Here is a 72,089-nt window from a genome sequence, read left to right as displayed (position 1 = left end):
GTATCCTTGTTGTATATGTGATACTAAAACTTGTTCTTTGGTGTATTTCTGTATGTATTAGGAAATTCTGCACTAGGATAGCTAGTGATGATACCAAAGGCATCGTTGCCCCTGCTCTTCTCTATACCGATCTCAAAAGGCTACTTGATGAAGATGTTGAAGCAAAGCGCATGGCTACCTTCAAAAGATCTCCACCACCATCATCAAAAATTGTTATTTGTAAATTGTAGCATACGGGGAGATGGGTGCGCTGCAACAGCCATGACTGATAACATGGCATCAGCCATGTGAAGACCAGTACCCCTTGAGCTTATGGCTTGGGATAGCACCTCTGATGCTGCATATCAGTTAACAAAATTTATCTAGGGGGATTGTGAAGTACAGTATTCAGTTGTACGGGACATCTTGTTCTCCAGACCTCCATTTTAGTGCTTGCGACGCCATTTTGTTGCTTACGAGTTACATTTTGTAGTTAGGTGAAAGTTTGCGGTTGTTATGAAACCAGGCTGTCCCAGTCCGAACAAGATATGATATATGAGACCCTGATGAATGTGCTATTGTTCTATTCTCTACGTCACGTAGCTAGGGACATATTCCGATTTTCTTGCAATACTATTGGCTTATAAAGTAAATGTGTCACGACGATGCTATTGGTAGCTGAGTACTTTGCATATTTAAGCAAAATACTATAAATAGGTGACATAATAAACAGGGTTAGTGATCTGCCTTGATCCTACCATACAGAGGCATACGTCTCCGTCTGGTCATTCCCAGTTGCTAGCAACGCCCTGTGGATTAATTTGGAAATCACTTGGTCAACCGTGAGGGGTTAATTTAGCCCTCCCTCAATAGCTCCCTCATCACACGGTATTAAGAAATGGGATATGTAAACTTTTGATCAGGGTCATTTGAATGTTTTGGGTTGTCATTATGATTTAAAAAGTGAAAACACATTGGTTTGACAATAAAAGGCTTCACACAACCACTAACCATGAGTGAAGAAAAAGTTTTGGTGTTATCATTCATATTCTCTGAAGAAAGGCCAAGAAAGTAAAAATTCTGCCGGGATATAAAAACTTTTGAGCACAACTGTATGTAAACTTCTGGTTTCAACTGTATGTGAGCTGAGTGCTCACAATAGTATCAAAGAGAAGAGACTAGCAGCTTACAAGAAACTGTAACCCTTTCAAAATAAACCTTTATTAGGAAATAATTAAAATCCATCAGACTAACGAAAAAATGATAATCATATATACCATGGATATATGATGTAATACAAAACATATAGATATAACAGCAGACTATACAAATTTGTACCATGTGCCCACAGGTAATCCTGTATCCAGGTGAGCAATACTATACAATCTACAATGTTAATTGCCTGGGTAATGACATATTATGCGCATTTTGTTTTTTGAGCTATACTACCAAAGGTCTACAGCAGCATTTAAGGAGCTACAAAAATTTCTGGCAAGTACTGGTTGTGTACTGCAAGTGACAACAATCTCATGTATTCTTCATAAGTATGGCCTGTGGGGTAGGGTGGCAAGTCGCAAGCCTTTTCTTACAAAGAAAAAACACAAACGTGGCTATCTATTGCCAAAACCTACATCAAGTCTGCCAAAATCATGAGGGAAAATAAATGTGTTGTGTGATGAGACCAAGATATAACTTTGCACCAACCATATCGTTAACAATGTGTATCACCAAAAGAACACTATACCCACAGGGAAGCATGGTGGAGGCAGCATTGAAGCATGGTGGAGGCAGCATTTATGACTATTTTCTTGCAGCTGGAGTTGGAGAGAATTATGGAGAGCTCTAAATATCAGTCAATTTTTCATCAAAACCTGTTAGTTGAAAATGAAGAGGAATTTCACTTTGTAGCACAACAGCGATCTTAAGAAGACCAAAGTTTTGAAAATAGCCAAGTTAGAGCCCAGACCTGTATAGAATTGAAAATTTGTGGGTTGACCTAAAGAGAGCTGTACACAAGTGATTCCCTTGCAATCTCACAAATTTGGAGCGCTATGCAAGGCAGAGTGAACAAAGATTGCAAATTCTAGGTGTGCCATGCTGAAATACTCCTACCCAACAACACTTAATGCTGTCATAAATTCAAAGGGTACATAAAAAAGTATTTGTTTAAGGCTAGTTTCACACTAGTGTATGGCTGAAGTGCGGAGGGCTGCTGGCTTCCTCCGTGAAGCTGTGCCCCCGCACCTCAAGTTGACAGATGGCAGAGAGGCTGCAGCATGCCGGCTCCCAGTATTCAATTGCACTCGCATCTTTCAGAGCGACTCTAGCAGCGTGATCAGGTCATGTGATCACGTTGCTGATGTCACTCCCTGAGGCACAATGGTGGTAAGTGCTTCACGCTAGTGGAGCTGAAGACACCTAAGATTGGATCTATCTATCACAATAAGTGACATCACACTTTCCCCTGTACCAGGAGTCTGCTGCCTCGGAGTAACCCCTGACTCCGCCCTGTCCTTCAAACTGCACATCCAAGCTCTCGCCACCTCCTGTCACCTCTAGCTAAAAAATATTTCCAGACTCCATTCTTTCCTCAAACCTCAATCTACTAAAATGCTTGTGCATGCCCTAATCATCTCCCACCTTGACTACTGCAACATTCTTCTCTGTGGCCTACATTCTAACCCTCTTGCAGCTCTCCATTCTGTCCTTAAAAGTGCTGCCAGACTAATTCATCTCTGTCCTCTCTACTTCCCTGCTTCCCCCCTTTGCAAATCCCTTCACTGGCTCCCAATTTCCCAGCACATCCTGTTCAAACTACTAACACTGACCTACAAAGCCATCCATAACCTTTCTCCTCTGTATTGTTCCAAACTAATCTCCTAATATCTTCCCTCACGTAATCTCCGGTCCTCCCAAGACCTCCTTCTCTCCTCCATGCTTACTCACTCCTCACCCAATCGCTTCCAAGACTTCTCCTGAATATCCCCCATCTTCTGGAACTGTGTGCCCCAACACATCTGATTAGCCACCACAATTGGATCATTCAAGCAGAACTTGAAAACCCATCTCTTCAAGAAAGCGTACAACCTGTAATGACCACGCTGCCACATCAAAACCATCGGAGCTACTGCAACCCCCAACCTTCTGTCTCCTTCCCCATAATCCTGTAGAATGTAATCAGGCAAGAGGCAGGGACCTCTTCCCTCTGTACCAGTCTGTCATTGTTTCTTTGTCTACTGTGAGGCCTTGTTCACACGTACCGTTTTTTTGCGTTTCCGCGGCGATATTATCCACGCGTTTTTGCCACGAAAACGTGAAAAATAAGAATCCCATGCATTCCTATGGGATTCCGCAATGCTGTGCTAACGCTGCGGTTTTTACCGCTGCGGAATCGCTTCGTGGTAAAAAACACAGCATGCTCATTAATTTCGCGGAATCGCGGCGATCCCACACCCATAGGAATGCATTGTTCTGCTTACTTTCCGCACGTGGCTGTGCACACCATGCGAAAAGTAAGCAGAACATTTGCGGATGGTACCCACAGTCCGGAGGAGAGGAGACTGTCCTCCGGGCTTTGGGTACCATATCCCTGTAAAAAATAGAATTTAAAATAAAAAATATTGTTATTCTCACCTTCCGACATCCTGCGCAGCCTTCCGGCCTCTCTCCACGCTCCCGGTCCCAGTAAGCCTTTGCGAGCGATGACGTCCGTTCTCGCGGTCATTCGCACGTCATCGCGAATGACCGCGAGACGTCGCGTTCCCGAGAGAACGGACGTCATCGCGGTAATTATCGCAAAAGATTACTGGGACCAGGAGTGTGGAGAGAGGCGGGAAGGCTGCGCGGGACATCAGAAGGTGAGAATAACAATATTTTTTTTTTTTACTATTATTTTTTACATTCTGTCTTTTACTATTGATGCTGCATAGGCAGCCTCAATAGTAAAAAGTTGGTCACACTCGTCAAACACTATGTTTGAAGAGTGTGACCAACCTGTCAATCAGTTCTCCAAGCGATGCTACAGATCGCTTGGAAAACGCTAGCAATTCTGCAAGCTAAATACGCTTGCAAAATGCTAGTTTTTCTGCGGGAAAATCTCGGGAATTTAAAATGCGATTTTCCCGCGGAATGGAATTCCGGAATTCTCGCGATAATTTCCGTGAGAATTCCGCTACGTGTGAACCCAGCCTAAGTGATATTTGTGTTTTGACGTAACTCCTTCTCATGAACAGCACCATGGAATCAATGGTGCTATATAAATAAATAATAATTGGGGGGTAGGTGATATTACTGTGTGTGTGTGTGGTATTTACTGTGTGTGGGGGGGTGGTATTACAGTGTGAGTGGGGAGTATTTAGTGTGAGTGGGTGTTACTATGTGTGGGGGGGTATTTTGTGTTGGGGCATAAGATAATGCTCACTGTATGGTTTGGGGTCACTCACTTGGCAACAGGATTAAGGCACACAGGAACTGTTTCTCACTTAAACAGACCATCCGGTTTATTTAGACACGGCATAAACCAGATAGACTACAGACCGTTTAGTTACATCCATGAACATAACAAGACACCAGTCTGCTCATGTAGCAGATATACCTCCCTGCCATTCTTGCAACCCCCTTGTCTGAGGTTAGCTTCCAGGAGCTCAGCTCCACACGCTGTCTTTTTGTCAGTCCTGGCTTCCAGGGAAGCTGCCTAACTGGAATCCCTGTCCCGGGCGATGACTGGCTCAACAGGTCAAACCTGACAGTTCCAGACCCTCAGAAGGGCGAAGGTCGGTAGCTTCCCCAATGCAGTTAGCCATCACAGACTGCAGGTACATGGCCTCACCGTGTGCTATTCAGGAATCCAGTCCTCTTGCAGGACCTTCCAACACAGAGACCATGTAACTAAACCACAGTCTCATTATAACGTATGAGACCTACCCCTTGATTGGAGGTGTGTGACTAGCCAGATCCACCCAGCTCTCTGGCTAACCCTGTAAGCCCAACGCCTTATAAGCTAAATAAGTCTCATGGAAGTACAGGTCCCAGAGCAACAGGCTTAGAGCCCAGAGGACCTTCTCCTCTGCAACACATACCGTTCATTCACCACAACACCAGTGCCTGTCTCACATACCCCCCCTCTGTTCAAACTTGTGGGGTTGAACACTTGCCATAAACCAGGTGTTTCTAGACAGGTCATGCATGTCATCATGCCCTACCTGTCGAGAGGGCCTTCTCAGTCCCGAAAACATAGTCCATCAGTCACTAAATTCTTGTCTGTGAACAAAGCACTGTCGGACTTTGTTGCCTTACGTTTCATAGTCATCAATTTGTTAGGCCTCCCCTGCCCCCAGAGGTCCGTATATAGGCTTTGAGCTTCAGCCCTTGAGCCCTTGAGTCACAGTCTGTCTGTGTCACCAGACCCTTTTTAGTCACCACATTTCTCAAGTATGACCTTCACCCGACCTTTCTCTCCATGACCGCTTCCAACGGTTGGTGCAGTCACGAGACTCACTTACAGTCCACCAATGTGGCAAAGCTGTCCTGTAAGGAGCAATCTTTCGAGCCTTAACTGCTCTATCTCCTTTAGATACACCATTCGATACTCCAACAGAGTATAGCTCCGAGACTCTCCATCGTACCCAAGACAAAGAATCGAATCATACCCTTTTCTCTGGGTTTCTGGTCTTCATGGTCACCTGGAATTCTTAATCTCACCACTCCAGACTTATCCACCATCTCTTGCATGGCTCGACCATTTCTTCCAATGACTTTTTCCACCATAGGAATAGGCAGAAGACTCTGAGCTTTCCTCATATGCTCCAGCCGCCTAGCAGCGTCTTCATTCCTCAATCGAAACATCCACGTTGCACACACACATCTCCACTCAGGATAGCTACTCTCCTCGCTGTGACACCATTTGTTAACAGTACCACTAACTGCTTAGCTTCTGGGGGCCAGTACACCTTACACGCCCCCACAGCCTTCTTGAATTCATCATGCACAGACTGCCTGGCACATGCCTCTCTCAGGTCCTCGGGTACCTCAACAACTCACTTGAATTTCAAAATCCTATTCTCTTCACGGAAGAAAAGCTCCTGTTTTGCCTAGGACATTTCCATCAAGACATCTGCCATGACTGGCTGATTGTCTTGTCCAGCTCTTAGCGCAAACTCTCCCTGAGCTTTACCCTCTTCAAGACCCTTTGCCAAGATGGGCCTTTACAGCTTTGCCTCATTACCACTCTGGCACTGCCACTGTAAGTCTGCGACCACCAACTCCTTCTCTTGTAGAAGTCCTCCTAATGCTTCTCTGAGCACCTCCATATCTTCCAATGTGGCCTTGTTCACGGTTTGACACTTTGACAGGTGACCTCTGAGCTCAGAGACTTCCTTCTCCAGCTCATCCACTCTATGCTCAGGACCTTTTCTCGTTCGACATGCTCTTTTACTGTCTCTTTAAGCATCTTTATTTCATGATCCTTTTCTCTTTTGGCCAGCATGTGTCGCACCATAACTTCTTTAATTATATTTTCAGATGGGCCAGCTTGCCCACCCACACTCTGCTGCTTGAGAGTTCTATTTGTTCCTTCATCACCAGGTTTAGCTTTCTCTTGGGTCTTCCATCCATTACCTTCGATTGCCTCTAGGGTCTCTGCTGGGCTCTCTGAAGAATCACTGTTCTTGCTCCCAGACTCCAAAGCTGAGTTTTTGTCAGATTTTTGTTCCTTCAAATGCTTTACTTCGGCTTGTAAATCTGTCACTTTTTCCTACTCCCGAGACAACTCTTTGGCGAGGTCCTGGAACTCCTGCACTTTGTTCCAGCAGGTCATTTCCAGCTGAGACACGTTTTCTGCATTCTCCTGCCAAGCAGAGCACAGCTTCTCCTCGGTGGAGTGGAGGGTATGGAGCAGCTTCTGCTCCTGCGCATCCTTCTCTCTGAGCTGAGCCTTGAACTACCGAGAGCTCGGACTCCAGGTGACGCACCTGATCCAGCTGCGTGGAGTTGGCAGCTTTCATACTCGACACTTCAACCTCTCTTGAGGCTCTGCCCAGTCACCCTTAGGTACCTTTCTACTCTCTAGAACTTAAGAGAACTCCACACTCTCCAGCTCTTCAGCATCAGGTTCTCTGGAGGCTTCACCATACTCAGCCATCTCACCCCTTTGTCACCACAGACGTGGGTCTACTACAGGTCTCTGTGACCTTCGTAGATTCTCGCTTAACCAGCACTCTCCAGGTTCTCTTCTCCTTCAGTGCTACCAACTGACCGACCATTAGCTGTTTGTCCCGACACCGAAGAGGTCAGCCATACTATCTTCTTGGCTGGCTCCTTCGTCCTGACTTCACCTTGTGGAGCACTGTCATTCCACTGTGTCAGTGCTTCTTACAGCACAACATCATACTCAGCCCTAGCGGTTACTACTGGCAATGACACGTCATCTTCCTTCCCAACCTTTTCAGTGTCTGGAAGAGTACTCACATCTTGAGTAAAAGCACAAGTCCCTACTTTTCCTTTATTTATATCCTCAAAGCGTGCAACTTGTTCAGTCTCTTTGCACCCTTTACGTCTCTGGCGACAGGAGGAAGACTTGCCATTTGTACCGGGTCAACTTTATTGCACTCTTTTCCCCTTGTGTCACTGTCTGAATGGGAGTCACCCCTACTCAATCTTTCATCCTGGAACCAGCAGTCCCCACTTAAACAGGTGTTGGACCCCTCTCCTTGAGATGCCCCCCTTCTACTTTCTGAAGCAAAATAAAGGATGGAATCTCCAGCGCTGGACTTCAGTTAAAAATTCATCATTTATTATAAATTCTTAAAATCGGACAGAAAAAAGTATGAATAAGGACATACAGGCAGATGGGGTCTCTGGTGGTCTCCAACCTTCTACTTTCTGGTCATACTTTCCGGTCATACTTTCTGGTATTGTTTCCACCGTCGTGTCGCTAAGTTGTGCCTGTCCCAGGCCCGGATTTGGGGGGGCCCAATGAGCCCGGGCCATGGGCCAACCACCAAGCGGAGGCCTCCCACCAATATAGTGATAAATTTCTCAAAACATGTAAAATACACGTCTCTTTGCTGTGAACCGTTTCTAATGATAATGAACAGTTAACAAAAGAGAAACTATTGAAAGTGTAGGGACCTGGCTACGGTCCTTCATCTCAGTGGCTGGCACAGAGCGGCAGAGTCATGGCACCTGACCTGCGTCAGCATCCACTAACCTGGCTAGCCAGACTTCCTTAGTATCCTGTACCTAGTGCTTAGCTTATGGCATGTCGCAGCCTTCTCCGATCCCAACAGAAGCTTCTAGGTGCTACCTATTCAGCTATATTAATCGCTCCCTTGGATTAGATCAGATGAGAGTTTGTTCAGCTACCTTCAAGGAAGGAGGCGGAGCCACAATGTCGGCACGAGAAGAGGATTCTCCACCGCGGAGTGCGGCAGGACTTCACTCTGGAATGGAACTTCAGTCACTGAAGATCCAGAGGTGAAGTGGTTCAGTCTTCACAGTGTCGCAGTGGATGAGTATGATTTCTGTATGTCTGTGTGTGTGTGTCTGTCTGTCTGTGTGTCTGTCTGTGTATCTTTCTTGCAGCTCCTGTCCTACACAGTACCATACTGTATATACAGGTCCAGAAGCCTTTCATACATATACAGCCCAGCAGCAGCCTCTGACATATAGAGCCCAGCAGCAGTGTTTGATATAGACAGCCCAAATTTCTACAATATACATATGCAAATTGCTTCTTTATGTCACTCTCCACAAGGAGAAACCTTACCTGTTAGACTACAATATACATACATACATATGTGCATATTTTAATCTTTAATTCCCTTTCAGGACTTCAAGGGTTGACAAGGTCATTTTGTTACTTTTGGATTACCATGATGGACAATCGTGAAGAAGATAGGCACAGACATCACACAAGAATTTGAGAGTCTGGGGCTTCTAAAAGACGTAAGGCAAAAGAAGCAACAATGAAATCAACAGAAGAGATAGCGAAGACAAGAAAATTGTACAAGTTCTTCACTGTTCAAGGCAAGTGTCGGAATGGAGTAATGACTTTGTAGAATCTGATCAACCTGACAATGCTTCAGTGGAAATGGTTGTTGATCCTGGCAAAGAAAAGGCTGAAGTAGTAACGTGTACAACTGAAGAACATAAAGAAAAGGAGATTGATAGTGGCACATCTTATGAAGAAGGTGAAGTTGAGGAACCACCAGGGGGCGATGACATTGGACTTTGACCATCCATTATTTCGGAACAGATGGGAGATTACTGGCTGAAAAGGGGTGTATCAACAATCCAGCACTGTGATGAAAGTTTGTTCATTGCACACTCGGTTCAGCAACCTAGAAAGGACCTCAATATTTCAAGAATGTGCACACTTGGGCTTTTCCGTTGTCAAAATCATAACGGAGAATTCATAATGAGGAATTGGTTATGCTTCTCCCCCTCTAAAGGACGCATTTATTGCTTCACATGCAGATTGATGATGTGCTTTATTACAGCATCTGAGTCTTCTCAGCTTTCGTCTAATGTGGAAACATTCCCAAGAACGTATAAAAAGTCATGAGCAGTCAGCGGAACATTTGAACTCTACAATTGCTTTCAATATGAGGTTAAAAGCGATTGGGCGAATTGATACGGAGCTAACACAACAGGTCGAGGCTCGGGAGCATTATTGGAGGTCAGTGTTGAAATGAGTAGTAAATGTTATTCAGTTTATCAGTTTAGGTTGGATCACCTAGAAATGGAAACTTTCTGGGCATTCTTGAGCTCATCGCCCAGTACGATGACTTTCTTCCACAGCATATCAAAACTCAAGCCAATTGCGGCAAGGGTCATACAAACTACCTGTCATCTACAATTATGGGTGAAATTATCAATGTAATGGGTGAACAAGTCCTCAGAGAAATTATTTCTTGAGTTAACCAATCAAAATACTACTCCATCTCTTTGGACTCCACACCCGATGCAGCTCATGTTGACCAACTAACCCTTGTATTGAGGTATATGGAGAAAGATGGCCCTGTGGAATGCTTTGTAACATTCATGGCAAACAAAGGCTATGGTGCTCAAGACATGTTCAATGCCTTGTTGGAATTTTTGAAGAGACATGACCTAGACCTGGGAAATTGCCACAGTCAAAGTTATGACAATGCATCTGCAATGAGTGTCAAATACAACGGCCTGCAAGCCAAAGTAAGAGAGAAGAACAATCTTGCATCCTTGTATGGCACACTCTTTAAATCTTGTTGATAAAAATGCTGTAGAAAGCTGCTCAAGTACTGTACATTATTTTTACTTCCTTGAAAAGCTGTTCCTCTTCTTCACAGTTTCAACGCCTCGGCATCAGCTCCTGACTGAGGCTTTGAAAAATATTGACTCAGCAACACCATTGACTCTCAAACGTGTCACAACAAAGCGTTGTTCCTGCAGAGCTGACGCTACTAATGGCCCCGTTACACATAACGATGTCCCAGCAATCCCACCAATGATCCGATCCGACATGATGGGATCGCTGGGACATCGTTAGGCTGATCGCTGGTGAGCTGTCACAAGACAGCCCCTCCAGCGACCAGGACCAGCGATGCTGGATGCTGGTTTCTAATCCCGTGGCTCCTGGATACCCGCTGTTTACATTGGAAACTGGCGTACACGCGATCTCGCTGGCAAGATAGCTGTGGCGTCGCTGGCGAGATCGCTGTGTGTGATGGGGCCTTAAGGCCCTTTAGCATGACTATCAGCAGATTAAAGATGTACTTAAACAGATTGCTGATGACTTTGAAGAAAAAAGCTGTGTACGGTGTTACGCAGAAGGACTGTTAAGACAAATGCATCAGCTTGAAATTGGTATTAACACCACCTTCTGGAATGATATCCTGCAAAGAACAGATGCTACTAGTAAAAATCTACAACACGCAAAACTAAATCTAAACACTGCTGTGGTGTCACTGACTGTTAGGCGACGGGTTCCGGGCACTGCACAGCAGGAATCCCAAGCCTTGCCTCCCATTCCTCTCCGGCCGCAGTGGAGTCTGCTCAGCAGACTTCACAATCCCGGCGTTCAGCCCACACCAACATTGTGGGTTCAGTTGCTACTGTCACCTCTGGTTCAGTTATGGCAATGCAGCCTGGCCAGCAGCAAAAGCCTCCAAAGGCTAAGTCCTTCCTTCGGCCCACTGAGCATGCTCATGAGACGATCTCCCATTGGGGATCAGGAGTTACATGCTCAGGTCCTTCTCCTGTTCCGATTGGTCCATCTTGAGCATCAGGAAGGTCCCAGAAGCGAATGGCTATAAAAGGTCCACATGGCCGCTCAGCCATGCGCTAGTATAGACTCTGGTTGCTATATGTGTGGATGATGATGGATGCATGCACCTGGTGAATGACTCATTAAAATTCCCCTCCCTTTGATATTACGTATGTGGTTAGGGAATTAGTTGCAGAGTCAGTGTCAGCCAGTGGCTAGCCATAGGACACAAGTGCTCGTCACTTCCCAGCACTAGAGTCCGATGGCGTCGCCTGCCATAGGGCACCATCGTACCAAGGCAGGCACTGTCGCTTCGCGGCAGTCGGTTTCTGTTAGCGGCGTTCACAGCTGCGACGCCACATGCTCGGTAGGTCTAGAGGGATGCTGGTCCTATGTCCTGGGGCCAGAGTCCTGTGACCATATACTGTTGTGAGATCATTTTCCCCTTCACCGTCGATGTCTGATGAACTCCCTCTTCTGGTGAAGGAAGGTAGTGAGGCTGATTACCAAACACCTGATCTGGTAGATGATGACTGGGTAACAGGAAATTCTGACTGGATATATATAAGGCAGCCGACGCCCTTCTGAGTCACTGGTGATTTCTCTGCTGGATTCTTGGAGACCAGTCTGATTCTTGCTTCCCAAAGATAAGTTTTTGCTCTGCTATTGAACTTATTAGTTTTGTTATGTTTACCTTGTTTTTTGGAGTTCAGCCATCCCCGGTCGGGGGTGTGCTGAGATCCATTTTTGTCTCTGATCAGTTTGTCTCTTTGCTCTGTCTTCAGAATTTACCTGAGTGCTGATATAGTCTTTTTGAAGTCCTAGCGACTTCAGGGCCTGTTTTTCCTATCAGACGGTTGGGACATTTTTTGGTAGGGTTTTTTGCGGACTGCAGACAGTAGCTTTCCTATCCTGTCCTTTTTAGTTAGCTTGGGCCCCATCGTTTGCTCAGCCTATCTTTCTATCTTTGTTAGTGTTTTCATCTTGCTTCACCGTCATTATATGTTGGGGGCTGCCTATTGCTTTGGGGTCTGCTCTGGGGCAGTTTAGATTTCCCCTTTCTTTCTTTAGGCCTATTTAATTCTCCGACTGTGATCGAGGGGTCTAGGGCATCGTAGGAACCCCCCATGGCTACTGTTAATTGTTGTGGATAGGATCAGGGGTCTGCAATCCAATAGCTACCAACCTCTCCGGTTTTCTGGACTTAGCTTGTATTTTTGTTTTTCCTCCTTCGGTGACTCATTCATAACAGAATCACCAGCCATACCGCAGATCCTAGGGTACTCAATAGCAGGAAAGAATTATAAAAAAAAGAAAAAAAAAGAAAAAGAGTTTGTCAGAATTTTTTTCTTTTTTTGTGTGTATATTTTTTCCTCTATGTCTCTGAGGCCGTAGGGGGAATTTTTTTTTCTTTCTCAATGGAGATGAAGCAATTGTCTGATCGTGTGGAGCAGCTCACTGCTGAAGTGTGGGGAATTTCCACCTATCTTGCTCATTCACATGCTGCTGAACCAAAGATTCCTACTCCTGATGTGTTTTTTGGGGATCGGTCTGAATTTTTGAATTTTAAGAATAATTGTAAATTATTTTTTGCCTTGAAGCCTAACTCGTCGGGGAGCTCCGCGCAGCAGGTTAAAATTGTCATCTCTTTGCTGCGCAGCGATCCCCAGGATTAGGCGTTTTCTTTGAAACCTGGTGATCCTATTCTTACTAATGTGAATGCATTTTTTCAAGCCTTGGGGTTGTTGTATGATGAACCTAATGCTATTGATCAGGCTGAAAAGGCCCTGTTGGCATTGAGCCAGGGTCGGGATTCTGCAGGGTTGTACTGTCAAAATTTCCAAAAGTGGGCGGTCCTTACTACCTGGAATGATGGTGCCTTGGCAGCTCTTTTTCGGAAGGGTTTGTCAGAAACCGTAAAAGATACTATGGTGGGATTTCCTGTTCCCTCTGGTCTTGACGATTCTATGTCATTAGCCATTCAGGGTGATCGGCGTTTGCGTGAACGCAAAACCGCACGAGAGGTGTTGCCACCTGTTGAACAAATGTCTGAACCTATGCAATGTGATAGAATTTTGTCTAGGGCGCAACGTCAGGAGTTCAGAAGGCGTAATTAGCTGTGTTTCTTCTGTGGTGATGCCTCGCATATTATTTCTGTCTGCCCTAAATGAGAGAAACGTTTTGCACACACATTTGCTGTGGGTGGTGTTCAACCTAAGTTTCTTCTGGCAATTACTCTGATCTGCTCCCTGTCCACATTTTCCGCTAAGGCTTTTGTGGATTTGGGAGCAGCTCTGAACTTGATGGACTTGGATTTTGCTAAACGTTGTGGATTTCCTATGACACCTCTGCGGACGCCTATCCCTTTGAGGGGTATTGATGCTACTCCTTTGGCGAAGAATAAACCTCAGTTTTGGACCCAGGTGGTAATGCGGGTCGCCCCAGACCATCAAGAGAATTGCAGATTTTTGGTGTTGCATAATTTGCATGATACCATTGTTGTGGGGTTTCCCTGGTTGCAAATCCATAATCCAGTTTTGGATTTGAAATCTGTGTCTGTGGTGAGTTGGGGTTGTCGGTGTGTCCTTAGTGATGCTCCTGTTTTCTCCACCTCTCCCCAGTCGCATGATGTTCCTGACTATTTGGCTGATTATTATGATGTATTTAGTGAGAATGAGTCTGCGTCTTTGCCTCCTCATAGGAGTTATGACTGTGCAATTGAGCTGAGCCCTGGGTGTAAATTTCCCAAGGGTCGACTTTTCAATTTATCTGTACCCGAGCACGAGGCTATGCGATCCTATATTAAGGAGTCGTTGGAGAAGGGTCATATTAGACCATCCTCTTCACCCTTAGGTGCTGGGTTTTTTTTCGTGGCTAAGAAAGATGGGTCATTAAGGCCTTGTATTGACAATAGTTCCCTCAACAAAATTACTGTTAAATATCAGTATCCGTTACCCTTGATTTCTGATCTATTCTCCAGAGTTAAAGGTGCTTGCTGGTTTACAAAGCTTGACCTCAGGGGGGCGTATAATCTTATTCACATTAAGCATGGGGATGAATGGAAGACGGCGTTTAATACTCCGGAGGGACATTTTGAGTACCTGGTGATGCCTTTTGGGCTCACTAATGCCCCTTCTGTCTTCCAGTGCTTCATGAATGATATTTTCCGAGACTTGGTGGATACATTTTTGATCATCTATCTGGATGATATTTTGATCTTTTCCAAGGATTGTGACTCTCATGTGGAACATGTTCGGACTGTGTTCCGGATTTTGAGGGAGAATTCCCTGTATGTCAAGGGATCGAAATGCTTTTTTGGTGTACAGAGGATTTCATTTTTGGGATTTATTTTGTCTCCGTCAACTATTGAAATGGACCCGGCCAAGGTACAGGCCATTTATGATTGGGTTCAGCCCACTTCTTTGAAGGCCCTCCAGAAGTTTTTGGGTTTTGCTAATTTTTATCGTGAATTTATAGTTAATTTTTCTGGTATTGCCAAACCATTGACTGATTTGACTAAGAAGGGTGCTGATGTGCTGAATTGGACTCCGGAGGCTGTTTCTTCCTTTCAGGAGCTGAAGCGAAGGTTCACTTCTGCTCCGGTTTTGCGGCAACCTGATGTCTCACTCCCGTTTCAGGTAGAGGTGGACGCTTCTGAGATTGGTGCAGGAGCTGTTTTGTCCCAAAAAGATCCTGTAATATCTAAAATGAATCCCTGTGCTTTCTTTTCCCGAAAGTTCTCCCCATCCGAACGTAACTATGATGTGGGGAATCGGGAACTGTTAGCCATGAAATGGGCATTTGAGGAGTGGAGACATTGGTTGGAGGGAGCTAAACATCAAGTCGTGGTCCTTACTGACCACAAGAATTTGATTTACCTGGAGTCGGCCAAACGCTTGAATCCTAGACAGGCTAGGTGGGCCTTGTTTTTCACACGTTTTGATTTTGTCGTCTCTTTTCTTCCGGGCACTAAGAATGTCAAGGCAGATGCCCTCTCTAGGAGTTTCTTTGCTGATTCTCCTGTTGTGACCAAGCCTGCTACCATCTTAGGTGAGGGGGTAGTTCTTTCTGCCATCTCGCCCGATTTGAGACGTGCTCTGGAAGAGTTTCAGGAGGACAAACCTGAGCGTTGTCCCATTGGAAAATTGTATGTTCCTGACCAGTGGAGGAAGAGAGTGATGTCTGAAGTTCATTGCTCTGCATTGGCTGGTCATCCAGGTATTTTTGGTACTAGAGATTTGGTGAGTCAGTCTTTTTGGTGGCCCGCCTTGTCTCGTGATGTCAGGAATTTTGTGCAGTCCTGTGGGAACCTTGTTCTCGCTCTAGTGGGTTGTTGATGCCTTTGCTGGTGCCCAGGAGGCCATGGACCCATATTTCAATGGATTTTATCTCTGATATGCCTGTCTCTCAGAGAATGACTGTTATTTGGGTGATTTGTGATAGATTCTCTAAGATGGTCCATCTTGTACCACTCCCTAAGTTGCCATCTTCCTCAGAGTTGGTGCTCTTGTTTTTGCAACAGGTGGTTCGCTTGCACGGGATTCCTGAGAACATTATATCTGACAGAGGAGTTCAGTTTGTGTCTAGATTTTGGAGGACTTTCTGTTCCAAGCTGGGAATTCAGTTGTCCTTCTCCTCTGCGTTTCGCCCTCAGACCAATGGGCAGACGGAGAGAACAAACCAGACTTTGGAGTCGTATTTGAGATGTTTTATTTCTGCCGATCAGGATGATTGGGTTTCATTTTTGCCCTTGGCCGAATTTGCTTTAAATAATAGAGCTAGTTCTGCCACTTTGATGTCACCTTTTTTTTGTAACTTTGGGTTTCATCCTCGATTCTCTTCAGGGCAGGTGGAGCCTTCTGCCTGCCCAGGTGTTGACACTGTGGTGGAGAGAATGCACCAGATCTGGGACCAAGTCGTGGATAAGTTGTCTCTCTCCCAGGAAAAGGCCCAGCGGTTTTCCAACCGGCATAGGACCATTGGTCCCCAGTTTAAGATGGGTGATATGGTTTGGTTGTCATCAAAGAATATCGCTATGAAGGTGGCTTCTCCAAAGTTTAAACCTAGATTTATTGGACCTTACAAGATTTTGGAGATTCTTAATCCAGTCTCTTTTCGATTGGCTCTTCCTGTTACACTTAAGATCCATAACGTGTTTCATAAGTCTCTGTTAAAGAGGTTTGTTGAGCCAGTAGTTCCTGTGGTGGCACCTCCTGACCCGGTATTGGTTGAAGGTAATGTGGAATATGAGGTTGAGAAGATACTGGATTCTCGCCTGGCTAGACGGAGACTCCAGTATTTGGTTAAATGGAAGGGTTATGGCCAGGAGGATAATTCTTGGGTCCCTGCATCCGATATTAATGCCGAAAGATTGGTTTGTGCCTTTCATCGGGCCCATCCTGATCACCCTGGTGGCGTGGATGAGGGTTCGGTGACCCCTCCTCAAGGGGGAGGTACTGTTGTGAGTTCATTTTCACCGTCGATGTCTGATGAACTCCCTCTTATGGTGAAGGAAGGTAGTGAGGCTGATTACCAATCACCTGATCTGGTAGATGATGACTGGGTAACAGGAAATTCTGACTGGATATAAGGCAGCCGATGCCCTTCTGAGTCGCTGGTGATTTCTCTGCTGGACTCTTGGAGACCAGTCTGATTCTTGCTTCCCAAAGATAAGTTTTTGCTCTGCTATTGAACTTATTAGTTTTGTTTTGTTTACCTTGTTTTTTGGAGTTCAGACATCCCCGGTCGGGGGTGTGCTGAGTTCCATTTTTGTCTCTGATCAGTAGTGTTGAGCATTCCGATACCGCAAGTATCGGGTATCGTCCGATATTCGCTGTATCGGAATTCCGATACTTAGTTCCGATACTTTTTTCATATCGAATACCGGAATCGGAAGTTCCCATAATGCTAGGAGCCCGCTCGATTTGATTCAGCCAATGAAGATCCTCAGAAGTGTGGGCACATCCTGTTAGGCATGTAGGCATGTTAACTACTGGCATGGCTGTGATTGGCTGCTGAAATGATGTCATGATGCACTATAAAAAGCGCTGCAGCCGCCATTTCTGGTCACTCTGCTGTGAATTCAGTTAGGGACAGGCTGCTGTTGAGGACTGTGAGGGACAGTTAGAAATAGCGATCATCTAAAATATCTATTGCTCTACCCAGGCTACATAATCCACCACTGTAGCATTTTTGTAGCCCAGCAGCGCTGTTTTATTAGCTGTCTGCAAGGGCTGTGAGAGTGCAGACCCACGCTGTGTAGTGTGTCCTGCAGGCACGTCTGCTTGTAGGCCGCCCAGCGTGTGTCTCTGCCTCATACACATTTTTCTTTTATTGCTGCTTTTTTTTTCTCCTCTATAGTGTGCTTCCATACGTATCCATATACGTTGGTTGCAAACACTAAAGGAGTGGACAGCGGAGCCTTTCAGCAGCCTTTCAGTGCTATAGCCCATTTCTCTGCACTGTTTTTGGCTGTCTGATAGGTCTATCTGTGTGTGAGTGCAGCTCACGTTGCAGTGTGTTCTACAGCCACCGCTAGCTGTAGTCCGCTCAGCGTGAGTCACTGCATCATACATAGTCCTTTTTTTGCAGCTAATTTATCCAGATTTTTGTTCCTATATTAGTGTGCTTCCATCCGCATCCATTGTCATTGGTTGGTTGCAAACACTATATAGGATTAGATAGAGGAGCCTTTTTGCTGGCTTGTACCCTTCAGGGCCAGCCAGACTAGTATCACCCTATTTTTTGGAGCCTCATCAATTGCATTGTAGGTTAGCTTCCTGCATTGTAATCGCTCCAAAAAGTTTGTGATACTATAGCTTTCAAACTTTGGTCACATCCTTTTCTTTCCCCCCCCAACAAAAAAAAAGGAAATAAAGTTCACCAAACACTCCACTTTACAGTTGTGTAGGCCACATTAGATCATATTAAAGTGTAGTACACACACTCAGCCAAATTAGTGTTTCTTATACTGGTTAGCAGGTGTTCAGGAATAAGAACACTAAGCCACCCCTTTTTGACTTTTCTGCCTATCTTTATCAGTCTACCAAGATGAAGAAGGCAGGGAGTAAGGCACGTGGTCGTGGCCATGGAGTTTCAGCAGGGAGAGGACGGGGGGATTCAGCAGGGAGAGGACGTGGGGATTCGGTGTCTGCTGCGGCCACCAGTGACCCGGCATCCCCCAGTTTTACCAGGCAACAGTCCTTCATGCGCAGCTTTGTAGGACATCGCTGTACCCCACTGCTGCGTGACGAACAAATTGAAGCCATTGTCGGATGGATGTCAGCTAACGCATCCACTTCAATGACTTCCGCATCCTCCCAAGGTCAGAGCACTGAAGAGCAACCATCTGTCTCTTCACCACCTGCCAAATTGCCCAGGCAGTCTGAGAGCCCTGGACAGGAGCCATCTCAATTTTTACTTCTGTTCTCAGAATCTGTTGGCTTGGAAAGAGGTGGCCAGCCAAGCAGCATTCTAGAGCGTGAAGAAGAGGGAGTATGCAGTGATGCACAACTGCTTTGTCCCTCTGAATCTGAAGAGGCGGGTGGGCCAGTGCCTATTGTCAGCACACCTCAGTGCTCATCTGATGATGATGAGACTCAGTTGCCAATTTCTGGTGCGTACGGTGCTGGCGAGCCAACCCAGGACCAGCCGGTGCTTGAAGAGGGGAGTGGAGATGATGAGGTCCTTGACCCATCATGGCGTCAGCCACAGGAAGGTGGTGGGAGCAGCTCTGAGGAAGAGATTCCCCGAACGGCCAAAAGAGGAGGGAGAGGGTGGGGGCAGACTTGGTTGCCTGTAGCCTCCACTTTGGCACCCGTGAGGAGCAATCCTCTTCCAAAACACAAAACGGGCGCTCCCAGGACTTGCAGTGAGTGGTCTTTTTTTGACACAGTTGCAGATGACATTTGTTTTGTCAGATGCAAGCTGTGTCATCAGAAAGTGAAACGAGGGAAAAATGTGAGCAACCTCAATACCACAAATATGTGGAAACATGTGCGTACCAAGCACGAGGTGGAGTTACACAGACACACTGAAGATGTAGGCCAACCTTCAGCAGCACCTACCACCTCTTTTCAGCTCGTGTTGGGGCCTCTTCCTCCAGCTCACAAACAGCTGGTTCGGCTTCCTCACTGGAACGCCATGGAAGAACCACTGCCACTGTTGTCCAGAGACCCAGTGAAATTCCACCCACTGAACCACGTTAGCAGTCATCAGCACACTCCCAGGCCACTCACCAGCAATCGGTAGCACAGGCATGGGAGAAAAAGCGGCCATACTCGGCAAACCATCCCCGAGCACTGGCTCTGAATGCTGGCATTGCCAAACTACTGGCCCTTGAGATGCTGTCATTCAGGCTGGTGGAGACTGACACCTTCTGGAACTTGATGTCATTGGCAGTTCCACAATACAATGTGCCCAGCCGCTTTTATTTCAGCAGGCAAGCCGTCCCTGCCCTGCAAAAGCATGTGGAGGGAAAAATTAAAAATGCGCTACTAAACGCCGTCACTAGCAAAGTCCACCTGACCACCAATGCGTGGACCAGTAGCCATGGACAGGGACGATACCTTTCCCTCACTGCCCATTGGTCAATGTTGTGGAGCCGGGTACAGATCTGGAGAGTGGCTCTGTACGTATTCTGCTAACTCCAAGGATTGCAGGAATGCAGTCTGTACATATTGAGTCCTCCTCCTACTCTAGTTCCTCGGAATCAGCACTGCATGAGCCTGTTAGGCCAGATATGAGCACAGGTGTGGCCAAACGTCAACAGGCCATCCTTAAATTAATTTCTTTGGGGAATCGGAGCCACACAGCACAGGAGCTCTGGAATGCTATCAAGCAGGAGAGCGATGTGTGGTTTGTGGCAGCGAATCTTCAGCCAGGTTTGGTAGTGAGTGACAATGGCCGAAATCTAGTGGCAGCTCTGGGCCTAGGCAACCTCACTCACATACCATGTCTGGCACACATGCTCAATTTGGTCGTGCAGAGCTTTCTGAGGGACTATCCGGATCTTGATGCACTGCTGCACAAGGTTAGCCTAGAGTGTGCTCACTTGCGGCGTTCCAGCATGGCAAGATCGCGCATTGCATCTCTGCAACGCCGATTCCACCTGCCAGAACATCGCATCATATGTGACCTCCCCACCAGGTGGAATTCAATGTTACATATGTTGGAGCGGTTGTGTGAGCAGCAGGCAGCAGTAATGGAGTACCAGCTGCATCAGGCGCAAACAAGTCGCACTGTGCGCCGGACACACTTCACCACCACTGAGTGGGCCACTATGAGGGACATCTGCCAAGTTTTGCGTGCCTTCGATGACTCCACGTGGATGGCCAGTGCAGATGATGCACTAATCAGCATGACTGTCCCCCTCATCTGTCTGCTTCAAAAAACCTTACAAGCACTAAGTGAGGAGGTTTTTGAAGAGATCGATGATGAGGAGTCAGAAATGCCATCTGCTTCTGGCAAGTCTGCGCAACGTGCTTCCACACAAAGGCCCAGGCAGGGGACACTTAGTGAGGAGGATGACGAGGAGTCAATGGAGGAGGAGGAACACATCTCTCCAGAGGAGGGAGGTACACAAGGCTCTAGTAGTCAGTGTGTACAGCGAGGGTGGGGTGATGCTGAGCAGGCAGAAATGCTGCCTCAAGCTGGGGACAGCGTTTCCGGTCCAGTTGGCAGTCTGCAGCACATGGTTGATTTCATGCTGCAGTGCTTGTTAAATGACCGCCGCATCGCCAACATTCTCCACACTGCTGATTATTGGGTGTACACCCTCCTAGATCCTCGCTACCGGGACAACTTACAAAGCCTCATACCACAGTTGAACCGGGAGCGAAAAATGTGGGAGTACCAAGAAACACTTGTGCAGGCCATCATATTCTCCATTCCCCCCGCAAGTGTTGCTGGTAGTGCTTTTCAAAGCAGCCATGTGGGTAGAGGCAGTGGAGGAAACTCTGCACAAAGAGGTAGCAGAGGCAGTGCCGCAGGACAAGGCAAGGCCAGTATGGCCCAAATGTGGAAAAGTTTTGTGGGACTGCCACAAACGGCTACACCATCACAGACAGCTCCAGTCAGCAGGAGGCAACGTTTCCGTCAGATGGTGACAGACTACTTGTCTTGCCCTGTTAGTGTACTCCCAGACGGCTCTTCCCCGTTCAAGTATTGGGTCTCTAAGCTGGATACATGGCCAGAGCTTAGCCAGTATGCATTGGAGGTGCTGGCTTGCCCTGCTGCCAGTGTGTTATCGGAACGTGTCTTTAGTGCTGCATGTGGTGTGGTAACAGACCGTCGCGCGCGACTATCCGCCGATAATGTTGACCGGCTTACTTTTCTGAAAATGAACAAGGCCTGGATCTCACCTGAATTTGCCAGTCCTCTTCCAGAATAAATAATTGGCTGGCAACAGGATCCAGGTCTCCTGTTTTGTTCATGTTTCTATGACCTGAACTTTATTTCCTGGGATACAGCAACGCCCGTTGTTGCTCAGAAGTGCTCATGTGTAAGTGGGGTTCGGTAACGTCAGCTGGTCCCCTGCTGTGTGTATGGCAAAGTGTCCTGCTCCCTCCACAGTCAAACAACCTCAGATTTACACCTGGCTCCAAGTAGGCCTCGGCCTACTACCTGATTTTCCCTGGGCTCTGACACCGCCAGTTGGTGCTCAGAAGTGCTGTCCGCACAGACAAAACACTCGCTCATGTGTAAGTGGGGTTCGGTAACGTCAGCTGGTCCCCTGCTGTGTGTATGGCAAAGTGTCCTGCTCCCTCCACAGTCAAACAACCTCAGATTTACACCTGGCTCCAAGTAGGCCTCGGCCTACTACCTGATTTTCCCTGGGCTCCGACACCGCCAGTTGGTGCTCAGAAGTGCTGTCCGCACAGACAAAACACTCGCTCATGTGTAAGTGGGGTTCGGTAACGTCAGCTGGTCCCCTGCTGTGTGTATGGCAAAGTGTCCTGCTCCCTCCACAGTCAAACAACCTCAGATTTACACCTGGCTCCAAGTAGGCCTCGGCCTACTACCTGATTTTCCCTGGGCTCCGACACCGCCAGTTGGTGCTCAGAAGTGCTGTCCGCACAGACAAAACACTCGCTCATGTGTAAGTGGGGTTCGGTAACGTCAGCTGATCCCCTGCTGTGTGTACGGCAAACTCTCCTGCTGCCTACAACTTCTGACTACCTCTGATTTAATATGTTCTCTGATTTGCCCTCTGTCTCCACTCTGTTTTGAGTATTTCCTCCGGCCTACAACACCGCCTGTTTCTGCTCTCAAGTGCCGTCTGCACAATCCACACTTGTTCCTGTGTTACCTGGGTCCTGTAATATCTGCTCATCTCCAGAGGTGAGCACGGCAATGTCTCCTGCTTTGTCTACATTTCCATTACTTGTAGTGGAAATGTGGACAGAGCAGGAGACATTGCCTGACTCACCTCTAGGGAGAAGCTGCTGTTACAGAACCCCAGTAACACAGGAACAAGTGTGGGTTGTGCAGATGGCATTTCAGAGCAGCAACTGACGTGGTTGGAAGCCAGAGGAAATACTCGAAACAGAGTGAAGACAGAGGCCAAATTGGAGTACGTTGACAGTTAGTAGTAGTCTAGAAGCAATCGCAAACTGCCAACAAGTAGGCCACGGCCTACTACCTGATTTTCCCTGGGCTCCGACACCACCAGTTGGTGCTCAGAAGTGCTGTCCGCACAGACAAAACACTCGCTCATGTGTAAGTGGGGTTCGGTAACCTCAGCTGGTCCCCTGCTGTGTGTATGGCAAAGTGTCTTGCTCACTCCACAGTCAAACAACCTCAGATTTACACCTGGCTCCAAGTAGGCCTCGGCCTACTACCTGATTTTCCCTGGGCTCTGACACTGCCAGTTGGTGCTCAGAAGTGCTGTCCGCACAGACAAAACACTCGCTCATGTGTAAGTGGGGTTCGGTAACGTCAGCTGGTCCCCTGCTGTGTGTATGGCAAAGTGTCCTGCTCCCTCCACAGTCAAACAACCTCAGATTTACACCTGGCTCCAAGTAGGCCTCGGCCTACTACCTGATTTTCCCTGAGCTCCGACACCGCCAGTTGGTGCTCAGAAGTGCTGTCCGCACAGACAAAACACTCGCTCATGTGTAAGTGGGGTTCGGTAACGTCAGCTGATCCCCTGCTGTGTGTACGGCAAACTCTCCTGCTGCCTACAACTTCTGACTACCTCTGATTTAATATGTTCTCTGATTTTCCCTCTGTCTCCACTCTGTTTTGAGTATTTCCTCCGGCCTACAACACCGCCTGTTTCTGCTCTCAAGTGCCGTCTGCACAATCCACACTTGTTCCTGTGTTACCTGGGTCCTGTAACATCTGCTCATCTCCAGAGGTGAGGACGGCAATGTCTCCTGCTTTGTCTACATTCCCACTATTTGTAGTGGAAATGTGGACAGAGCAGGAGACATTGCCTGACTCACCTCTAGGGAGAAGCTGCTGCTACAGAACACCAGTAACACAGGAACAAGTGTGGGTTGTGTGGGTTGTGCAGACGGCATTTCAGAGCAGCAACTGGCGTGGTTGGAAGCCAGAGGAAATACTCGAAACAGAGTGAAGACAGAGGCCTAATTGGAGTACGTTGACAGTTAGTAGTAGTCTAGAAACAATCGCAAACTGCCAACAAGTAGGCCTCGGCCTACTACCTGATTTTCCCTGGGCTCCGACACCGCCAGTTGGTGCTCAGAAGTGCTGTCCGCACAGACAAAACACTTGCTCATGTGTAAGTGGGGTTCGGTAACGTCAGCTGGTCCCCTGCTGTGTGTACGGCAAACTCTCCTGCTGCCTCCAAATTCAAACAGCGTCATATCTTAAACTACCTCCAAGTAGGCCTCAGCCTACAAAATAACTATCCCTGGGCTCCAACATCGTCAGTTGTTCTTCGGAAGTGCTGTCCACACAGAAAAAAACACTCGTTCATGTGAAAGTGGGGTTCGGTAACGTCACCTGATCCCCTGCTGTGTGGAGGGCAAAGTGCTGCTGCCTCCAAATTGTAACTACTTCAGATTTAAACATTCTCTGATTTGGCCTCTGTCTCCACTCTGTCTCTAGTATTTCCCCTGACCTCCAACACCGCCAGTTCCTGCTCACAGTTGCCGTCCACGCATTCCACACGTGTTCCTGTGTTCCTGGTGTTCGGTTACGTGAGCAGATCCCCCAATGTGTGTCCGGTACTGTCTCCTGCGCTGTCCACCTTCCCACTGCAAGTGGTGGGAATGTGGACAGAGCAGGAGACATTGGCAGACACACATCAGGGGATCTGCTGACATTACAGAACCCCAGTAACACAGAAACACGTGTGGATTGGGCAGACAGCTGCTGTACGCATAAACTGGCGGCGTTGGTGCTCACGTGAAATCCTGGAAACAGAGTGGAGACAGATGCCTAATTGGAGCACGTTGACATTCTGTTGTAGCCTACAAACAATCTAAAACTGCCACAAAGTAGGCCTCGGCCTGCACCCTGATTGTCCCTGGGCTCCAACAACGCCAGTTGGTGCTCGGAAGTGCTGTCCACACAGAAAAACACACTCGTTCATGTGAAAGTGGGGTTCGGTAACGTCAGCTGATCCCCTGCTGTGTGGAGGGCAAACTGCTGCTGCCTCCAAATTCAAACAACGTCTTATCTTAAACTGCCTCCAAGTAGGCCTCAGCCTGCAATATGACTATCCCTGGGCTCCAACATCGTCAGTTGTTGCTCGGAAGTGCTGTCCACACAGAAAAAAACACTAGTTCATGTGAAAGTGGGGGTCAGTAACGTCAGCTGATCCCCTGCTGTGTGGAGGGCAAAGTGCTGCTGCCTCCAAATTGTAACTATTTCAGATTTAAACATTGTCTGATTTGGCCTCTGTCTCCACTTTGTCTCTAGTATTTCCCCTGACCTCCAACACCGCCAGTTCCTGCTCACAGTTGCCGTCCACGCATTCCACACGTGTTCCTGTGTTCCTGGTGTTCTGTTATGTGAGCAGATCCCCCAATGTGTGTCCGGCACTGTCTTCTGCGCTGTCCACCTTCCCACTGGAAGCGGTGGGAAAGTGGACAGAGCAGGAGACATTGGCAGGCACACATCAGGGGATCTGCTGACATTACAGAACCCCAGTAACCCAGGAACACGTGTGTATTGGGCAGACGGCTGCTGTACACATAAACTGGCGGTGTTGGTGGTCACGTGAAATCCTGGAAACAGAGTGGAGACAGATGCCTAATTTGAGCACGTTGACAGTCTGTTGTAGCCTACAAACAATCTAAAACTGCCACCAAGTAGGCCTCAGCCTGCACCCTGATTGTCCCTGGGCTCCAACAATGCCAGTTGGTGCTCGGAAGTGCTGTCCACACAGAAAAACACACTTGTTCATGTGAAAGTGGGGGTCAGTAACGTCGGCTGATCCCCTGCTGTGTGGAGGGCAAAGTGTCCTGCTCCCTCCCAAGTCAAAATACCTCAGCTTTACACCTGGCTCCTGGTAGGCCTCGGCCTGCACCCTGATTGTCCCTGGGCTCCAACAACGCTAGTTGGTGCTCGGAAGTGCTGTCCACACAGAAAAAAACACTCGATCATGTGAAAGTGGGGTTCGGTAACGTCAGCTGATCCCCTGCTGTGTGGAGGGCAAAGTGCTGCTGCCTCCAAATTGTAACTACTTCAGATTTAAACATTCTCTGATTTGGCCTCTGTCTCCACTCTGTCTCTAGTATTTCCCCTGACCTCCAACACCACCAGTTCCTGCTCACAGTTGCCGTCCACGCATTCCACACGTGTTCCTGTGTTCCTGGTGTTCTGTTACATGAGCAGATCCCCCAATGTGTGTCCGGCACTGTCTCCTGCGCTGTCCACCTTCCCACTGCAAGTGGTGGGAATGTGGACAGAGCAGGAGACATTGGCAGACACACATCAGGGGATCTGCTGACATTACAGAACCCCAGTAACACAGGAACACGTGTGGATTGGGCAGACGGCTACTGTACGCATAAACTGGCGGTGTTGGTGGTCACGTGAAATCCTGGAAACAGAGTGGAGACAGATGCCTAATTGGAGGACGTTGACAGTCTGTTGTAGCCTACAAAAACAATCTAAAACTGCCACCAAGTAGGCCTCGGCCTGCACCATGATTGTCCCTGGGCTCCAACAACGCCAGTTGGTGCTCGGAAGTGCTGTCCACACAGAAAAACACACTTGTTCATGTGATAGTGGGGTTCGGTAACGTCAGCTGATCCCCTGCTGTGTGGAGGGCAAACTTCTGCTGCCTCCAAATTCAAACAACGTCTTATCTTAAACTGCCTCCAAGTAGGCCTCAGCCTACAAAATGACTATCCCTGGGCTCCAACATCGTCAGTTGTTGCTCGGAAGTGCTGTCCACACAGAAAAACACACTTGTTCAGGTGAAAGTGGGGGGCCTTCAAATTGTAACTACTTCAGATTTAAACATTCTCTGATTTGGCCTCTGTCTCCACTTTGTCTCTAGTATTTCCTCTGACCTCCAACACCGCCAGTTCCTGCTCACAGTTGCCGTCCACGCATTCCAAACGTGTTCCTGTGTTCCTGGTGTTCTGTTACGTGAGCAGATCCCCCAATGTGTGTCCGGCACTGTCTCCTGCGCTGTCCACCTTCCCACTGCAAGTGGTGGGAATGTGGACAGAGCAGGAGACATTGGCAGACACACATCAGGGGATCTGCTGACATTACAGAACCCCAGTAACACAGGAACACGTGTGGATTGGGCAGACGGCTGCTGTACGCATAAACTGGCGGTGTTGGTGGTCACGTGAAATCCTGGAAACAGAGTGGAGACAGATGCCTAATTGGAGCACATTGACAGTCTGTTGTAGCCTACAAACAATCTGAAACTACCACCAAGTAGGCCTCGGCCTTCACCATGATTGTCCCTGGGTTCCAACAATGCCAGTTGGTGCTCGGCAGTGTCTTTGGCACGGGTACTCCCTTTGACCTAGTTGCCTCCATCTCGGTATCCGAAGTCCAGCACCATCAGCTGGTCCTTGGTAGTGCTTTTTAGCTCAGGTACCTTCTGCTTAGTAACCGTGGTCCAGCACCGTCAGCTGTTCCTCGGTAGTGCCATTGGCTCTTGTAGCTTTTGCTACCCTTCTGGGTTCCAGCACCGTAAGCTGGTTCTCGGCAGTGTCTTTGGCACAGGTACTCCCTGTTGCCCAGCCTGGTTCCAGCATGCCAGCTGTTTCCGGGTAGTGTCAAGGTCACTATGCCACCAATCCGTTGTCCTGTCGTCTTGCGGCCGGGTTAGCCGACTCTACGGTGCCTGCAGTTTAGGTGACTCCTATGTGGGCTGCGGGAACTGGCACTGAAGGCTGGATCCGTAGTGCCATTGGGACATGGACCCCCTGTAGGACTGTTGGTTTCGGTAACTGAGGCCGGCTTGCGGCCTGGCTACTTTGCTTTGGATGGGTACCTTCTGCTACCCACCCGGGTTCCAGCACTGTCAGCTGGTTCTCGCCAGAGCCTTTGGCCTAGGTGCCTCCATCTCGGTATCCGAAGTCCAGCACCGTCAGCTGGTCCTTGGTAGTGCTTTTTAGCACAGGTACCTTCTGCTTAGTAACCGTGGTCCAGCACGTCAGCTGTTCCTCGTTAGTGCCATTGGCTCTTGTAGCTTTTGCTACCCATCTGGGTTCCAGCACCGTCAGCTGGTTCTCGGCAGTGTCTTTGGCACGGGTACTCCCTGTTGCCCAGCCTGGTTCCAGCACGCCAGCTGTTTCTGGGTAGTGTCAAGGTCACTATGCCTCCAAACCGTTGTCCTGTTGTCTTGCGGCTGGGTTAGCCGACTCTACGGTGCCTGCAGTTTAGGTGACTCCTATGTGGGCTGCGGGAACTGGCACTGAAGGCTGGATCCGTAGTGCCAATGGGACATGGACCCCCTGTAGGACTGTGGGTTTCGGTAACTGCGGCCGGCTTGTGTCCTGGCTACTTTGCTTTGGATGGGTACCTTCTGCTACCCACCCGGGTTCCAGCACTGTCAGCTAGTTCTCGCCAGAGCCTTTGGACTAGGTGCCTCCATCTCGGTATCCGAGGTCCAGCAACGTCAGCTGGTCCTTGGTAGTGGTTTCTAGCACAGGTACCTCCTGCATATTAACCGGGGTCCAGCACCGTCAGCTGTTCCTCAGTAGTGCCATTGGCTATTGTTCCTTCTGCTGCCACTATGGGTTCCAGTACTGTCAGCTGGTTCTCACCAGTTTCTCAGCCTTCTTGTACCTTCTGCTACATTTCAAAGATCAAGCTTTTTGAAATTGTCTTTGGTAATCCTTATTGATCTCCATGACGACAACCCTGATGACGACGACCCTGAAGACCACACCAAAGAAGACCAGAAATATGACCCTAAATAATAAGACCAAGAGGACAAAGAACATGAAGACAACCACCAAGATACAGAACAAAAGACAGAAGAACAAGAAGCAGAAGAAGCAAAAGCAGAAGAACAGAAAGCAGAAGAACATTAAGCATAAGACTAAAAATCAGCATAGAAGAAATCAAAATTATAAGCAGAAGAAGACTAAGCAGTAAATGGGGGTGAGTCCGTTCCTCCTCGTGGTGCCCCTGGAAAATTCCTGCTGCTGCAGGCCAAACTGAACGCGGACAAATACTGTTGTAAATCTTTAGTGACAGGCAGAACGTAAGGTGTAATCTTATAACTTTTATAGATAAGTACTACAGGAATGCCTGTCACCATAAGAAGATGAAGAAAAAGAAGAATAGGAAGAAGATGAAGAAATAGCATATGAAAATTAATAATAGCTGAATAAGAAGAATATGAAGAATGGAAAAAAAAATTAATGAAAAAAATGCTACTGCTGCGGATCATGAAGGAGAAAGTGTGGGAGAAGTACAAAAGAAGGTGAAGAGCATGGAAGTTGTGAAACATACATATCTGACAAAATATAAAAAAGGTTAACATAGTCAATATCTTTTTAACTCCGAACGTCTTGAAAAAAAAAATTGGAATTAATGCTATGCCATGTGATTTGAATAAACCACTATGCCTTTAATGTCTCCTCCACCTCCCACAATACATTCTACATGATTCTTATTTGTTTTCAATTATGTAGAATTAGCCAACAAGGAAATAAAGGGCTTTTTTACATTCCGATACCGGAAGTCCCATTGACTTGAATGGGGCTTCCGGTATCGGAATCGGCGATACCCGATATTTTTTTCGTATCGGGCGATACCATCCGATACGATATTTTGGTTATCGAACGGTATCACTCAACACTACTGATCAGTTTGTCTCTTTGCTCTGTCTTCAGAATTTACCTGAGTGCTGATATAGTCTTTTTGAAGTCCTAGCGACTTCAGGGCCTGTTTTTCCTATCAGACGGTTGGGACATTTTTTGGTAGGGTTCTTTGCGCATTGCAGACAGCAGCTTTTCTATCCTGTCCTTTTTAGTTAACTTGGGCCCCATCGTTTGCTCAGCCTATCTTTCTATCTTTGTTAGTGTTTTCATCTTGCTTCACCGTCATTATATGTTGGGGGCTGCCTATTGCTTTGGGGTCTGCTCTGGGGCAGTTTAGATTTCCCCTTTCTTTCTTTAGGCCTATTTAGCTCTCCGGCTGTGATCGAGGGGTCTAGGGCATCGTAGGAACCCCCCATGGCTACTGTTAGTTGTTGTGGATAGGATCAGGGGTCTGCAATCAGATAGCTACCAACCTCTCCGGTTTTCTGGACTTAGCTTTTATTTTTGTTTTTTCCTCCTTCGGTGACTCATTCATAACAATATACTAAGCGGTCTTCTCCCCGAGCGCTGTGAGTGTGAACAGGCTCGGCATTTGTGTATTAGCGTTAGTGCGGCTATGTGAGGTAACAGAGTTCGCCCAGCGCACACCGGGTGATGTTTAACCCGCGTGTGTTATACTGCCATATTGAGCATCCGCCATTACTTAGCAGCAGCATACCAACTCTGCACAGTGGACCCCGGGCGGCGAACGCGCCTACTATTATTTTATAATAACATTATACTAGCGCCAGGGTCTGGCTAGTAATGTCGGATAAGCAGCAGCTACTGCAGCACATTGGGTAGGCAGGTTGGCGGCTCTCGAGCGTTCAACCTCAGCTGCGAATGTTACTGCGGCTGCTGCTCAGGCAGCTGCTGAGGCTGTCTCCCATGTTCCTACGTCCATCCCTGCACCGATGTTATCCCACCTCCCACTGCCCGAGAAGTTCTCAGGCGATAGTGCCTCCTGCAGGGGATTCGTGAGCCAGTATACTATTCAGCTTGAGCTGCTGGCCGCGTGATTTCCCTCTGAGCGGACTAATGTCGGATTCATCGTGTCCCTTCTGGCTGGCAGGGCTCTGGAGTGGACCACCCCACTGTGGGAGCGTGGTGACCCCGTGGTTCAGTGAGCCTCGCAGTTCCTAGCCTCTCTGAAGCAGGTCTTTCTGGGACCACGGGTCAGACACTGTTAGGAACGGCGGAGCGCACTAAATAAAAATAAATAATAAAGTGTGTTCGCCGCTCGGGGTACACCGTGCAGTAGGTGTAACAACCGCTGCTGAGTGATGACAGAGGAGCAATATGGCGGTATGATGCACACGGGTTCAACTTCACCTGGAGTGCACAGAGCGGGCTTCAGATAGCATACAAAACGCTGAACCTGTTAGTGACACAGGCTTCAGGAAAATGCACACACGGTATCTGGTCACAGGAGCAGGACCCAAGACAGAGAAGCTGCGTCCCTCTAGACCTACCATGTGTGTGGCGACGCTGCTGCGAACGCCAAGAAGGGCTGCAACTGCAGCGCGGCGTAGGACACTGCCGCTCGACGACAAAGCCAGATAGCAAGCGCGATGTCGGACGCTAGCGTAGCGGTGCGGTGTGCACAGTAGCTTAAGGCTTGCCACTGACTGGCGCTGACTGCTAAACTAATACCCTATCACCATGCGTAATATCAGAGTGAAGGGGTTTCAAATGAGTCAGTCACCAGAATCATACATCCATCACCATTCACACATAGCAAGTATAGCCTATACTAGCGCATGGCGGAATAGCCATGCGTTCCATGAGCATGCCTAGTAAGAGGACAGAAGGACTTAGCCTCAGGAGAGATTTGCTGCAAGGCAATCTCCTCTGCAGTGTGTGGTGTGACAGGTGATCGCGTGGTTAATGGGAGATATGTCACATGGAGGGATGCTCCCTGCGATGCAACCCGGAGTATTTTGCCTATAGTGTACATGAGCACTAAAGATGTCATTTAGTGCACTGGGTGCGGAATGTACTCCGTTTTGCCTGAAGATATGTGTATGTTCAGGACCTGTGGTGAAGTCCTGACCATGTGACCAGCTCATGTGATCCATACCTCACCTATGGGTGTGGTTACAGGGCTATGTAATTAAGGTGTTTAGCACATGTGAGAGAGACTGTGAGGAAGTCTGGCAGAGTGTGGACAGACTTCCATGTGTCCAGGTGCGACACTACAGAGAGTGGTCTGTGTTCCAAGGAAGGAGAAGCCTTCCTGTGTCTGCGGCTGCAGATAGAGCACTGCTCTGGACATTGCCCTGACCTGTGTGCACAGGACCTGAGGGAACACAGCCCAGCTAAGAACTGTTTATGTGCTGTCTCTGGTTTATGGAGTAATAAACCCTGTGAAATTTTAAAGGAACGTGCCTCATGTTTGACTCCCGCCGCACCTAAGCGAGTTCGAATCCTTACAATTGGTGACAGACTGCGGGCAGCGATTCCCAGGAGCACAGACGGTATGGAAAATCGTGAGTAATACTGACCGAGGTCAGAGGAAATGACTGTATGGAGATTTGTGGGATGCCTATGAGGAGAAAAGGTACCCGAGAACCTGTGTGGCTGACACCAGCAGGTAACGGACAGGAATCCGTGTTGCACTGACCAGAGTCAGTGAGAGACTGTGCTTGTGTTTTTTTTTTTCCCTTTTCCTCGCTTCTCTGCAAAAAAAAAAAATCCTGAAAGTGCTTGCTGTGGCTCAGTACGCTCACGAAGGTCTCGCAGCGCGGGGACCTGATGTTTTTTCTTTTTGGGATCTCCTATTTGAGCATTGGTAGCAGACGCTGTCTGTCTACACCATCCTGCTGCAGCTTTATTGCATATGACTAAGCGGATACAGTAGTTGTGGCTTTACACAACTATTAAGGGTGAGTACCCTGTATTATGTCCTTATACCCATTATACCTGCACTTGTAAGGCCCTATGGGCGTGCTTTTGTGGTTTTTTTTTTTTTCTTTTGAGGGCGACAAGTGGCTTCCGGTGGATCGGCAGGTCCACGAAGACGACGCAGCAGGAGCTGCAGAGACACCAGCAGCTGCTTGTGAGCGACGGCAGGAGCTGAGGCAGTGCCAGAAAGAAGTGGTGTCGTGCTTAAAGGGCCAGTACCAGCCTGAAGGAAAAAAAAAAAACTGTACTGTGTGAACTGTGGCCTAAGAGGTTCTGCAGGACAGACATGGGGAGATCCCGAAAAGGGGTGGAGTCCCAAAAGGGGGCGGTGGCCCAAATCGGGGAGGTAGCCCGTAAAGGGGTGGAGTCCCAAAAGGGGGCGGTGGCCCAAATCGGGGTGGTAGCCCGTAAAGGGGTGGAGTCCCCAAAGGGGGCGGTGGCCCAAATTGGGGTGGTAACCCAAAATGGGGTGGAGTCCCGGGAGGGGGCGGCAACCCAAAGCGGGGTGGTGGTCCAGAAAGGGGCCAAGTTTGAAGAAGTGACAGCACTGGGTGACTCAGTAGGTACGTCTGGAGTACCACAGTGTATGTGCAGGTCTCTTTCAGAATGTGGAATATCCTTTCCAGGTAGTAATGACGGGCCACAGATGTGTACAGTGATGCTGCACCGGGAAGGAGCCTTTGGTCGGCTGGAATCAGAGAATCAGGTGACTCTGACAGGAACTCCTCTCACTTTCTCTCTGTCCGAGAAAAACGTCAGGGTTCGCTGTAAACATGGGGTCACGGTGAACTATGCAGTAGACAGAGTAGTGTTTGAGGGGACCAAAGGTGATGAGTGCCAAGGGGGAGGGATACCACGGGACTTAGTCTATGCCTGGGAGAGGGGCCGGGACTTTGTTTTGTTTGGTCGGAAGATGGAGATGCTTCGACTGTGGGGCCAGCGGACACTAAGATAGTGACGGCTCCTGACGTAGACAGGCCTAAGTTAAACATGACCAGAGAGAACAGTGCGTCGGCCCCACTTACGGACATGATGTCACCTGACGGGTACCAGAGAGAGACTGATAGTGGTGTGGTAATTAAAAAGAGTGGACCTGACACCCGAACAGAGAGCAACATGAACATTTCCCATGCGGTGGGGTGTGACACAGGTACCAGGCGTGACTGTAATATGTTATTGCCAGTAGCAACCACTAGGGCTGAAGACAGTGTTTGTCAGACAGAAGCATGAATCCAGTGTAATGACAGTTTGCACCAGGTAGAAGCGCACCTACGAGACTTGGAGCAAGGGCGCGAAGAGATGTGTCAGCAGCTGGCGAGGGAGTGTCTGAAGGTGGCGAGTCTGGAAGTCGCCAACTCCGCGCAGGTGGAGCGGTTGCACCACCTAGAGTCCGAGCTCTTGGCAGGCAAAGCACTGAGACAAGTGACTGAGCACAGAGTGGATGAGCTGGAGAAGGAAGTCTCTGAGCTCAGAGGTCACCTGTCAGCGTGTAAAACCATGAACAAGACCCTGTTGGAAGATATGGAGGTGCTCAGAGGGGCCCAAGAGAAGTATCAACAGGAGATTCTCAGGAGAGAGGATGAGCGTCGCTACCTGGCAGAGGAGCGAGATAAAGTTCTGCAAGAACTCAGTGGAGTAGGAAAAGGTCTTCTACGGGAGAAGTGGATGGGCGAAGACGTACAGCAGCCGTGCCCGCCTGATAGCAAGGCAGAACTGCCAAAGCCCATCTTGGAAAAGGGTCCTGAAGACTGTAAATCTCAGGAAGATGGTGAGCCAAGGGCTGCACAAGACAGTCATCCAATCGTGACAGATATCTTGAGGGAAGTGTCCGTAGGGAACCCAGAGCCATCTGTTCAGGATGAGAGCAAGTCCACGACCTTCAAGGTTGTAATTGATGTACCAGAAGACATGCAGGAAGCCTGTGCTGAGGAAGGTGTGCATGAGGCCTTTAGGAAGGCTATAGAAGCATGTAGTGTGATCTGGGCACCAGAGACGAAGCAGCTGGTCATACTGTCATCTAAGGAAGTCTCAAGGAAGCGGGTTACTATCCTGAGGGATATGCATCTACAATGCCTCCGCACAAGGCTGATGATCCTGTTGGGAAAAAAAAGAAGCCGCTCGATGTCTAGAGTGTGCGAGGAAAGTTCAAAGTCAGCAGGGCATTGCAGAAGACATCATTCAAGTGCCCGGAGGTCTGGTGAGGAAAGTCATCGGAAGGTTTGGGAAAGTGATGCAGGACATGGGGAACAGGTCTGGCGTGATGAGAGTGAGGATTCCGGCTAATGACGAAACCCAGGACAAGGGTGAAGATGGGATGGTTCCATTCCTCGTTGTCGGGTCCATGGAGAGCCTTGGGAATATCCGGATGCTCCTGGAGTATCGCGTGTCATACCTGAAAGAAGTAGAGCAGCTAAGACTTGAGAGGAAGCAGATCAGTAGAGAGCTGGAGGAAATGGAAAGAAGATGGCCGCCTCCTTCAACTCGCGGTATAGAAAGGCAAAGAGGTTCACTTAAGACTGGAAGTCCTAAAGATGGAGATAAGAGAGTACATAGAGATAAATGGAAGGGCTGCTCTCGGGACCTTATAGACCTTAGGAGAAATGGCCAGCAGAGAGAGGACAGTAGGTGGCCTGATGGAAGAGGAAGTAGTGATGCCTCAGTTAGCTCAGAGCTGAGTGACCTAGGCAGGAGACCCTGTAGAAGATGTGGTGACAAAGAGTCAGTCCAGACAAGAGGTATGGGGGCAAGGGAGTCGCAACACCATACTGACCGCCAGGGATGCGGGTGGTCTGACGTGGGCCCATCTTTATCAAAGAACAAGACAGAGTCGGATAAGGGACGCCTACTGAAGAGTTCACTAGCAGGGCCTGACTTTGATAGACGATTTGACTGGCAGAGACGACCGAGAAGGATCTCTGGTCGAGTAATAGAAAGTGCCAAGCCCCACGGCTTTAGGCAGAGGAGGGGGATATGTGGTGTGACAGGTGATCGCGTGGTTAATGGGAGATATGTCACATGGAGGGATGCTCCCTGCGATGCAACCCGGAGTATTTTGCCTATAGTGTACATGAGCACTAAAGATGTCATTTAGTGCACTGGGTGCGGAATGTACTCCGTTTTGCCTGAAGATATGTGTATGTTCAGGACCTGTGGTGAAGTCCTGACCATGTGACCAGCTCATGTGATCCATACCTCACCTATGGGTGTGGTTACAGGGCTATGTAATTAAGGTGTTTAGCACATGTGAGAGAGACTGTGAGGAAGTCTGGCAGAGTGTGGACAGACTTCCATGTGTCCAGGTGCGACACTACAGAGAGTGGTCTGTGTTCCAAGGAAGGAGAAGCCTTCCTGTGTCTGCGGCTGCAGATAGAGCACTGCTCTGGACATTGCCCTGACCTGTGTGCACAGGACCTGAGGGAACACAGCCCAGCTAAGAACTGTTTATGTGCTGTCTCTGGTTTATGGAGTAATAAACCCTGTGAAATTTTAAAGGAACGTGCCTCATGTTTGACTCCCGCCGCACCTAAGCGAGTTCGAATCCTTACAAGTGGAAAAATAGGAGGAGAGTGCAGAATGTGAGGATCTGTATCCCTGCTGAGTAAACGCAGAAATCCGACTCCTAACATTACTCCCCTCCTAGGGCACCCCCTCCCTGAGCCTTACGATCCACCTACTTGTGCCCGTAAGAGGTATAAGGCCTCAGCCTCGTCCGCAGGCAAGTCTGATGTCCCGGTAGATGACAGAGAGGCCCGGGACACGTGGAAGGCCTCAGGGGTGGCAAGATCGCCAGGTCTGAAAAGGGACCCGTGGGAGACAGCGGGAGCGGAAGTTAAAGTGGAACGCCACCGTGTGTCGGCAGGCGTCTCTGATCTTTGCTTAAGGAAGCTATTCCGAGCACAAAAGGCGCAGGCCCGAATATATTTTTTAACATCCTGAGCCCTGTGCGGCCACCAGTAAGACCCTGCCAGGAGTTTTGTGGTCTGCATATAGCCACAGTGACCAACCCTCCTGGATGAGTGTGCCCAGGCAAGAACCTTTGGCCAAAGGTGGGGAGGAACAAGGGCCTTACCCGGCGGTACAGAATTTGGCCTTTGCGGGGCACTGTTGTTCTGAGACACCGCGTGTTGACAAATAAGACCACGACTGGAGTCTTGTGCCAGACACGCCTGGAGAGCGGTGCGAGACACCTCCATGGGCTCTGGGGGTGGAACCTGTGGCTCGGGTAGTTCCAGAGGCTCAAAAAAATTGGGAGCCGGAGTAACCTTCCGTTTGGATTGAGCACGCTCCATACCGCACTCCGAAAAACGGAGGTCAATGCGGGTGGAAATGGCAATCAGTTCTTCCAAACTGGCAGGAACGTCTCTAGTGGAAAGAGCATCTTTAACGTGCTCCATCAAACCTCTCCAAAACACAGAGATGAGGGCTTTATCGGACCACTCCAATTCGGAAGCAAGTGTCTGACAACGGACAGCATACTGACTAACCGAGAGAGCACCCTGAGTCAAAGCAAGAAGCTGAAGAGAGGTATCGTGCGTGACCTGTGGACCGAGGAAGACCTGCTAAATAGCTGTTAGAAAGTGAGCAGCGTTCCTGACTTCTGGGTCACCACGCTTCCATAGTGGCGTAGCCCACTCCAACGCTTTGCCCGACAGCAGGGAAACAATAAACCCCACCTTGGCCCCTTGCGTAGGGAATCGCGCAGCCAGTAACTCCAGCTGAATGGAGCACTGGCTGATGAAACCCCTACAGGAGGTGCCATCGCCATAAAATTTATCGGGCAACGGGAGGCGGGTAACTGTCAGCGCGGGGGAGGACGTGGACATACGGGAAACTGCGTCTGTGATTGACTTTACAGCAGCTTCGGTGGATTGTGCAGCTGAGAGAGCCTTCTCAAGAGTGGCCAGCCGGCCCTCAAGCTGCCGAATACACTGTAAGAGTTGCTGCTGTTCTGCCATCACTAGCCAGACCCTGGCGCTAGTATAATGTTAGGAACGGTGGAACACACTAAATGAAAATAAATAATAAAGTGCGTTCGCTGCTCGGGGTCCACGGCGCAGTAGGTGTAACAACCTGAGTGATGACAGAGGAGCAATATGGCGGTATGATGCACATGGGTTCAACGTCACCCGGAGTGCGCAGAGCAGGCTCTGTTCACACACAGAGGTGCCGCAACAAAAACATACAAAACACTGAACCTGTTAGTGACACAGGCTTCAGATAGCATACAAAATGCTGAACCTGTTAGTGACACAGGCTTCAGGTAAATGCACACTCGGTGTCTGGTCACAGGAGCAGGACCCAAGACAGAGAAGCTGTGTCCCTCTAGACCTACCGTGTGTGCGGCGTCGCTGCTACAAACGCCAAGAAGGGCTGCAACTGCAGCGCGGTGTAGGACACTGCTGCTCGACGACAAAGCCAGATAGCAAGCGCGATGTCTGACGCTAGCGTAGCGGTGCGGTTTGCACAGTGGCTTAAGGCTTGCCTCTGATTGGCGCTGACTGCTAAACTAATACCCTATCACCATGCGTAATATCAGAGGGAAGGAGTTTCAAATGAGTCAGTCACCAGAATCATACATCCATCACCATTCACACATAGCAAGTATAGCCTATGCTAGCGCATGGCGGAGCAGCCATGTGGGTCTCCCTCCCAGGGCTGTGGGGTACTCGGTACCGGGCTGGTCTCTCAGAGGGGAATGTCACAGCAGCGGTGAACCGATCCGTGGCCCTGGGCACCCATGTAAAAGGGATGAAGTGATGGAATAAAGTTTATGAGTGAATGATTTGTGACGCCACCTGTGGTGTTCGGCAATGAAGGTGTTAAGCCGACGCTGCAGACAGATCCTTTGGGACAGATGGTGGGGTGCAGCAAAGATGGGGTGGCCCTCCACAGGCAGGGCTGTAGTGCCATGGCAGAGCAGATGAAGAGGGTAGGTGTTGAGGAAGAGGGTGTAGTGTTTGGCACAGAGATGTAGCAGTGCTGGAGAGTTTGCAGGAAGAAGGCAAGAACACAACAGGGTGCAGTTTCTTTACCTTTACTTTGCTTGGCAAATGCAGTCCAGGGTCCAGATTACAGATGGCACAGGAGCTGGCTAGTCTGGAAGCAACTTAGGAATCTCTCTAGGCAGATGGGTTGTGTAGTCTCCTTCCTAGCGCATAGTTTTAGGAACTTGCAGTACTGTGTTACACTGAAGTTCCACTTGCTTATTCTCTTTAGAACTCCCTCGTATGACAGACAGCTGTAGCCTTTCTCTTCTGGCTCACACGTCGCTGTTGTGCCTCTGAGTCTTATGTGGAATAGAGCATTTACAGCTTCCTATTCCTCCGGTTTCTGTTGCAGGACCATCAGTGTCCATACAGCCTTGGATACCGGACTCCATATCATGCGCTATAACTGGGAATGAGCCTGAACTCTCTGCTTAATCCCCCAGCTCTTCTCCTCATGTCCACACACATTGCCCTCCTCCTACAAACTCCTAATTTCCCCTTCCTGGACCTCAGAGAGCAGCTCTTCCCCCAGTTTTGGGTTCAGAGCTCCCTCTGCTGGGCTGGAATGAGAACTGTGTTGTGTGTTGTGATTAACTGCCAGAGAGTTCCTTTATTGCTTCCAAGCATGACATCATACTCCCTAGGAGGAAGGTAATGCCACTGTGGCGACCATACTCCTGGGGATGCCACATTCCCCCCTAGTGCAATTCAGTACTCCCAGACTGAAGGGAAAACATGTAAACATATAAACAATTATAGATATAACAAGATTTTTTAAAAAAATGAAAAATTACAAAAACCAAAGCTCAAGATTAGTCCATGCGTCAATGTCCATGGTGCAATTCCTGAGCAAGTTGGTGAACTATTTACAAGTAGAGTTCTGACCACACATAGTCCTGTGGTCCAATCGTCCATCAAAACAAAATAAGATCTTCAAAAAGTTTCTTGCAGAGACTCTGTAGGCACATAAACTTAAACAGTTGCATATTTACATTTTAACAATTGCAAAACTTATCTATTTGCGGAACCTTAAGGGTGGAATACCTTAGGTACTACGGACAGACCTACGTAGCACTGGTGTTGTTGGGGAACTTACTGGATGCCTTGTGTTAACTACTGGTGTAGTGTGTGCTGTACTGGCTACAATACTGGTGCTTCTGCGTAGCACAAGAATACTAGATTTCCTAGGACCACTTCTACACACTGTGGGCATGACAAATTCACCACTGGCAGGGTGAGAATTCTCTTGTTCCATTGCTGGTGTAGCATCCGCTGCTTGTACATGCTGGTTTTCAGGGTGGTCTTGAGTAACTTCTTCTTGCACTACCAGTTGGGGAAAGGTCAAAACTGGCACCAGTATGGCATTGTTTGCTCTAGTCCAATTTGCAGGGAATTCTCCAAGTACAGTGCTGACCTTTTTTTCTTCCTCTATGGGCTGAAGGTTGTTTTGTTCTTCCATTCTGTCCTTTAGTTGGTCAGGGCACAGTTTCAGATGATCCCTCGATACTGCTGATGAGGTTTCTCCTCCATCCTTACTGATAAGGCACACTTTAGTGTTGTCGAAGTTTGATGGTAAGACGGTGTAGGGTTCAGCTTCCCATTGGTCATCCAATTTATGCATCCTTCTTTCCCTCTTTAAGACTTGTTCTCCTGGTGACAAGGGAACTGCAGGTGCATGTTGATTGTAGTTCTTTTCTGTTTTTGTCTCGCCTGAGCTACTCTTTTCTACACACTCTTGTACTCTACGGTACTGTTCTGCCGCTCCATATCCCAGTCAGCATCTGGTGATGTTACCTCAGGTATCAGGACTCCCATATCCAAATCAATAGGCAGCTTGCCAGGCCTCGCTCTCATTAGGTAGGCTGGAGTGCAGTTGGTGGAATTCACAGAAATGTGATTGTAGAGGTCGACCAGATCTGGCAACTTCTCTGGCCACAGATTCCTCTCCTCCAAAGGCAAGGTCTTCAGTAGATCGATCACCACCTGATTCATCTTTTCACACATGCCATTGGTCTGTGGATGGTACAGTGTTGTCCTGATCTTCTTGCAACCGTACAAATTACAGAATTCCTGGAACACTTCTGCCTCAAAGGCTGGACCTTTTTGTAAGCACTCCCTCGGGATATCAGTGTGGTCGACAAAAGTGCTGTTGGAATGCTCTGGCTGCTGTCCTGGCTGTTCGATCCTTGACAGGCACGACTACCAGGAATCTCGAGTAGTGGTCAACGATGGTAAGAGCATAAATGTAGCCTGAACGGCTTGGAACCAGCTTCACATGGTCCAGGGCGACCAACTCGAGTGGCTGTTTGGTTATTATTGGCTGCAAAGGAGCTCGCTGGCTGTTACGGTCCTTCCTGCGCAGGTTGCATTGTCCACACTCCCGGCACCAATTTTCAATGGCTTTCCTCATACCAGCCCAGTAGATTCTCTCCCGGAGCAAGGCCTTAAATTTCTTCCATCCGAAGTGTCCAGCTCCATTGTGGTATGCTTCCAAGACCATTGATGCCTCCCTCTTTGGGACTACCACTTGCCAGACCAACTCATGAGTGCGGGCATTGATACTCCTCCGGCACAGCTTCCCTTCATAGATGAACAGCCTGCCTCTTTCCTTCCACAACTGCTGCGTTTCTTCAGGAGCATCTGGACCTGGGCGTGAGTCAGCTTGTGGCAGTAGCTCCTTTACCAGGTGGACTGCGGGGTCGCTATCCTGCGTCTCTGCCCAGTCATGATGAGGCAATGGATTTAGGGGGGCCTCTTTCATGATAGACCGTCTGTTTCTCTATCCTTGGGCACATTGGGCCGCAATTGGCCGGTGGAAGGCAGGTAACTCTATTTCTTCGAGTGCCTCAGCGTCTTCTCCTGCATCTGGCAGATTGGGCATTCTGGACAGCGCATCAGCATTGGCATTCTTGTGCCCCGCTGGGTACTTGACGGTAAATTCATAGTTAGACAGCCGGGCCATCCATCGCTGCTCCAGTGCACCTAGCTTGGCAGTTTCCAAGTGAGTCAATGGGTTGTTGTCCGTGAAGATGGTAAACTTGGCTGAAGCTAGGTAATGCTTGAATCGTTCAGTCACAACCCAGACTATGGCGAGGAACTCCAGTTTGAAGGAACTGTAGTTGTCAGGGTTCCTTTCAGTGGGACGAAGCTTCCTGCTGGCGTAGGAGATCACTCTTTCTTTGCCATTCTGTACTTGTGACAGTACTGCTCCCAGTCCCACGTTGCTGGCATCAGTATACAGAACAAATGGTTGGTCATAATCTGGGTAGGCCAGAACTTCATCTCCTGTGAGAGCCATCTTCAGTCCAGTGAAAGACCTCTCCAGTTCCTCATTCCATTCAAATGTAGGACTCTTCTTCCTGGCCTTCTTGGGCTGGCCCACCAGAAGATTTTGCATAGGCGTGGCTATTTCAGTGAAGCCTTTGATGAACCTTCGGTAGTAGCCTAACAACCCGAGGAATTGACGTACTTCATGGAGGTTGCTGGGCTTCTGCCAGTCCCGGATGACTGTGACTTTGTCAGGATCTGGTGCCACACCTTCTGCACTCACTACATGACCAAGGTACTGTACCTTGGGCTTCAGGAGGTGGCATTTGGAAGGCTTCACTTTCAGACCAAAGTTGGACAAGGCTTCAAACACCTCAGCCAGGTGCTTCAGATGGTCTTCATAAGTCTTGGAGAAAACAATGACATCATCAAGGTATAACAGAACTGTCTCGAAGTTCTTGTGTCCAAGACAGCATTCCATTAGCCGTTGAAATGTCCCTGGGGCGGTGCAGAGCCCGAACAGCATGTAGTTGAACTCGCAGAGACCCATTGGTGTAGTAAACGCTGTTTTCTCCTTGTCTGCCTCTGCAACGGGAACCTGCCAATACCCACTAGTGAGATCTATGGTGGAAAAATAGTTAGCAGTTTTAAGTGCAGCTAATGACTCCTCAATTCTGGGTAATGGGTAGGCATCCTTATGTGTAATGCTGTTAATTTTTCAGTAATCAACACACATTCTCATGGTACCATCTTTCTTTTTCACAAAGACTATTGGGGCTGCCCAGGGGCTACAACTGTCTCTGATCACCCCAGCCTCCTTCATTTCCCGCAACATACTTTTGGCACATTGATATTGTGTTAGGGGTATAGGCCGGTACCTTTCTTTAATGGTTGGATGATCTCCAGTGGGGATATGATGTTGAACCCCTTTTGCCTGCCCAAAATCTAGTGGGTGTTTACTGAATACCCGCTCATACTCCTGAGTCACTCGGTAAACCCCACACTTTTGGTATGAAGGGATGGAGTCAGTTCCCACATGCAGCTGCTGACACCACTCCTCTAGCTGCTTTACAGAGCTATTGTCCTCCACCTGGTCGGATGAGACCAAGGGCTCTGCTGCCTGTATTGCGTTGTTACAGACAGTAAGCAGCTTAGCTTTTCCTCTGAGGCCTATGGCTGCCCGACACCAAATTAACATTTCACATCTGGGGGGTATCGCAATGGGGAAAGAATCACTCACTCTGACACTGCCAATTTCTCCGTCAGAGAGTTCTACCTGCTGTCTTTGCATCAGGGCCTTGATCTCCTTCTGCAGGACTCGTTGTTCACTGGAACCAGCAGTCTCAGCCACCTGTTGCAACAAAACAATAACCTCGGCAAGACAATTTTCAATCACATTAGTACCTAAGGTCATCATTAGGTTACATTCTCGTCGATCAATGTCTACAACTATCAGACCTTGAGATTTTAACTCTACTCGCCCCACTTTAATGGTAATCTCTTTACATCCTACTTGCGGCAAAGACTTACCATTGCTGGCAACTACTGTCAGTTCATCACTTGGGCCGCGAGTAAGTTCAGAGTCAGCCCAATATCGCTTGTAAAGGATATATGGCATAGTTGTCACCTGAGAGCCAGTGTCCAGCAAAGCGTTCATGGGGATGCCGTCAATCACCACTGGGAGGACCGGTCGCCCTCCAACATACTTGGCTCGCCAGTTCTTTGGGCCTTGTGGTCCTACTCCTGGGGGTTGGCCCTCTGCCACAGGGTAGCAGAATCTTGCGATGTGGCCTGCCTTGCAGCAGCGACGACAGATGGGATATCCGTCCAGGTCATAGCGATCATTGTCTCTCCCTCGGTGTGGTGGGATCCTCTTCTTCCGTAGCCACGGGACATCCTCTGGACTGGAGGCCAGCTGGATCTTCTCCTTGGATGACACCTGCAGGGACTGCACAGTTTTGGCAAGTGCAGCCATACTTTTGGTCAGCTCCTGGACCTGAAGACGCAGTTCGGCAGATGGGTCTTTGTCCAGAGTCTGTGCATCAGCTTCCACAGGGCTGGGAGGGAAAGATGCTGCTTCTTGGTGGTATGTGATCGCTGGGCACCTAGGGGGCACTGGATGGCTGACAATTGGTTCATGCAGCACCCGGATAGCCTTGTCCTTGAAGTCTGCAAAGTCTAGGTCAGGGTTTTGTAGGGCTATAATGCGCAGCTGTGCTCTGTGGGTACTGGATAGGAGGCCCTCAATAAATTGCTCCTTTAGCAGTCTGTCTCCATCTTTCACACTGTCTGGATCAATCTGCCTGATGGCTCGCAGTGCCTCCTGCAGGTTAAGGGCATAGTCCCATATACTGTCCTGCGCTCTCTGCTTACACCCAAAGAATCTCATCTTTATTTCAGCTGCAGGGCGGGTGTCAAAGGTGCTTCTTAGCTTAGCAAGGATCTTTTTAACAGTCTCTTTATCAGTGTCCTGCCAGGCTTTTACTTCCCTTTGCGCTGCACCAGTTAGCTGCCCAATAAGGATGTTCACTTTCTGGCTTTCATACAAACTGCACAGTCTCTCTTTAAATTCAATCAGGGTATGTGACTCCCCTGAGTACTGCGGTAGCCAGGCTGCTCCCGGTATATAGGGCATGGACAGCGGCATTATGGGGACCGCTGCGGTGGGAGCTGATTCTTGTGGCGCTGTGGAGGCAGCGCTGGCTGCTGGATGCAGCGGCGCTATGGGAGTCGCAGCTGCGCTGGGCCCTGCAGCTTGTGGCACTGTGGGGTTTGCAGTGGCGTCCGCCGCTGCGTCTGCTCTCGCTTTAGACATTCTCTTCCCCCCAGATAATGTTTGCCAGGCCCTGGGTTTCACTGGCTTACCAGCTGCCATTCTGCAGGCTGGAGGATCGGGGGACGCCGGGACTGCAGGCCTCGGCTTCTCACTTCTGGCGCGCTGGCCTCTTCCCTCTCGGCACTTCACTGTTTTGCGCCTTTCGGCTGGCTCCGCCCACGATGGCCCGCCCCTTTTGCTTCCTGCGCACGCCAAGCAGTGGGGTAATGGCGGCAATTGCACAAATAGTATATGGCACAAAACACAGTCTCTGGCACACAGGACCCGGGGACACCGGGCTCCATAAATCCTGTTCATGATGCCAAAATGCGTCGCCCTCCAGGGCTGTGGGGTACTCGGTACCGGGCCGGTTTCTCAGAGGGGAATGTCACAGCAGCGGTGACCTGGTCCGTGGCCCTGGGCACCCATGTAAAAGGGATGAAGTGATGGAATAAAGTTTATGAGTGAATGATTTGTGACGCCACCTGTGGTGTTCGGCAATGAAGGTGTTAAGCCGACGCTGCAGACAGATCCTCTGGGACAGATGGTGGGGTGCAGCAATGATGGGGTGGCCCTCCACAGGCAGTGCTGTAGTCCCAGGGCAGAGTAGATGAAGAGGGTAGGTGTTGAGGAAGAGGGTGTAGTGTTTGGCACAGAGATGTAGCAGTGCTGGAGAGTTTGAAGGAAGAAGGCAAGGACACAACAGGGTGCAGTTTCTTTACCTTTACTTTGCTTGGCAAATGCAGTCCAGGGTCCAGATTACAGATGGCACAGGAGCTGGCTAGCCTGGAAGCAACTTAGGAATCTCTATAGGCAGATGGGTTGTGTAGTCTCCTTCCTAGCGCTTAGTTTTAGGTACTTGCAGTACTGTGTTACACTGAAGTTCCACTTGCTTATTTCTCTTTAGAACTCCCTCGTATGGCAGACAGCTGTAGCCTTTCTCTTCTGGCTCACACATCGCTGTTGTGCCTCTGAGTCTTATGTGCGAATGGCGCATTTACAGCTTCCTATTCCTCCGATTTCTGTTGCAGGACCACCAGTGTCCATACAGCCTTGGATACCGGGCTCCAAATCATGCACTACAGCTGGGAATGAGCCTGAACTCTCTGCTCAATCCCCCAGCTCTTCTCCTCATGTCCACACACGTTGCTCTCCTCACACGAACTCCCAGTTTCCCCTTCCTGGCCCTCAGAGAGCAGCTCTTCCCCCAGTTTTGGGTTCAGAGCTCCCTCTGCTGGCCTGGAATGAGAACTGTGTTGTGTGTTGTGATTAACTGCCAGAGAGATCCTTTATGGCTTCCATGCATGACATCACACTCCCTAGGAGGAAGGTAATGCCACTGTGGTGACCATACTCCTGGGGGCGCCACAAATGCGCGCCTTTTATAGCAGCCGGGACCTTCTGCACGCTTCCAGATCTCTGAGATGGACCAATGAGAACTGGAGCGGGACCTGAGCACATGACTCCCGCTCTCCAATGGGAGATCATCCCATGAGCATGCCCAGTAAGAGGACAGAAGGACAGCCTCAGGAGAGATTTGCTGCAAGGCAATCTCCTCTGCAATCTCTTCTGCAGTGGAAAACAGGAGTTTGCAGAATATGAGGATTTTAATCCCTGCTGAGTAAACGCAGAAATCCGACTCCTAACACACACGATACCACGCTCCATCTATTGGCCTTGACACAGGGTTCATTCCTGGTCAATAAGTATTCCATTCGGTTTCGGACACTGGCTTCCGAGCTGGAATGGTCAGACAATACCCCAATTTTTTGGAGGGGTTTGGCTGACCACGTTAAGGATGCTGTGGCCACTCGGGAGGTTCCCGGCACTCTGGAGGAGCTCATTACCATCTCCAACCATATTAATCTCCGCTTCTTAGAGCGAGGGTTGGAGCGCTCCCAGTCCAGACAGAGGTTTAGGTTGGCTCCAACTTTCTCCAAACCTCTGGAGTCTCCCGATCGAGCGTTCGAGTTGTTGGCAGTTAGGGAGGTGACTCACACGGGCTCTAAGTTCTGCCCAGATCGAACCTCAATAGCCCACACTCACTGCCGACAGTCTGGCCACCTTGCCAATAGGTGCCCACAGCGTTCAGAGATGTCCGCGTCTAGTGGCAACAGCAAGAGGGTTACGAGACACCACACCGTTTTCCTCCAAGCTAACCTTTAAGGGGGTGTTGGAGTTCGGCTCCTCTCCTCTGGCGGTGGAGGTTTGCGTAGATTCTGGAGCAGAGGGTAATTTTATGTCCTCAGCCTTTGCGCTCCAGCACGCAGTCCCCTTGGTTATGCTACCTCAGCTGGTCACCATCAGGGTGGTGAACGTTTCGACATTACCCTCGCAAATTACCCATCAATTACTCCATTAAAACTCTCACTGCCTCTGTCCCGTCACGAGACAGTGTCGCTCCTTATTATTCCCGAGGGCATTAACCAGGTCCTCCTAGGAGTTCCCTGGTTGCGTTGCCACTCTCCCCATATAGAGTGGTCCTTGGGGAGAATACTGGGTTGGAGCAAGTCCTGTGAGGATAGGTGTGTGAAGGACCGTGTTCAGATAGCCTCCACCGATGTCCTCATGGATCTCTCCGCACTCCCAAGTCACTACCAGCAATACGCGGACATGTTCTTGAAAAAGTCCGCTGAGACCCTTCCGCCCCATCGCCCTACGACTGTCCTATAGACCTCTTGCCAGGCGCAGAACCCCTCGAGGTCGCGTATATCCTCTGTCCCTTCTGGAGATGGAGGCCATGTCCCAGTACATCAGTGAGAACCTGGCAAGAGGGTTTATTAGGAAGTCGGTGTCACCAGCGGGGGTGGGATTCTTCTTCGTACAGAAGAAGAGTGGAGAGCTGCACCCGTGCATTGATTACAGAGGTCTCAATGCCATAACCGTCAAAAACAAATATCCTCTTCCCCTGATCTCTGAGTTGTTCGACAGGTTGCATGGGACCCGGGTCTTCGCTAAGCAAGACCAACGAGGGGCTTACAGCCTGATCCGCATACGCGAAGGGGACGAGCAGAAGACAGCCTTTAATACCAGGGATGGCCATTATGAGTATCTGGTCATGCCCTTCAGCCTCTGTAACACCCCAGCTGTCTTCCAGGACTTCGTAAATGATGTCTTTTGCGATATGCTCTCCACCTCGGTGGTGCTCTATCTGCATGACATCCTCATCTTCTCTCCAGATTTGGCCTCTCACTGGAGAGACGTCTGAAAGGTCTTCGACCGCTTGCGGGCGAATTCTCTCTTCGCCAAGTTGGAGAAGTGTCAGTTTGAGCAGGAGACTTTACCTTTCCTGGACTATATCATCTCAGCCCAGGGGTTGGCTATGGATTCTGCCAAATTGCAGGCGGTAATGGAATGGCAGGAACCCCATTCCCTTAAAGCGGTGCAGCGCTTTTTGAGGTTCGTTAATTACTACCGTCAGTTCATTCCCCACTTCTCCACACTGGTAGCTCCTTTGGTCACCCTCACCAAAAAGGGAGCCAATCCCAAGGTTTGGTCAGAACAGTTCTCCGCGGCCTTCTCGTCTCTTAAGACCCATTTTGCTGGCGCTCCTATCCTCCACCGTCCCGAAGTGGATAAACCCTTTATCCTAGAGGTGGATGCCTCGTCTGTCGGTGCAGGAGCAGTCCTTTTCAAGGTCGGAAGCATCTCTGCTTCTTCTCAAAGACCTTCTCACCGGCGGAGAGAAACTACTCCATTGGGGACAGGGAGCTGCTGGCAATGAAGTTGGCCTTTTCCGAGTGGAGACATCTCCTGGAGGGAGCCCGGTTCCCCTTTCATGTGTACACTGACCATAAGAACCTGGTCTATTTACAAACAGCCCAGCGCTTGAACTCTCGACAAGCTAGGTGGTCGCTTTCTTCTCCCACTTCCATTTCACCTTGCACTATCTGTCCGGTGAGAAGAACGTCCGGGCTGATGCTCTCTCTCTTGCTCGGTAGTGTCAGTGGAGGAGGCTGAGCTTCGGCTAATCGTCCCCTCTGAGAGCCTGAGGACCGTGGCTCAGGTCGCCCTCGAGTCAGTGCCTCCGGGCAAGACCTTTTTTCCTCCCCGCCTGCAGCCAGAGGTTCTCGCGTGGGCAAACACATCCAGGGTGGGTGGTCACTTTGGTGATAAGCGGACCACGGAACTTCTGGCAAGGACTTATTGGTGGCTGCATATGGCTCAGGACATGAGAGAATACATTCAGGCATGAGTCTTTTGTGCTCGGAACAGGTCCTCTAGGCAGAGGCTGGCTGGGTTATTGTTACCCTTTGCCGGTGGCAGACAGACCCTGGGAGATGGTTGGCATGGATTTTGTGGTCGGCCTCCCCAAATCCAGTGGCAGCACGGTCATCTGGGTGGTCACCGATCATTTTTCTAAAATGGTGCATCTGGTGCCACTCGTGCGGCTGCCTTCTGCCCGTGGTCTCACTGCGCTGTTCATAAAGCACGTAATTCGTTTGCACGGTATGCCGGACAAGATAGTTAGTGACCGAGGTCCCCAATTTGCGTCTCAGTTTCGGAGGGAGCTCTGCAGTCTACTCAGTATTGAGCTAAATTTGTCCTCCGCTTATCATCCCAAGACGAACGGGTTGGTTGAGAAAGCTAACCAAACTCTGGTCACATACCTGCGACATTTTGTCTCAGCCAGGCAGGATGACTGGGCATCCTTACTACGGTGGGCAGAATTTGTCCTGAATAATGCAGTGGCTGATTCCACTAGTCAGACTCCGTTCCTCAATCAACTCCGCCATGCTGGAGGACTGGACGCAAAAATTTCACAGGAAGGCGGACCCATGATACAGGAAGAATCTGATTCGTATATACAAGTGTATGGCCAGGTAGAAACAGGACAGGGCGCAGCAACCAGAGCAGGACAGCTGCCGTGTCAATATGTAATAAATGCAGTGGGACATTGATATGACCCTATCAATATTCCTAGGTCCCAACAATTGCTTACTGAGGCTCTCCAGAACGCAATCCTGTATGCCTCCTCTCTCCCCCCGATACGATGCCTCAAAGTACAGTGGCTATACCATTAATCTCTGCCGGTATTTTTCAATATCCCAGGAAGGATGCTGCCATGGTCATAGTGTCAGCAATAGAGCGGTACATACAGGGAAACCCCATAAAATTGGAGGAGGTCCGATTTGTCCTCGACAGCCGCCTAACGGCCCATCAGGCAATACAATCTCTAACTGTAACAGAGCCTCCTGCCCAGCTCCCACAGCAGATGCCTCTTGTGCCCGTACTGCTGCTACCTCCTCCCTCCGAGTTGTCAGTAATATATGAATTTGAAGAAGAAAATGTGGAAACGACTCCTGACAGGTCAAAGTATACTCCCTTCACCTCATCACAAATAGACACTCTTGGCAATCAATTACCCGTTCCAGAGACTTCCCCCATGGCTTTCTACAGGCAAATGGCATCAAATCGAGAGATTTATTCTACTCCCCGAAGAGATCTATTGCACATACTTCAAGTAAAAGCTGGGGAGGGGTATTTTCCAATTATTGAGGGTGGCATAATGTATAATGTGGATCTGGATGGGGGAACCTATGAGAATGGTGTTGATTTCTGCAATGCTTTAAAGGTCTGGGCACAAGATCGATTGGCAGACCAAGCTACCTCTCTCACAGATGTCACACAGGACAAGGGGGAGACTGCCGAGAAGTTCTATGGGCGTCTTATGGTAGTATTTAGAGATCTGGGATTCTCACTGTATAATAAAGCCCATACACATCTTTTTGTGGCAGCTTTGATGTCCGGCCTTAAACCCGAATTGCAAGAGGCGATGATGTCAGTTAGACCTGATGTTGAGAATTCCACTCCGGATGATGCTTTGAAAGTAGTAAAAAGTTTTCAGAAGAATTTAACCCATTCTGCAGCGGCAGGGAAACAAAAATAAGCCTGTAGCTGCAGCTGTAGCAGCTCCAGTTCCTCCAATAACAGCAGCCCCACCATTGTGCCCAGCGTGGTTGCGAGTACACAGCTGGTTCCTTATCACTGGAGCACACAGCAAACTCTGGCCCCCCTCAGACTTCAGCTCCCTACTCCAATATCTCTCCTAATCCTATGAATAGGAACCTTCCTCCCCAGATCCGCCGTGCCAATTCTCGTCTACAATGCTGGCGCTGCAGCCGACTCGGTCACTTTCAGAGGGACTGTCACACTCCCGCTGATAGATGCTACCCTCAAGTTCTCTCTTCCAATCGTAATCTAAATACTGGGAACCCTAGAGGATACTCCGGTTACGGACAGCCCCAAAATCCTGATAATTGTCCATACTGAAGGGTTGGCCAACCAGGGTCTTCCATCACAATGTCCTCCACCAAACCTGGGGCATGCTCATCCGTCACGCTCCCTGTAGAGGACACCCTTGTTAAGTTCATGGTAGACACTGGGGCGGCCAATTCTATAATCAAATCATCAGATATCCCTATAACGGATATCCCTATTCAATTCTCAGATCAAGAGCTTGTTTTAATTGGAGTAGATGGCAGACCCAATAAACATACTCTTACAAAATCCATCCCTGTGGGACCATTCCCCAAGGTTACTGCTCAGTTCGTGATCTCTCCCACATGTCCAGTAAATTTACTGGGGGTAGATTTATTATCACAGTTCCGCTCCAGAATACAATTCCAAGATGATGGTCAGATGGTTCTTACGTTACATAACCCCTATGCAGATGAAGACAGTGAGGAAATCTGTATTTTGCATGCCCTTCCCACAGTTATGCTGGCCCTGATAGGCCCAGATCCACCCCCAATATTGCCTGATGATCAACGACTCACCCCATACCTCTCAGAGATACCATCTAAACTTTGGTCAAAAGGTCCAAATGATATAGGGAAAATGCCCGTAGAACCAGTAAAAGTATTTCTCAAACCAGGTGCCCCTTTTTCCAAAGTCCATCAATATCCTTTGAAACATGATCAGGAGCGGGGCCTTCAGGAACAAATACAAACGTTACTTGATAACGGTGCTCTGGTACCGTTTTTCTCCATGTAATACGCCCTTGTTTCCCGTTAAGAAAAAGACCCCACCTGGCCAGCCCCCTGTGTACCGGCTGGTACAAGATCTACGGGCAGTTGATGCAGCTACTATTCTGGAAACTCCAGTGGTGCCTAATCCACATACTCTTTTGTCCCAAATACCCCAGGATGCTGCTTGGTTTACAGTCATTGACCTTGCCAATGCCTTCTTTAGCATTCCGTTAAACCCAGATTGCTAGTTTCTGTTTGCATTCACTTTTCAGGGACGACAGTTAACATGGACAGTTATGCCACAAGGGGCCCAAAACAGTCCCAACCAGTTTGCAAAAAACATGAGCGATTGTCTCTTGCCCTGGCAGTTAGATCACCCTCAAGTTACGCTGCTTCAGTATGTGGATGATCTTTTGTTGTGTGCACGGACGGAGCAAGAAGCCATTGCTGCCACTGTTAGCCTCCTCAAGCATCTGGCAGCACTGAACTGTCGGGTTTCAGCCTCAAAACTTCAGTTCTGCCTTGGTCAAGTGATATTCTTGGGTCACTATCTCCTTCAGGGTGTCAGACACCTCACAGAAGAAAGAAAAATAGCTGTCAGCTCCCTTCCTTTCCCAAAAGATGAAACTGAACTCCAGCGTTTTCTTGGACTATGCACTTATTGTCGTCAGTGGATACCGGATGCATCCCACATAATGCAACCCCTTTACAATGCCTTGAAAGATGGCATAATGAACTACAAGGAAAGATCACCGGTTTGCATGGAAAGCCTTCATCATGCCTTCTCTGAGTTGAAGTGGCTTATTGCTTCCGCCCCTGCCTTGGGTATCCCGGACTATACTCGACCGTTCCATTTGTATGTGTCTGAGAATGAAGGACACACAGCAGGGGTACTTAGACAATCACATGGCAGCAGGCAACGACCAGTGGGCTATTATTCGGCCCGCCTCGACCCAGTGGCCCAAGCATCACCAAGTTGCATGAGGGCAGTTCACGCCACTCACTCGTTGCTTGACAAGACTGCAGACATAATTGTTGGACATGAAACGCACATTTTTGACCCGCATGATATTGCAGCAATACTGAGCCATCAGTAACCAAGACATTTGACTGTGCAATGACACTTACGGCTGCAGTGTTCACTCCTTTTGCCTGATTATGTCAAGTTGCATCGCTGTACTACAATCAACCCCGCTACTTTACTGCCGGTCCCCAAGAAAGATGGCAGTGATGAGGATTTTCTCCAACATGATTGTTCCCAACTTTTGACTGAAGAAACAGCTACTCCAGCAAATGTCAGTGAGAATCCACTTACAAATCCCTATCTGGTGTTGTACACGGATGGTTCAAGATATGCTGACGAGTTTGATAGATTCCACACGGGATACGCTGTTACCACAGAGGACACTGTAGTGCACGCAGCTGCACTCCCGCCTTCACAGTCCGCACAAGAAGCAGAACTCCAGGCTCTGTCTACTGCATGTACTTTGGCCAAGAACAGACGGGCTAATATATATACGGACTCACAGTATGCATTTGGTATTGCTTACAATTTTGGGGCTTTATGGGTCAATCGAGGGTTTATTACTACTGCCGGAACCCCAGTTAAAAATGCTGCTGAAGCTGTTAAAAACCTCATGGACTCGATCAAATTACCTACTCAGGTGGCTATTATCAAAGTTAAGGCGCACGGTCCTAGCAACAGTCCACAGACTGTTGGCAACGCATTTGCAGATATGCAAGCAAAAGCCGCCGCTCTTTTACTCGTTGAACCAACCATACCAACTATGGTGACCACACACTCTCAGCGTAAACAGTTACAAGAAGCATTGACCCTACGAGAACCTGATGATCTACAACAGACTGAAGTTTTCTGTCGGACCCCGCGAGACCGCTTAATGACGATGCAGAGAATGTCTCCAAAGGAAGAGGTGAAGCAATGGAAGACTGATGGGGCACGAATGGATAATGGTCTCTGGAAAAAGGACCAACTTGTGTGTCTCCCTAAGCGGATGTACCCTGCTATTGCCACATGGGCACATGGACCTACACATCAAGGAAAGAATCAGGCCCTCACACTGGTGCGAAAATTCTACTGGGCCCTGGGAAATTCCAGTTTTGACAGCGCTCAACTGTACCTGTAATATCTGTCAGACTTGTAATCCCGGTCAACTTCAACGTGTACCCCCGAAGCATCTTGCTAAGCCCGACTATCCTTTCCAAAGGCTCCAGGTGGACCATATCACGTTACCTAAGTCTGGAAGGTATGAATACTGTTTGGTTGTTGTTGACATGTTCTCCAGTTGGCCGTAAGCATTCCCTGTTACCAACATGACTGCAAAAACCACAGCGAAGAAACCGGTGATGGAAGTCATATGCAGATATGGGGTTCCAGAAGTTGTTGAAAGTGACCAAGGCCCAGCCTTTTCTTCTCATGTGTACCAAGAAATTCTGACAATGTTTGGATCCACTGTAGCCCTCCATACCCCGTACCACCCACAATCCAGTGGGAAAGTTGAGAGGTTGAATGGCACACTGAAGGGACAATTGACCAAAATGATGCAGGAGACTACGGCTCCATGGCCAGAGCACCTACCCATTGTACTATACCACATTCGTACTACCCCTATTGCAAAACATGGCCTGTCCCCATATGAGAGATTGTTTGGTACTAGGCCCCCAGTTGCAAATTTCCAACCTCAGCAGTTATCAGAAGAGACTGACCGTGCTGTTCAATATGTTTTTCAGCTTAGTAAAAATCTTGCTAACACCCATGCTCTAGTTTCTTCTTCTCTTCCAGATTCAGCAGAAACTGACACCTGTCATAACCTGAAGCCTGGTGATTTGTTAGTCGTGAAAAGACATGTCAGGAAGCACGGACTAGAACCCTGGTATGACGGTCCCTATCAAGTCCTCCTCATCACCCCTACATCAGTGAAACTAGAAGGAAGACCGACTTGGATTCACGCATCGCACTGCAAGCTGGTTAAACAAGCCAATAGCAAATAAGGGGGCATAATGTTCTGGTCTTTCGCATTTTCCATATTATTATTGGTAACCGCATGGGACAGCCTAAATTCCCCAATGTCCTTGAATAAGTTTATACAACATCATGAAAAATTACTGAGAGATTTGTTGGGCAATTCCCAGTCTCTGGCAGACTGTTGGATCTGCATGTATTCACCAATGTCAGCCACGAGCATCCCCTTTTTGGCTATCCCTGTTCCACCTGAGGACTTATTTGCTTGGACTAACTGTTCTGACACACTCGCTAATAATGCCACAGATAATGCTAAATTATGGAATTTAACTGTTGGTATACCTATTGTGGGATGGGTAGGATACTCCTGGTGACAAGGTAACCTTTCAGGAAGCAATACCCAACTTCAATATTTGGCCTACAAAGGAGGGGCTTGGGTCCCTAAGAATAAGACTAGTCTAACCAATCTAGGGCAAATTCCAACATGTGGTTTACAAGTCAGTTTCAATGTAACTTCACACTCTACTGATGCCTTCAAACCAATGTTGCTAGAAAGAAGGTTGCATAATACGTCATGGAAATTTTCTAATTTGTTTCCCCAGGGTTCTAACGAAACCTGTGCCAGTATTCCTGGCAATATATCTTGTAATGAGTCCTCTGAATATGTACTAGGAACCCCCACTTGTGGAAATCCCGATGTAGGCTATTGTAGTCCTTTAGGACAATCTCCAGCTTGGTGTGTGCTTCAGAATGCATCTGCATTCATAGACTTAGTTCATAGATTGGTGCTGCAACATTCAGCCCTATGGGATTTACCTGATGATATGTTCTAGGTATGTGGAGACAATGCTTATAAATGGTTGCCAGTAGGGGTATGAGGTACTTGTACTCTGGGTCGCTTAACCCTGGCCACCTTTGTTATTCCAAACAAACAGTTGGATACACAGGCTATACCCAAACATACATTATACAAAAGAGCTGCAGACAATTCACTCCGCCCTTCAGGGAGACCACATATAGAGCAGATGAGTGTGGCCAATAAAATTGTCAGTTCCATTTTCATTTACCCTATGATTACACAAATGTGGGATAAATTGGTTAGGGCCACAGACTATCTAGATGATCAAATTTGGAATATACTGGACATACTTAATACTACTGTTGCTGTCCAAAATCAACTTATTATAGTCACTAATCAACATACTATAGTGCTGGACTACTTAACAGCAGCACAAGGTGGTATGTGTCAGGTCATTGGACCCACTTGCTGTCATTATATAGATCCTAACAGTACTATGAAGTTAAAGTTAGTTAGAAGACATTCGAAGACGCAGAGATCAATACAATAAAGACAATGATCGTACTAAGGACAGTTGGTGATCAGACACCTTCTCCTTTCTCAATCCAGCCAATTGGTTTAAGGGAATTGGGGGCTGGATAGCTGGGATCTTACAAAGCTTGTTTCACATTGCTGCCTGTATCCTTTTTGTATATGTGATACTAAAACTTGTTTTTTGGTGTACTTCTGTATGTATTAGGAAATTCTGCACCAAGACAGCTAATGATGATACCAAAGGTGTCGTTGTCCCTGCTCTTCTCTGCAGCGATCTCAAAAGGCTACTTGATGAAGATGTTGAAGCCAAGCACATGGCTACCTACAAAAGATCTCCACCACCATCATCAAAAATTGTTATTCGTTTATTGCAGCATACAGGGGGGACGGGTGCGCCGCGATAGCCATGACTGGTAACACGGCATCAGTCATGTGAAGACCAGTACCCCTCAAACTGTTAGCTTGGGATAGCACCTCTGATGCTGCATATGTGTTAAAAAAAATGTATCTAGGGGGGATTGTGAAGGGTTAAAACTAAAGTCAAAGCTGAAGTTTCGTTTTATCCATTCTCTGAAGGTTTCATTTCTCCATTTTTGTTGCTGTAAGAATTTTTTGTAATTGGCATGGGCTGTCATGAAACCTGACTGTTCCCATCAGGTGCAAGATAAGGGAACCAGGGGTGTACTACTCTGAAGAATATGCCACTATACTACTTTCAATGACGGACGTATATGTAGTTTCCAGTTTTCTTGCAATATTATTGGCTTATAAAGTGAAATGATGTTATTGGTAGTTGAGAACTTTGCATAATTAAGCAAAATATTATAAAAGAAGTGACTACAATAAACGGGTTACCAATCTCTTTGGATCGTCCCATACAGAGACACGTCTCCGTTTGGTTAATTGAGCTGCTAGCAACACTCTGTGGAATAATTTGGACATCACTGGCTCAACTATGAAGGGTTAATTTAACTCTCTCCCTATCAACCTGTGATCCAGTGTCCACGAGGGTGGTGAAGGGGATACCATCCACTACCACGCTCCCAGAAGAGTCAAATCGGTCTGTTCTCCTGCCAGTGCGAGTCAGTTGCCACTGATGTTGCGGCATTCCTCTTTGGCGATCGCCATGGGAGATCAACCGGGCTTGATGTTAGCTGGATCCTCTCTGTGGGGGGACAAGTCTGGAGAGTCTGAACAGTTTTACATAGAACAGACATATTTTTTGTCAGTTCCTGTACTTGCAGCCGTAAATCTACAATAGAATCTTCAGCTGGAGTCTGCACATGCCGTACTGCAGGCACTTGGGGTGAGGATACTGCCCCCTGGAGGTACGTAACTGCTGGATCTTTAACTGGCTCAATGCAGACATAAGTAGAGTGTCTTAAGATATGTATGGATCTGTCTTTAAACTGAACAAAGGGTTCTGTAATGACATCAAGCGCAGTTGTGCCTTACTGGAATCAGACAAAAGAACTTCAATGAACTGTTCTTTCAGCATTTTATTCCCATCTCTTACACTGTCTGGATCACTTTGTTTAATGGCCTGCAGCGACTCCTGCAGGTTTAAGGCATAGTCTCTAACAGTGTCCTGTGGTTTCTGTCTGCAGCTGAAAAATCACATCTTTATTTCTGAAGCACTACGGGTGTCAAAAGTATCCTTTAATTTAGCAAAAATGTCTTTTACAGTCTTTTTATCAGTAGCTGGCCAAGATTTAACTTCTCTCTGAGCAGCGCCACTGAGCTGACTTGTAAGTATACTGACTTTCTGCTCCTCTGACATAGGATAAATTTCACACATGCTGCGCAGCTTCCCCTTGAAGTCACTTAAGGTGTGCGATTCTCCATTGTACTGTGGCAGCCATGTAGCACCCAGTAAAAAAGGCATGGTGAGAGGCAATATGGGAGCTGCAGCTGCTGCACCCTGGGTGTCGCTGGGATCAGACATCTTCCCCCCTAGTTAACCCTTGCAGGGGTGCAACTCACCGCTTCGGTTGATGCAGGTCGTTGCTCCTGTAGTACTTTAGGCACGCACGGTATCCTGTTTGAATCCTGTTCGTGATGCCAAAATGACGTGCCCCAGGAGCCGTGGGATGCTCGGTGCCGGGTCGGTCATCTTAAAGGGATATGTCACAGAGGCAGTGACCCGGTCTGTGGCCCCAGGTGGTCATGTAAAAGGGGTAGAATTGAATGGGAATAAAATTTATGTAGTGATTTGTTACAACAGTTGGAGTGTTCGACTGTAGTATACTACTGGGGGAGTAGATGGTGATGGCAGTGCAGATATTTAACCCTCTCCAACCAGGGCAGACCCCCAGAGATTGTGATGGAAGTAAAAGGCACAGAGTAATAAGGCAGGAGACAAGAAAAGTCTATCATTTACTGAAGTTCAGGTGCAGTTCAGAGGAGATATCACAACTCTCACCAGGTTACAGTCTGCTCTGGAGAATGTGAGTTATCCTTCCTCTGCTGTGACTCGGTGTAAGGTTCCTGCTGTTTTATTCCCCTGAGAAAACAGCAGGAGCGGAGCTGCAAAGATCCTTCCTTCCCGGCGCCAGAGCTTCCTGTGTCTCTCTGACACAGAGAGCAGCACGGCTGAATGACGTCATCATTGAGCGGTGCGGCTGCTGTGCTAGAGACACAGGAAGCAGCCGGAGGGAGAAGACGGTGATGCTGCAGACCAGACATGTGAGGTACTGTGCTGCCTGTCACTGCTGCTGTGTGTGTGTGCGAGTGACTGTGTATGTGTGTGTATGTATGTAGTGTGATGATGAGAGTGATGGGTAGTGATGGAGAAGGCAATGATGTAATATGTAGTATGTGTGTGGAGTGGATGTGTGTGTGTATGTATGTATGTGTCGTGTGTATGTGTGTGTGTGGATCGATGTGTATGTGTAGGCGGAGAAGGCCATGATGGGGTGATGGGGAGAAGGCCATGATGGAGGTGATGGGGAGAAGGCAATGATGGAGGTGAGGGGGAGAAGGCCATGATGGAGGTGAGGGGGAGAAGGCCATGATGGAGGTGAGGGGGAGAAGGCCATGATGGAGGTGAGGGGGAGAAGGCCATGATGGAGGTGATGGGGAAAAAGGCCATGATGGAGGTGATGGGGAAAAGGCCGTGATGGAGGTGATGGGGAAAAGGTTGTGATGGAGGTGATGGGGAAAAGGCCATGATGGAGGTGATGGAGAGAAGACAGTGATGGGGAGAAGGCCATGATGGGGAGAAGGCCTTGATGGAGGTGATGGGGAAAAGGCCATGATGGAGGTGATGGGAAGAAGGCCATGATGGAGGTGATGGGGAGAAGGCCATGATGGAGGTGAGGAGGAGAAGGCCATGATGGAGGTGATGGGGAAAAGTCCATGATGGAGGTGATGGGGAGAAGGCCATGATGGAGGTGATGGGAAAAAGGCCATGATGGAGGTGATGGTGATAAGGCAATGATGGGGATGGTGGGGAAAGAGAAAATGATGAAAGTGGTGGAAGGGCAATGATGGGGTGGGGGAGAAGGCAATGATGGTGGTAGTGGAAAAGACAATGATGGGAGTGATGGGGAAGGAGGCAATGATGGGGGTGGTGGAGGAGAAGGCAATGATGGAGGTGGTGGCAAAAGAAAATGATGGGGTGGCAGGGGAGAAAGCAATGATAGTGGTGGGGGAGAAGGCAATGATGGAGGTGGGAAAGAGGGCAATGATGGGGTGGGGGAGAGGACAATAATGGGATGCGGGGAGAGGAGGACAATGAGGGGTGTAGGGGATTGGGATGGGAGGAAGGGGGACCTATAATGGCCTTAGGAACAGGGGGAGGTGGAGTAAGACATTATTATCGCTTATTATGTCTAACACAGTCCCTTAGTATATAGTGTACTCACTTATTATGTCTAACACAGTCCCTTAGCATATAGTAAATGTACTTATTATGTATAACACAGTCCCTTAGCATATAGTGCACTCACTAATTCTGTATAACACCATCCTTAGTTACATAGTTTCCTCTTTTATTATGTATAACACCGTCCTTTATTACGTACCATCCTCTCTAGTTATATATGGTGCCGTCCCTTATTATATAGCTTCCTCTGCTGTTATGTACAGTGCTGTCTCTTACATAGTGTATTCTTGTTAATTTTGTAATTAACAGTGCCCTCTTTTATTACATAGTCCCCACTCTTTTTAGATATAAAATGACTGTTGATGGAGGAGCCGGTGACCAGACGACTAGTCCACCATCTCCTCCATTAGAAAGGAAGCTTTCCTAGCCATCATTGCATTATACAACTAACAAGACAGGACGGTATGTAATAAAAAACAGGGCTCTATATAATACAATATGTAGGGAACGGTGCTGTACATAACAAGAGAGGGCACTGCATAATAAGGGACAGCAATATACATAATAAAGGAGACTATGTAATATATACATGTATGTGTGTGGTGCAGTATATATATATATATATATACAGTATATATATATATATATATATATATATATATATAAATCCAACAATGTAGACCAGCTCACTCCTGTGAACCACCTGGAACCTCAGCTGACCTGGTTAACTCCGTTGTGCCCGGATCTGGATGTAGGAGTCCATCCATACAAATGTGAACAACGACAAAGCAAAGTCCAGCAATAACGTGAGCAATCCAGGATGCTGTTAAAAAAATTTTTCTTTTTATTCATAAATCCATTAAAATGCAATGGTCCAAGCAGTTCAAAACAGCAATAACGCAGGAAAGTCATGCAGATAGGACTACGCGTTTCAGCGGTAGAACCCGCCTTCTTCACGGTCCAGAATCTAATCTGCTTTCCAAACATGGAACCTTATATACATCCCACTCCCATCAGGATAATTATAAACATATGTGAGAGACTTAAAAACATGTGCTATAAAAGCAGATCAAACATTTAAACTATCCACATATTGATCAGTATACAACATGCATAAAGATTATAAGGAAAGAATTCAACATATTGGAGAAAAGTGCATTAAGAATGTCCGATAACCTGACCATAAGATTTAAGGCCCTGTGCACACAGCAGATTTGGCCCTGCAGAACCGCAGCAGAAAAGCAGCAGAACTGCACGTGATGTACAGTACCTTTTAAGGCTATGTAAAACAAAAAAGGCTGTGCACATGCTGCAGATTTTTCTGCGCATATCTGGCGCAGAATAAAAGAAGCAGCGTATCGCTTCTCCTGTGCGGCTCTGCCGCAGCTCTCCACCTGCTCCATTATAGAAATCTGCAGGCGGAAACTGCAGGGGAAATCCGCACAAAAACTGCACCAAATCTGCGACAAATCTGCACTAAATCTGCACCAAAACTGCAGGCAAAACGCAGATCATCTTACCTAAAGATTTAGCAAAAATCTACGCGGAAAATTCCACAGCAGAATCCGCACCGTGTGCACGTAGCCCCAGTGGTACAAAAACATAGATCAATAATATTAACCAGCATTATATTATACAAATATATCAATAGTGCATAATGATATCCAGGCGGTTATTAAAGCCCTGTGGCATGCAAGTCCCCAACTCAAATATCCACCTACTTTCTCTTGCAAGCACTTTTTTGTGAAAATCTCCCCCCTCTCAATGGTTTTTTTACATGCTTTATGCCCATAAAGGAGAAACCGCGTAAATCCCCATTATGTTTTTTTGAAAAATGTCGGGATACTACTGATGCACCAACCATAGGCACATTACTAGCGTCTGATAGGTGTTTGCGGATTCTAGTTTTAAGGGGGTTCATCGTGCAACCTACATATTGCATACGGCATATATTGCAATTAATTAGATACACTACATTCTCCGTATTGCAGTTTATAAAAGAACAAACATTAAACTGTTTTTTATTGGAGATAGATGTAAATATTTTAGATTTATTAGCAAAACCGCAGCACTTACAGATATTGGCACCGCATTTAAAAAATCCTGTTGTTTTTAACCAATTGCTAGGGGAAATTTTATCCGGATCTTTGAACATGCTGGGTGATAATAGTGTAGCTAAAGTCGGGGCTCTTCTTGCCACAAAGGCAATATCATTATTTTCCACAGTATTTTTCCACATATTATTCTGAGATAACAAGGGAAGATATTTTTTGATGATTTTAACAATAGAATTGAACTGAGGACTATAATTGGTACTGAAAACCACCCTAGATTTTTTAGAGTCAAACTGTCTTTTTTTCTCAGTAGATTCCAACAGCTTAACCCTATCCATGCCTGCTACCATTTTCCTGGCTCTGTCCAAGGACCAATTAGGATACCCCCTTTTTTTTAAATTATTACAGGTCATTTCAATTCCTTCCTCCAATTTATCGCTAGATGTGGTATTCCTTTTTAGTCTAATAAGCTCCCCCACAGGAATATTCTGAATGACATGTTTGAGGTGATTAGAGGAAGCCATTAAAATACTATTGCATGCAATGGATTTTTTATAGGGAGATATCAGAACCCCATCATTGTCCAGATCTGCGGTCAGTTTCAAATCTAAGAAGTTAATTGATATCTCATGACCACTACTAGTAAATTTTAGATTGAAATCATTCAAATCCAAATAAGAAAAAAAACTTTTTGCAGACGAGAGACTACCCCTCCAGACAAATATCAGATCATCAATAAATCTCCCCAGCCAAACAATATTATCCTTGTATGGGTTATCAATATTAAAGATATAATTTTCTTCCCACACAGACATAACCAGGTTAGCTAGGGAAGGTGAAAACTTGGCGCCCATGCTCATACCCTGTGTCTGAAGGAAATATCTCTCAAACACAAAATAGTTGTGGCTTAAAAGAAATTGAATTGAGGAAACAATAAACCTTTGAATGGAATCCTCATAATTACTGTATGTGGACAAGTAATATGTGATGCATGGTAACGCGACGTGATGGGGGATAGAAGGATATAACCCCACCACAACGCAAGATAACCACACCGTGAAGAAGGCGGGTTCTACCGCTGAAACGCGTAGTCCTATCTGCACGACTTTCCTGCGTTATTGCTGTTTTGAACTGCTTGGACCATTGCATTTTAATGGATTTCTGAATAAAAAGAAAAAAAATTTTAACAGCATCCTGGATTGCTCACGTTATTGCTGGACTTTGCTTTGTCGTTGTTCATATATATATATATATATATATATATATATATATATAGCTTTGTCGCCATAAAAGGAAGAGGGCCAGACACATTTCTTGCACAGGGGCCCCAAGCTGTCAGTGTCCGCCCCTGGATTGAACCCCAGGTGGAAGATTCCCTATAATGAGGCAGATGGAGGCACTGTGGGTGCTATAGGAGGACCTGTGATCCAGTGGTGTCCATCTTTTTAGGATTGCATAAACGTGCTGTCAGCCACAGTTTTGTGCACTTCTGAAAAGAATACCACTGAACAGAGGCCAGACGGAGTCCAGAGTAACTCTGCTGCCTCATTATAGTGAATGGATCAATCGCAGGCCAGGATTGATAATCTGCCCAACCGGGCATTTTCCCTCTGGGCCACGATGTTTCCATTCATACTGGGTGCGGGCCGGTAATGCCCACTGATCTTGCCGACCGACTGGCCGCTAATCTGGACACCGACCCGTTTTTCCGGCCACTGACCCTTTAAATCTGCTGGCATGGCGGTTCTAGAAGGGTTGCAACAAGAATGGAGTTGATTTTTTGAGGTAATTATGCCACCGGAAGGGGCGGGGCCTAGAGCTGTTTAGACCAGAGTTGATTTTTGTGATCCTCATTTTAGTCACTCTAATCAATATGGCTCTAGTCCCCGCCCCTTCTGGTGACATCATTACCTCAAAAAATCGTTCTAGTCGCTACTGTGCCGGAAGAGGAGCTGCTGCTGCCAGATAGATATCTGTGCTGGCAGCTCTGTGCCTGTCTGCTGGTGATCTGTGCCCCTCAGCTATGTGCCGCCCAGTGATCTATGTGTCCCCCCTGTGATCTCTGTGGCTCCAGCTGTTTGCCCACCCTGCGATTTCTGTAGCCCCAGCTATGTGCCCCCAGATTTGTGCCCCATGTGATATCTGTGTTCCCCTCCAACTATATGCCCTCCTGTGATCTGTGCCTCCCAGTAATGTGCCCCCCATGATCTCTGTGGTCCCAGCTATGTGCCCCCCCTGTGATCTGTCACATAGCTATATGGACCCCTGTGATCCCTGTGCCCCCCAGCTATGTGTCCCCCATGATCTCTGCTCCCCCTGTGATTTCTGTGCCCTTCAGCTATGTGCCCTCCTGTGATCTCTGTGGCCCCAGTTATATGTCCCTTGTGATCATTGTGGCCCTAGCCATGTGCCCCCATGATCTCTGTGGCCCCAGCTATGTGCCTCCCTGTGATCTCTGTGGCCCCAGCTATGTGCCTTCTCTATGATCTCTGTGGCTCTAGCTATGTGCCCCCCCTGTGATCTCTGTACCCCCTGTGATTTGTGTGCCCTCCATCTATATGCCCCCCGGTAATCTCTGTGGCCCAGCTATGTGCTCCCCTGTGATCTGTGCACCATAGCTATATGTCCCCCTGTGATCCCTGTGCCCCCAGCTATGTGTCCCTCGTGATCTCTGTTCCCCCAGTGATTTCTGTGCCCTTCAGCTATGTGCCCTCCCGTGATCTCTGTGGCCCCAGCTATGTGCCTCCCTGTGATCTCTGTGGCCTTAGCTATGTGGCTTCTCTGCGATCTCTGTACCCCCTGTGATTTGTGTGCCCTCCATCTATATGCCCCCTGTGATCTCTGTGGCCCCAGCTATGTGCCCCCTGTGATCTCTTGCCCCAGCTATGTGCCCCCCAGCTATGTGCCCCAATATGATCTCTGTGCACCCATGTGATCTCTGTCCCCCCAACTATAAGGAAACCAGGATGGGTGAACACAGAACTTAAGCACATGCTAAAAAGGAAGAAAAAAATGTTTATAAAATGGAAAGAGGGAGGCATATCTAAAGAAGAATATAATGCTGTCTGCAGAATCTGCAGGGCACAAATCAGATTATCTAAAGCTGAAAATGAATTGAGGCTTGCAAGAGATGTCAAAAGCAATAATAAAGGATTTTGGGGATATGTCAAAAGTAAAAGAAAAGTCAAAGATGCTATAGGATTTTTACAGGATGAAAATGATGAAATGGTAAGACAGGATGTTGAGAAGGCTGAACTTTTAAATTCCTATTTTGCATCTGTTTTCTCTCAGAAAGGAAATGTAACACCAACTGTTATTCACTGTCCTATTAAGGGAATAGAAGAATCCAGGATATCTCTAAACAGAAAGATAGTGAGGAAACACTTAGCTAACCTAAATGAATTCAAGTCTCCAGGTCCAGATGAATTACACCCCAGAGTACTGAAGGAGATAGCAGAAGAAATTTCTGAACCACTCTCCATAATCTTTGAAAATTCTTGGAGAACAGGAGAAGTGCCAGAAGACTGGAGAAGAGCAAATGTTGTTCCTATCTTCAAAAAGGGGAAGAAGGTGGACCCAGGCAACTATAGGCCGGTGAGTCTGACTTCTATACCAGGAAAGATCTTTGAACAAATTATTAAACAACATGTAAGTCAATACCTGGATAAGAATGAAGTGATCAAACAGAGTCAGCATGGGTTTGTAACTAATAAGTCATGTCAGACTAACTTAATTTCCTTCTATGACGGTATCACTGATTGGGTGGATCAAGGAAATGCTGTAGATATAGTATATCTTGACTTCAGCAAAGCATTTGACAAAGTCTCTCATACAATCCTTATTGAAAAAATGACTAAGTATGGAATGGACAAGGCAACTGTTAGGTGGATTCATAGCTGGCTTAGTGATCGGACCCAAAGAGTGGTCATAAATGGCTGCACATCCAGTTGGAAGAATGTCTCAAGTGGGGTACCACAGGGCTCTGTCCTGGGCCCTGTATTGTTCAACATCTTTATCAACGATTTAGATGAAGGAATTGAGGGTAAACTGATTAAATTTGCTGATGACACAAAGCTAGGAGGGATAGCTAATACTAGAGAAGAGAGAGAGAGGATTCAAAAAGATTTAAATAAACTGGAGAAGTGGGCAGTAACTAACAGAATGGTTTTTAACAGGGAGAAATGCAAAGTACTACATCTGGGCAATAAAAATGAAAAAAGCATATATAGAATGGGAGGAATAGGGCTAAGTGACAGCACATGTGAAAAAGACTTGGGTATACTAATAGATCACAGACTGAATATGAGTCAACAGTGTGATGCAGCAGCAAAAAAGGCAAATGCAGTTCTAGGATGTATTAACAGAAGCATACAGTCTAGATCACGTGAAGTCATTATTTCCCTCTACTCCTCTTTGGTCAGACCTCATCTGGAATATTGTGTCCAGTTTTGGGCACCACATTTTAAAAAAGACATCAACAAACTGGAGCAAGTTCAGAAAAGAGCGACCAGAATGGTGACCGGTCTGCAAACCCTGTCTTATGAGGAAAGGTTGCAGGATTTGGGAATGTTTAGTTTGCAAAAGAGAAGACTGAGAGGAGACTTAATTGCTGTCTACAAATATCTAAAGGGCTGTCACATTGTAGAAGGATCAACTTTATTCTCATTTGCACAAGGAAAGACTAGAAGCAATGGGATGAAACTGAATGGGAGGAGACACAGATTAGATATTAGAAAAAACTTTTTGACAGTTAGAGTGATCAATGAGTGGAACAGGCTGCCACGAGAAGTGGTGAGTTCTCCTTCAATGGAAGTCTTCAAACAGAGGCTGGACAGACATCTGACTGGGATGATTTAGCGAATCCTGCTTTGAGCAGGGGGTTGGACCAGATGGCCCAGGAGGTCCCTTCCAACTCTACGATTCTATGATTCTATGATTCTATGATATGCCCCCTGTGACCTCTGTGCCTCCCAGCTATGTGCCCCTGTGATCTCTGTGCTCTCGGCTATGTGCCCCCCCTGTGATCTCTGTGGCCCTAGTTATGTGCCCCCTGTGATCTGTTCCCCATGTGATCTCTCTGCTCCCCCAGCTATATGCCCGCTGTGATCTCTGTGGCACCAGCTATGCACCCCTCTGTGATCTCTGGCCCCAGCTATTTGCCCCCCAGCTATGTGCCCCAATATGATCTCTGTGCACCCATGTGATCTCTGTCCCCCAACTGTATGCCCCCTGTGATCTCTGTGCTCCCAGCTATGAGCCCCTGTGATCTCTGTGGCCCTAGCTATATGCCACCCTGTAATCTCTGTTGCCCCAGCTATGTGCCCCCTTGATCTCTGTGGCACCAGGTATGTGCCCCCCTGTGATTTCTGTGCCCCATAGCTATATGTCCTCCTGTGATCTCTGTGCCTCCCAGCTATGTGCACCTGTGATCTCTGTGCTCCCAGCTATGTGCCCCACTGTGATGTCTGTGGCCCTAGCTATGTGCCCCCTGTGATCTCTATTGCCCCAGCTATGTCCCCCCTGTGATTTCTGTGTCCCATAGGTAAATGTCCTCCTGTGATCCCTGTGCCCCCAGCTATGTGCCCCCTTGTGATCTGTTCCCCATGTGATCTCTCTGCTCCCCCAGCTATATGCCCCCTGTGATCTGTGCCCCCCAGCTATGTACACCCCTGTGATCTTTGTGGCTCCCAGCTTTGTGACCCCTGTGATCGCTGTGCCCCCCTGCTATGTACCCCCTGTGATATTTGTGCTACCATGTGATCTCTGTGCCCCCTGTGATCTTTGTCCCCCCCAGCTATGTGCCCCCCAGCTATGTGCCCTCCTGTGATCTTTGTACCCCCCTGTGATTTCTGTGCCCCTGTGATCTTCGTGCCCCCCAGGTGATCTCTGTCCCCCCGGTGATCTATGAGCCCTACCTGGTGATTTATGTGCCTCCCTGGCAATGCCTGTACCCCCCAGTGCTGTATATCTCCCCTCCCCCAGTGCTGTAATTCCTCCCCAGGGCTGTATGTGCCCCCAACTGATATGTATATTCACCAGTGCTGCATTTACCCCAGAAGTGCTGTATTTCCCCCAGTGCTGTATATCCCCCCATCTGTGATGTATGTAGCCCCCAAAAGTGATGTATATTCTCCCCAGGGACATATATACCCCCAGGGCTGACGGTGCTTCCTAGTGATGTATATAGCCCCTCAGTGATGTCTATTCCCGCCAGCCTCCCTAGTGATGAATATGTCCCAGCCTCTCCTGTGACATCTATGCCCCCAGTCCCTCCTGTAATTTATATGACCCCAGAGGTTCCTGTAATGCAGCAGTCTCAATGTTTCCTATGTTATGTATGTACAGCAGTCCCAGCATCTCCTATGTGATGTATATACAGCAGTCCCATCGTCTCCTATGTGATGCATGTACAGCTGTCTCAGCGTCTCCTATGTGATATATACAGCAGTCTCAGCGTCTTCTATATGATGTATATACAGCAGTCCCAGCATCTCCTATGTGATGTATAGACAGCTGTCACAGTGTTTCCTATGTGATGTACATACAGCTGTCTCAGTGCTACCTATGTGATGTATATACAGTAGTCTCGGCGTCACCCATGATTTACAAAACTTATTATGACAAAAAGTTGACTGCGCTCCTGGCCGTCACAAACCTGGAAAAGCAGCTGTGAGAAGCAACATGATCAATACCACCTAACATTACAAATGCACCAAAGAGAAGCAGCTCCAGCCGTCACATTAAGGGTGAGTTACCGTAATTGATTGTTTGACTAAATATACCGGGGTAATTTTCAAGATGGTCATTTTTGTGTGGCCCCTGAATGATGGTAGAAATTTCCCCCACCAAGAAACGGGTTACCCACCCCTGCTCTAGTGCATTCCATGCTGAGACAGCTAGAATGTATGGGCTGTAGTCAGGATCTGGAAGGAGCACATACGTTCTAACTACAACCCTGCTGTTAGTCGAGCCCTGCAGTGCAGCACCGGGACGTATCAGGGACAGCTGGAGCTCCTACCTGCATGCCTGATCTCGGCTGCTGCCTGCTTCCATTTAAGTTCGGGTCTGGGTGAGTGTTCCCAGCCCTGAAACAAGTATACAGTTGGGGTCATACTTGTGAGAAACTCGCACGAGACTGGCACCTCAATACTAGGCACTGCCACTGGAGGTTCAGACCGGAGCGTTCAGCTGCATAGAAAAACATGCAGCTGCACACACCCGTCCAGAGCAGTGCCGGGTATTGAGGTGCGAGTCTCGTGTGAGTTTCTCGCAAGTGTGACCCCGGGCTACATGAAAATATGTTCTGATTCTCTTGCCTTTTCCCTTCCCTGGTCCAGAACTGGCTGCAGGCTGCCTACTGGGACAGGGGATATGAGTTATCATAATTAGATTTTCCCCTTCTTAAAGCGACTGAAGCCTCAGGGGCGCCACATATGGACCAGCCATAATGATAAGTGTGTAACAGTTCAGATGCAGAGGGCTAATGGATGCATAAAGCATGTGGGAACATGATGCGGGGAACCTGGTTATGGTAAAAAACTTTTGGCTGTGCCACATAGGGATAGATTAGGTTAATGTGTTGAGGCGGTAGGCCAGTCTGAATAAATGAGTTTTCAGGGCACGCTTAAAATTGTGGGGATTGGGGACTAATCGTATTGACCTGGGAAGTGCATTCCAAAGAATTGGCGCAGCACGTGTATAGTCTTGAAGATGGGAGTAGGAGGTTCTGATTATTGAGGATGCTAACCTCAGGTCATCAGCAGAACGGAGGGCGCAGGTAGGATGGTATACTGAAACAAGGGAGGAGATGTAGGGTGATGCTGAGCCATGAAGAGGGTAATAAGTTTGTACTGGATTCTGGAGTGAATGGGTAGCCAGTGTAATGACTGGCACAAGGTAGAGGCATCGGTGTAACGATTGGCGAGGAATATGATCCTGGCAGCAGCATTCAAGACAGATTGGAGGGGGGAGAGTTTGGTAAGAGGGAGACCGATTAGAAGGGAGTTACAATAGTCGAGACGAGAATGAATAAGAGAAACAGTCAGAGTTTTTGCAGAGTCAAAAGTAAGAAAAGGTCGAATTCTAGAAATGTTTTTGAGGTGCAGATAACAAGAGCGAGCCAGTGATCGGATGTGGGGGACAAAGGAAAGCTCAGAGTCAAGTATGACCCCAAGACAGCGGGCATGTTGCTGGGGAGTAATAGTAGAACCACACACGGAAATGGCAATGTCAGGTATAGGTACATTAGTAGCGGGAGGAAACACAAGGAGTTCAGTCTTTGACAGGTTCAGTTTCAGATATAGTGAGGACATGATGTTAGACACAGCATTTAGACAATTGCCGGTGTTTTCTAGAAAGGCTGGCGTGATGTCAGGAGAAGAAGCGTATAATTGGGTGTTGTCAGAATAGAGATGGTACTGGAAACCAAATCTACTGATTGTTTGACCAATAGAGGCAGTATACAAAGAGAAGAGGAGGGGGCCTAGGACTGATCCTTGAGGAACCCCAACAGTAAGGGGAAGATGAGAGGAGGAGGAGCCAGCAAAAGCTACAGTAAAGGAGTGGTCATAGAGATAGGAGGAGAACCAGGAGAGAACGGTGTCCTTGAGGCCAATGGAACGGAGCATAGTGAGGAGAAGCTGATGATCCACAGTGTCGAATGCTGCAGAGAGATCCAAGAGAATTAGCATGGAGTAATGACTAGAGTTGAGCGACTTTTGGTTTTTTAGGGTCGCGTTTCGTTTCGTGAAACCCGACTTTTCCAAAAGTCGGGTCGAGCAAGATCGTCCGATTATAGGGAAAAGTCAGGGTCGTCCCGAAACACGAAACCCAATGTAAGTCAATGGGGAATAAAAGTCGGCAGTGAGAGGAGGACAGGAAACACACCTACAGTGCCCATTTGAATGCCAAAAGCATCAATTCTTCTTTCTTAAGCTTGTCAACCTTAATTAACTTCATAATACAAGTTACGCACTGAAAAATGGGGGTTATTTGGCTACAAACTGTGGGGGGGGGGAGGGATGGCTCCAGGTTTTCATGTGCCCTGGGCGAAAGAGCGCCCCTTTAACACATACCACAACTCATCATGCTCCGATACGGCAGAGAAATAGCGGTATAGTCCAATGAAAAATACCACACTTTTTACATCTCATGACGAGGCCCATCTATTTCTCCATACAGAATCATTGGTCCCATATAATGTTTGAAACAGTATATGATGAGCTCCACATAATGCTACAGTATATGTTGGTCCCCATGGATGAAGCTCCACTGTCTTATGGGCCCAAATAATGCTCCAAATATAATGGGCCCCATTTCTAATGCTCTAGTGTATAATGGGCCCTGTAAATGCTGCTCCAGTGTCTGATGTCCACCTTTGGAATGTTCCAGTGTATGGTGGGCCCCATCTATCATTCTCCAGAGTATAGTGCTCCCCAAAAATTGCTGTCCCAACATTGAAAACAATCAAATAAGTCTCCTCGCTAGGGAATCCCTGTACTTGTCTGGACAGGTGCTGTAGCTTGCTTAACAGCTCGCCAGTCGTTCTCACGCCCAGTATAGATTACACGTGATTGCTCAAAGGTTAGAAAGGGTACCGTATCCCCGGATAACATGTATGGATAGCGTACACATTCAAAATATATGTCTCAGGAGGCAGGCTCAGACGGTGTTAGGCCCAGGATGGATTGCACGTGATTGCACAAAGGTTAGAAAGGGTACCGTATCCCCGGATAACATGTATGGATAGCGTACACATTCAAAATATATGTCTCAGGAGGCAGGCTCAGACGGTGTTAGGCCCAGTATGGATTGCACGTGATTGCACAAAGGTTAGAAAGGGTACCGTATCCACGGATAACATGTATGGATAGCGTACACATCCAAAATATATGTCTATACAGCATGAGGCAGGCTCAGATGGTGTTAGGCCCAGTATGGATTGCACGTGATTGCACAAAGGTTAGAAAGGGTACCGTATCCCTGGATAACATGTATGGATAGCGTACACATTCAAAATATATGTCTCAGGAGGCAGGCTCAGACGGTGTCAGGCACAGTATGGATTTGACGGCCCAGATTACACAGTGGAGGAGCAGGGAGAGGTAAAGATTGCAAATGCTGGGGCCCTGCCCAAGCAAGGGGGGCCCACTCGTGGGCGTCGGTACTGGCACTGGGCCCCTCATAGTACAGCGGTGTGTCTGACGGCGGGTGTGCACCACCACCGTCAGAGACACTTGATTACACTATGAGGGACCCTGTGCCAGTGCCCGCGCCCAAGAGTCGGCCTACCCACCTGTCCAGGGCAACGGCACTCGCACGGTGTCGTGCGGTAGGTGGTGACCCCGGCCATGGGGGGGGAGGCAGCACAGTTAGGGAGTTTTAGAAAGTGGCATATGTTGATGTTGGACATTCAGCTGATGCAAAAGGCGAAATAGGTGAAGTACCAGGAAGAGGTGGACCAAAGCAAGCCATTTTT

The sequence above is a fragment of the Dendrobates tinctorius genome, unplaced genomic scaffold (assembly GCF_039654945.1).
Source record: "Dendrobates tinctorius isolate UK_male_01 unplaced genomic scaffold, ASM3965494v1 ptg000036l, whole genome shotgun sequence".
Lineage (NCBI taxonomy): Eukaryota > Metazoa > Chordata > Amphibia > Anura > Dendrobatidae > Dendrobates > Dendrobates tinctorius.
This window is presented reverse-complemented; position numbering follows the sequence as displayed.